This window comes from Rhinoderma darwinii, chromosome 3 (assembly GCF_050947455.1).
Source record: "Rhinoderma darwinii isolate aRhiDar2 chromosome 3, aRhiDar2.hap1, whole genome shotgun sequence".
Lineage (NCBI taxonomy): Eukaryota > Metazoa > Chordata > Amphibia > Anura > Rhinodermatidae > Rhinoderma > Rhinoderma darwinii.
Window position 1 is genome coordinate 30464867 of NC_134689.1, and position 72089 is coordinate 30536955.

Genomic DNA, 72089 nt, shown 5'->3' on the forward strand with positions numbered 1-72089 from the left:
TTGGAGCACTTTGGAGCCAATAATTTGCCACTAGGGTCTATTTCTTATGGGATAATTTACAAATAATTAATTAGACATTATTGATGATATGTACTGCGTGTGCAATGATAACAACAAGGACTATGATGAAATGAAAAGTGGACATGTGCATGTTCTATATAGATGGAGGGTGGGTCCTCAGAATAATCTCCTCTGGTAGGCCCAAGGAACTTCAGTCCGCCGCTGGTGCTAGATAGGTGTTGCCAGGGACGTAGCTAGGGGGGGCAGGCGGGGCATGTGCCTGATTGCTGCTGATAGGCGCCCAGTATGTTTACACAGCGGCGTTCTGACTGGGGTCTGTGACGGCCAGGGAGTGGACCAGTCCAGTCACCTGACCTGTCACTTGATCTCATGTCAGTGACATGAGGTCAGATGACTCAGGTCAAGGGACAGGTCCACTCCCGTGCTGCAGCCTCCCAGCATCTGCCTCTACTCTGTGCTCTGCTGTTACAGCCGACAAGCGGAAGAAGAAGCTCCGCCCACAGCCCGTCCTGACCTGTCAGCAAGGAGACATGGTGAGTGTCTGTGTGTATATGTGTGTGTAGTGTGTATACAGTGTGTGTCTCTGTCTTAGTATGTGTATATGTTACAGTGTGTGTGTGTGTGTGTGTGTGTGTGTGTCTCTCTGTCTGTCTGTGTCTCTGCATGTGTTTGTCTATTACATCTACTACATTATCTTTACTCCGAGAGTAATCACTGTGTAATCTGTGGCGTTACATAGGACTGCAGGTAACATTACTACATTATCTGTAATCAGAGAGTTATCACTGTGTTATCTGTGTTGTTACATAGGACTGCAGGTAACACTACCATCTGTATTCAGAGAGTTATCACTGTGTTATCTGTGGTGTTACATAGGACTGCAGGTAACACTACTAGATTATCTGTACTCAGAGAGTTATCACTGTGTCATCTGTTGTGTTACATAGGACTGCAGGTAACACTACTAGATTATCTGTACTCAGAGAGTTATCACTGTGTTATCTGTGGTGTTACATAGGATTGCAGGTAACATCTACTACATTATCTGTACTCCGAGAGTAATCACTGTGTAATCTGTGGCGTTACATAGGACTGCAGGTAACATTACTACATTATCTGTATTCAGAGAGTTATCACTGTGTTATCTGTGGTGTTACATAGGACTGCAGGTAACATTACTACATTATCTGTAATCAGAGAGTTATCACAGTGTTATCTGTGGTGTTACATAGGACTGCAGGTAACACTACCATCTGTATTCAGAGAGTTATCACTGTGTTATCTGCGGTGTTACATAGGACTGCAGGTAACATTACTACATTATGTGTAATCAGAGAGTTATCACTGTGTTATCTGTGGTGTTACATAGGACTGCAGGTAACACTACCATCTGTATTCAGAGAGTTATCACTGGTTCTGTTTGTGAATGTGTCTTTGTGCTTGTATATTTGTGGCTTTTATGTATTTGTATATGTTCCTGACTGTGTATTTATCTGCCGGTGTGTGTGTGTGTGTGTGTGTGTGTGTGTATATGTGTCTGTACGTCTATATATTTACCTGTATGTATATATTCCAGAATGTGTGTATGTATATTTGCCGGTTTGTCTAAATATCTGTGTCTTTATGTATGTACAGTATATATCTTCCAGCGTGTCTATATATGTGGTTAATTTTTGGTTTGTGTAGGGGGCGGCAATAGAGAGTCTCGCACAGGGCGCCATCCAAGCTAAGGCCAGCCCTGGCTGTCACCAACCCTAGTCAGAAGGAACTCCGCCGCTGTCTGCGCCGCATCACCTCCTCGGCTCCTCTGGTAAGTCAAACCAGGCAGAGCGGAGAGTGGTAGCGGTAGGTTACCGCTCACCGGTCTGTTCACAGTGTGGCGCTAAGTACAAGGGGGGGAGTGTGGCACTATTTACAAGGGGGGGGGGGTTAGTGTGGCACTATTTACAAAGGGGCAGCGGGCTGTGTGTGGCACTATCTACAAGGGGGGATGTGTGTGGCACTATCTACAAGAGAGGGGCTGTGTGTGGCACTATCTACAGGAGGCTGTGTGGCCTCTTTAATTTATTTTCTTTTAATTTATTTTTATGTTAATTACATTATAGAACTACATCGCTTGTAAAATGTAGAAATGCTTTTATACTCGAGTTACATTAAAAAAATTGTGAAAAACAATTACACCTCATTGATTGGTAGAGAAAGCAAACATGGCGAGGGGGAAGAAGATGTCGGGAAATAAGTTGGGGGGGGGGGCGCCAATCTGAATCTTTTCCCCGAGTGCAGGAGGACCTAGCTACGCCTCTGGGTGTTGCCATTTTTCTTCAAACTTGTGGAAACTCATTGGTGCGGGACATATTACTTGTGATACTACCAAAGCGTGAAACACAAACTTTTTTCAGCGTTAGACCTTTGTAGGCTTGATAAATGTATCTTAACATTTTTTGACAGCTACACAATTGAAGGTCACAGGAAGATTCCATTGACCAATCCTGAAAGTTTTTGCCAGGGGTTTGGGCCGACATCCACTTGCTCATCATCTTATCCGGGAACTACTGGTGTTAAGATCTTGAGGCTCCCATAATCTGTTACTGTAATGTCCGTAGCTGCGGGCTGTCAACTCCAACCTACCCTGACAGCCGCAGCCACGAGTCGGCAAGCGCTGGCCCCAGCCTCCTCCTCAGGAGATGCCAGCGCTCGCATCCACTCACCTCTGCCGGATCCCGTAGGGTGCGCGCGCACGCTCGTGCCCGCTCTTAAAGGGGCAGCGCGCAAACCGGACCTCATGGACGAACTTTGACCCGTGAGTACCCTGTACTATAAGAGGGGTCCAGCCCCCTAGTTCTATGCCTGAGCATTGTTGTGTGCCTGAGTTTGTCTATGTGATGGCCTCCTAGTGTGTTTCCTGTTCCAGTCCCTGTCCCTGTACCTATACCTGTTTCCAGTTCCTGTTCCTAGCAATCCATACCTTCCTGGTCTAGCACTGTGCTGTGCCAAAGTCGTGCTGCACTGCATCCACATCTGAGCTGCCTCACCTCGCCTGACGTTCGCCTGCTCCCTAAGTCCCAGCCGAGCCTGCCCTGCTGCTGTCTGAGCTGCCACAGTTGCCTATAGAACTACACACATTCACCTGCTCCCTGTTGGCCAGCTGCCTTACCAACAAGGCGGTACGGCCCAGTGGGTCCACAGACCCTTTGTGACAGTTACCTCTTAATAATGAAAATAGGGAATTCATGAAATATTGTTGGGACCTACCCTATCTTTTTTAAACCTGTCTAAAATGACTAAACTCCTCTTGTTATCATAGGGGGCAGTAGAGGGAGATCCTTACATGATAGAACCTCAAAATATGTAAGATTGCAACCTCAAGTTAGGATTTATTAAAATGCCTAAAGAATGGGGCAGATCATGACTGGTACATTCAGGTGCTGAGGGTATTATGCCCTGGAGCAATGCAGTAAGGTGAATATTTGAGGCCTCAATTTCATGGGATCCCCGGTAAGTAAGGCTTTGAACATTAGGTGATTGACCCAAACCTAATTCAGTTTTTGCTCAGTTACCCTTTAAAAATAGAATTTTATTTAATCTTCACCAAAAAGGTAGTAAATACCAAATACTAAATATTAGACTAAATAATACCTAATTCCACAAACCATATATTCATCTCCCGCAATCTATTTCTCTGCACAATTGGCTGTTCCCTCAAACTTCATGCTCTCATTTGTATCCGTACCTCCCTAATAGAAGTTTGCAGGCAGCAGAGAGAGTATGTTTCCATGGCATTTTTGGCCTTAAAATTGTTTTTCTTAGCCCTCCCGCTGCACTTAAAATCTACGGTGATGCAAATCTTGCAAACCTGTGATTTATCTGTAGGTTGAGCTCACCTATTTGGTTTCCATTGAAATGTTTTCTTTGTGTTTATTTTCATGTGAAAAATGTTCTCTCCCACATAATAACTACATCCATCTAGTGTTATTTAGCAGAAAAGGTAGAAAACATAATGTGCTAAGCAACTATTAGGTATACTGAATTTCCAGGTTCTGAAAGGTTTTACTGCACAGAGATGGCATTATTAGGGCTGTGTACCAATTATTTATATGGAACAAGAGCTGGTGGTGTAATATGCCATACTATGCTGGACACCAACGGTGTTTAAACATGATCCCGGCCCTGCTGGTGCTGTGCGAGCCCCTTTCATTTTGTGTAGTCATTAGAAAGCAACAGTAGAGCGGCCTGTACTATGTACTGCAAAGTCGGAGCAGGGACAGCCAGGGGCATACATACAAGATCAAAACATGTTTGCTTGCCCATAGCACATATTTTCCCACTAAGGGTTTGGGATAAAAATAAGCCAAAATAAGCCCTATCGTTAAATAATAAGTGATATGTCAGTGCAGGGTGGACAAAAATCTGATTTTACTCTTACATTTTTCAGTACTTGTAGTTTTCTTTGCAAGACAGAAACCTTTTAAAAGTAAAATAAATTCATACTTAAATTGGTAAAATATGATAGAAATAATTTTTTCAAACACACGTTCATTTGTCTACCCTTCATCTTAACTGAATATTGTGGACTACGTTCTATTTTAATTCAATGTATGCTCAAAGGCAAACTGCCTAGGGCGGTATAGATGCAGTATTATGTTGCTTGTATTTTTCTTTACTATTTGTATTGCCTAAAGAGAATTTAAAGAACAGAAACCCAAGAGGACCGCTATTTACCAAGAGATACAATGATTAATTAATTGTATGCAGGAAGGCTAATGTCAAAACACTCATCTTTATGGCTCCCAGGCTATGTCGGGCAATGACCGTCGGGCAATGTTCCCTTAAGGGATTACCCAACAGTCGATTATCTGAGGGGGTTTAATTTAATTTGCTGGGGAGCTAGCACATTGTTAACAAACCAACAATGACATGCCCAACGTGGCTGCAGCTGCACGGCATGCGAGGTGATATTTGGCAAATATTACGAGGTTTTACATACATTAATAAAGCTGCGGCCTACATCCACTTATTTATCCACAAGAACGTCTGAGTGTTTTTTTTATTATTATGGTGGTTCATTTGTCCTTAAAGTCACCAGATTATAAGTGCCCTATTTCCTACATAATCTGATCGGCGCTGTAATGTAGATAGCAACAGTGTTTTTTATTTTGAAAAACGATAATTTTGGACCAAGTTATGAGCAATTTTAGATTTATGCTAATTACTTTCTTAATGTCCAACTGGGCGTTTTTTTACTTTTGACCAAATGGACGTTGTGAAGAGAAGTGTATGACGCTGACCAATCAGTGACCAATCAGCGTCATACACTTCTCTCCATTCATGTCCATTTGTACTCAGCACGGCGTGATCTTGCCGTGCTGTCACATACACCCACATTAACTTTACTGAAGTGTCTTGAGAGTGAAAAGACACCACCAATTAGGAACGAAAAGTTCTGGTTAGGGACTCGCAAGGCACTGGGGACCCTTGACGTTGGGTTGCGAGCTTTGCGTATTTTGGCCAAAATAACAACTAATACCCCATGTTTCATGGATATTTCTTACTACGTATACTACACTTTTTTTCAGGACGCAGCCGGGTCTTATATGCTGGGAGGGCATGATGTGCTGGCGTTTGGTTTGGAATGCAGAGCAGCCCGCTTTAGCTAACACTAGCGGCGTTACAAATAGGCTGTTATTCGGCAAGATACGCCATGCCTGACGACCAGCACATTATCCCTCCACGTATTACACATAGTACTGACACCCCATGTACTATTCACAGCACTGACCCCTATTCATCACATTTATTTTATTTATTTATTTTTATTACATTATTACACAGTTCTGACACTTTCATACATACATATTTATTTTTTACCATCCATTCACACCCTAGCACTACACTGACACACATTTATCACACACCTTTGAGCACTTAGTCTGCCACTCCCCTCAAGACTAGTGGGAGGGGCTATCACTATTTAATGCACACTCCTTCTGCAGCATTCTTTGACCCGTCTGCGTCCTGATGGGAACGGGTTTTCACCCACCCACCTACCTAGTGAGTATGGCCTTTTTTGTGGTTTTGATATTTATGTCCCATTTTTTCTGTTTGTGTTTTTAAATTAGGAACGAAAAGTTCTGGTTAGGGACTCGCAAGGCACTGGGGACCCTTGACGTTGGGTTGCGAGCTTTGCGTATTTTGGCCAAAATAACAACTAATACCCCATGTTTCATGGATATTTCTTACTACGTATACTACACTTTTTTTCAGGACGCAGCCGGGTCTTATATGCTGGGAGGGCATGATGTGCTGGCGTTTGGTTTGGAATGCAGAGCAGCCCGCTTTAGCTAACACTAGCGGCGTTACAAATAGGCTGTTATTCGGCAAGATACGCCATGCCTGACGACCAGCACATTATCCCTCCACGTATTACACATAGTACTGACACCCCATGTACTATTCACAGCACTGACCCCTATTCATCACATTTATTTTATTTATTTATTTTTATTACATTATTACACAGTTCTGACACTTTCATACATACATATTTATTTTTTACCATCCATTCACACCCTAGCACTACACTGACACACATTTATCACACACCTTTGAGCACTTAGTCTGCCACTCCCCTCAAGACTAGTGGGAGGGGCTATCACTATTTAATGCACACTCCTTCTGCAGCATTCTTTGACCCGTCTGCGTCCTGATGGGAACGGGTTTTCACCCACCCACCTACCTAGTGAGTATGGCCTTTTTTGTGGTTTTGATATTTATGTCCCATTTTTTCTGTTTGTGTTTTTAAATTAGGAACGAAAAGTTCTGGTTAGGGACTCGCAAGGCACTGGGGACCCTTGACGTTGGGTTGCGAGCTTTGCGTATTTTGGCCAAAATAACAACTAATACCCCATGTTTCATGGATATTTCTTACTACGTATACTACACTTTTTTTCAGGACGCAGCCGGGTCTTATATGCTGGGAGGGCATGATGTGCTGGCGTTTGGTTTGGAATGCAGAGCAGCCCGCTTTAGCTAACACTAGCGGCGTTACAAATAGGCTGTTATTCGGCAAGATACGCCATGCCTGACGACCAGCACATTATCCCTCCACGTATTACACATAGTACTGACACCCCATGTACTATTCACAGCACTGACCCCTATTCATCACATTTATTTTATTTATTTATTTTTATTACATTATTACACAGTTCTGACACTTTCATACATACATATTTATTTTTTACCATCCATTCACACCCTAGCACTACACTGACACACATTTATCACACACCTTTGAGCACTTAGTCTGCCACTCCCCTCAAGACTAGTGGGAGGGGCTATCACTATTTAATGCACACTCCTTCTGCAGCATTCTTTGACCCGTCTGCGTCCTGATGGGAACGGGTTTTCACCCACCCACCTACCTAGTGAGTATGGCCTTTTTTGTGGTTTTGATATTTATGTCCCATTTTTTCTGTTTGTGTTTTTAAATTAGGAACGAAAAGTTCTGGTTAGGGACTCGCAAGGCACTGGGGACCCTTGACGTTGGGTTGCGAGCTTTGCGTATTTTGGCCAAAATAACAACTAATACCCCATGTTTCATGGATATTTCTTACTACGTATACTACACTTTTTTTCAGGACGCAGCCGGGTCTTATATGCTGGGAGGGCATGATGTGCTGGCGTTTGGTTTGGAATGCAGAGCAGCCCGCTTTAGCTAACACTAGCGGCGTTACAAATAGGCTGTTATTCGGCAAGATACGCCATGCCTGACGACCAGCACATTATCCCTCCACGTATTACACATAGTACTGACACCCCATGTACTATTCACAGCACTGACCCCTATTCATCACATTTATTTTATTTATTTATTTTTATTACATTATTACACAGTTCTGACACTTTCATACATACATATTTATTTTTTACCATCCATTCACACCCTAGCACTACACTGACACACATTTATCACACACCTTTGAGCACTTAGTCTGCCACTCCCCTCAAGACTAGTGGGAGGGGCTATCACTATTTAATGCACACTCCTTCTGCAGCATTCTTTGACCCGTCTGCGTCCTGATGGGAACGGGTTTTCACCCACCCACCTACCTAGTGAGTATGGCCTTTTTTGTGGTTTTGATATTTATGTCCCATTTTTTCTGTTTGTGTGGGACTTAATAGCTGCACAGCGTGATCTCGCGAGATCACGCTATGAATGGGAGCCCAGCGAGATCACCCACAATAAACTTTGAAATTTTGGAAGGCACAACAAAGAATTTTCATGTTATTATGCATGTTCACTTGTTTACTTTTTAAGCATTCAGACAGTCCTCATTTGCTAACCCTAAAAATGGTGGGGCTGGGGTGAAAGGATGTGAAATAGTTGAGCTGTGCCCAGGCAAAACTCTTAGGTTAAAGTGTAGCTAAACTTTTGACAAACTTCTGACATGTCATAGTGACATGTCAGAAGTTTGGATTGATGGGGGTCCGAGCACTGAGAACCCCACCAATCGCTAGAACGAAGCAGCTGAAGCCCAGCCGGTTCTTGTCTGTTTGGCTTTTTCTGGAAAGCCAATGTATCGGAGTATGGGCTCATAGACTTTCTATTGCGTCTGTACACCGATACATTTATTCCCGGAAAAAGCCGAACAGACACGAAACCAATGAGCGCTCACACGAGCACTTCAGCTGCTTCGTTCTAGCGATTGGTGGGGTTCTCAGTGCTCGGACCCCCACCATACTTTTGACATGTCACTATGACATATCAGAAGTTTGTCAAACGTTTAGCTACACTTTAACTGTTGGGCCAAACTTTTAGGTGGTTAGTAACAAGAAAATAAAGTTTAACAAATATTTTGCGGGGTTCCTTGTGGGTTTCCTACAGTATGCTTATGTTATATTAAATATATCAACATATCACTCAATTGATTGATCAGAGATCTAATAAATTGAAAACTGAATTAATTATAGATTTCCATAATATTGAAATAAAGTATATGACCATTTTTGCTTCTTTGGAAATTGCCTTGATTAAAAAAAAAAAAAACATTGCATACAGTTACTAAGCAGACCTACTGTGTATATTTTTAGAGTTACAGACTGCAGATAAATTCTGTGTGGTCTGATCCTTTAGTCACGTGTTACTCCCTTCCTTCTCTCCCTCTTCTACGGTCTGCTGGTTGCCAAGAAGAGGGGAGCAGATAGAGGAGAGCATCAAATGCAACACATTGCAGTATCAGACTACACAGGTTTGTTTGTAGTCTGTAACCATGGATACACATCAGGGATTTGCATAGTGTACATATCTATCAAGGGTTCTTAAAAAAAAAACTTACAAAAAAGATAATTGCTAGTGAAAGGACTGTAAATAATATAATTATTGACAAGTGAAGATATTCATTATTAGCCTTTGTTACATTGTATGCACACACTACAGTAGACATTGTAGAAAGGGTCATAGGTAAAGTATAGCTAAAGAGCATTACTAAGGCTGTTGTTACACAAAGTATTTTTTCTAATTTAGTTATTGCTTCACTATACTTTAAATGCTGAGGCTTTATTTTACTATAACACCGAAAAAGGCCATACTTACAAATGGACACAGCCAGGTCAGAAACGCTGATGAAGGAGTGAGCAGGTGTTTTAAATAATATTAGCCACTCCCACTGGTCTTGAGGGGAGTGGTGTGTGTGGTGCATGGGATGTGTAGTAAGAAATAATAAATGAATAGTGTGTGTGCAAGTGTAATACTATGAGTGAAATATAGGGGGCAGTAGTGAGTGAAGTGCCTCAATAGAAATAAATGGATAATGGGGTGCAAGTGTGTGAAACATGGAGGGATAGTGTGTACGTCATGATGCACAACGTGTATAGCCAGGTAGAAGCCTATTTGTGACGCCTTGATAGTTCATAGAGCGGGCTACCCTGCTTGCTATGCCAAACAACAACACACCATACTCTCCCAGCATCAAAGACCCGGCTGTGTCCAAGAGAAGCGAATATATGTAGTAATAAAATATTGGTTCTGTTTGTACATCAGGAACATTCTGTTCCATTTAAGGAGTTAGGGACTTGCAAGTCTGGGGATCCTTGTCGTGGATTGCGAGCTTGCGTCCTTTTGGCCAAAATGATTACTAATACCCCAGGTATTTTTCATTACTACATATATTCGCTTCTCTTGGACACAGCCGGGTCTTTGATGCTGGGAGAGCATGGTGTGTTGTTGTTTGGCATAGCAAGCAGGGTAGCCCGCTCTATGAACTATCAAGGCGTCACAAATAGACTTCTACCTGGCTATACACGTTGTGCCTCATGACGTACACACTATCCCTCCATATTTCACACATTTGCACCCCATTATCCATTTATTTCTATTGAGGCACTTCACTCACTACTGTCCCCTATATTTCACTCATAGTATTACACTTGCACACACACTATTCATTTATTATTTCTTACTGCACATCCCATGCACCACACACACACCACTCCCCTCAAGACCAGTGGGAGTGGCTATTATTATTTAAAGCACCTGCTCACTCCTTCATCAGCGTTTCTGACCTGGCTGTGTCCATTTGTAAGTATGGCCTTTTTCGATGTTTTTGTATATGTCCCCTTGTTTTTATCTGTTCTGTTTATTTTACTATAATAGAAATAAGGGCCAAAATCTTAAGGTGTAAACCCAGCCTAACTCTTCATATGGCTTTGTTCCCACTGTCGTCATGGGACCCATTTAGACAGGCTTCGTTATGATATATAATCTGTTATAATCTATTTTATAACAGTTCCTATTGGGTCCATTGTCAGGTTTCCATTTTATGTCATCCTTTTCTGGTTTTCAAATGAGATAATGCAAGTGGAAACAGAGCCTTAGACCCTATTCACACAGAGTTTTTTTTACACGTTTTTTGACGCGGAAACCGCGCCAAAAACGGCCGAAAATGCCTCTCATTGATATCAATGGGAGGCGGAGGCGTTTATTTACCGCGAGCGGAAAAAACGTCTCTCGGTAAAAAGAAGCGTCATGACCTATCTTCAGGCATTTACGCCTCTGACCCCCCATTGACATAAATGTGAGGCAGAGAAAGCGTATTTCGCAGCGTTTTTTGCCCATAGCACTCAATGGGTGCGAGGGAAAAAACGCAGTGAAAATCGCAGGTCAACATCTGCCTCAAAATCCCAAATGGAATTTTGAGGCAGAATATTCCTCCTGCAAAAAACTCCGGGTGAACAGGGCCTTAATAATTCAGGTCAATTTTTTTCATGACATTGCTCATGTGTATATACTTATTATAGAGCAAATACAAGTCACTTGGGTAAGCAACATCTTTCCATTTTCCCTATAAGTCATAGAGAGGGATTGGAGGTGTTGACCATTTGTGACCTACAGTATCTATATTAGCCAGAGCAAGGAAACGCTAAAAAAGAGCATCTTCTGCTCCATCAGTCCTGTTCGCTGCTGTGTTTAGCTCGCAGAGGATTTCCTACACTGGTGGTCTACCACCTGCTGCTCTCCAGATGTTGCAAAACTACAACTATCAGCATGCCCTGACATTATGACAACTCTTTCCATATGACCTATTAGGTCATAGAAGAGGCTCCCCTACTCAGGAACCCCTCTATTAGCCAGAGAAAGGATTTGCTAATAACGAACGACTCTCATTTTGAAGATCTGGGTCCAATGGATATGCTGTGCAGTCTCACTGAGAAGGTAACTCTCCTATGAGGTACTGTAGGCTGTATGGTAGTGGGTGCCACTCACGAGGATCACAGAGGCACATAAGTGATGTCACTACTATATGCGTTCCTGGGTACATCTGTGCGGTGAGACTCCCATGTTGGTAGAGGTTCCCAGGCTCGATAAATAGGCCACTTCAATAAGAGAGCTATTATTGATGGTGTCGCCGGATGTAGTGTAATTAAGTGAAGCAACACTATTCTGATGATTTGTATATCTGCGTTATATGGTCAGCCGGATGATATGAGCTGTTTGTCTGGGGTTTCAGAAGCTGGACTTGCGGCAATCAGCTGGTTATAGATTTAATTCTAAATTGATGATTAGAAGTTACAGGAATTGGCAGCTTGACATTAGTTGTATCTAATAAAAAATGGCTTAAAGAAAATGTCGATTAAAAAAAAATAATCAGACAATACAGCAGCACCCATAGTTTGGTAATTATATTTATTTTACTTACAGAGATATCAACATTTTCTATTTCGCTGTAATAGCCATTTTGTAAAATTTTGTAAAATTGGAAGTGCAGCAATATGGGTTCTAACTTTAGAATTGGCTTATCGGAAACTATAAATTGTGATTTTACAAGCAAGTTTTGTAAATAACAAAGTCTCACCATGAGCTGTATAGAAGCTATATCATAAAATGACAACCAATATGGCTTCACTTCCTGTTGTCACTTTTACATAATGGCGGCCATAACAAAACAGAAAAAGGTCAATAGCCAATAATTCCAAACTTTGGCTGCTGTTCTAACTTCTAATTTAATAGTATATGGACAATTTTCCATTTTTGGTGGAATTCCCTTCTAAATTACTTTTTGGAATATTATTTAGAAGAATGTTCTGCTCTTCTAACCTAATAAAATCTGTGTTCCATATCTCCCCATCAGAACATCATTTTGCACATTATGGACAGGAGAGCTGTGTATTGATCACGGGACGGCTTCTTCTGAGAACTTCTCTCTTTGACTGGAAATTTGTTGTTATCTTTCCAATGTACATTAATGCATGGCTGCCATTGAGCGAGGGTAGGAGAATCCAAATTGGTTTCTGCAGATCATCCCGCAAGTGTACTTTGTGTCTTGACCTTATGGATTCCACTGAAAATATTAACATAGCAAACTGTAAATGGTGTTATGGAGAAGCCTATTGTAGCTGGGAAGCCTCAGCACAGGATTATTTATTGCAGAATACATTTAATAGGCAAACATAGTTTGTTATACAAAGGGTAGACATTTTCAAACTAGTAACCAGCTGTCAGGGGCATAATGTAAGGGCAGGCGAGGCATGTGCCCAGGGGTGCTGAGTACTGTTGGCCACAAGCCCCTCTTCCTGCTGTAAGCTTATAAAGTTGTTTTAATTGGGAGGGAGGCAACAAATTTGAATATTTACCCTAGTGACTAAGCTTTGTTTCAGCCTTATGAAGTTTTCAGTAGAAAATACTGTATCGTGAATAAATTTTTTGATTTTTCATAATATGGGAAAATATTTGGACATGTTCCTTTGTGAAGGCCAGGATCACACACACATTTTAGAGGCAGTTTTTGTAGCAGTTTTTACTTGCTTTTTTTTAGCTAAACACAGGATAGGAAACAAAAGAAAAAAATAACAAAAATACATCAGTGTTTTCTTTATACCCTTCATTCATTTAGGATCGACTTGGCCAAAAAGTGAAACACGCCCAGTTGTTCATTAAGAAACTCATTAGCATAAAGCTAAAATAGGTCATAACTCCGTCAAAAATGATCGTTTTTCTAAATAAAAAACACTGCTGTAATCTACATTACAGCGCCGATCACATCATGTACAAGATAGGCCACTTATAATGTGGTGACAGAGATCCACTTCTAGCTTTGGCCCAAATAGTGCTGTTTGTGAAACCACGCTCAGGCCAGGATCACAAAACACAGGAGATGTATAAGTCTTTTCTTTATACCTTTCACTTCTTTTGGATTCACTTCTGACTTTGGCTCAAAATACTGATCCAAAAACAGCCACAATAAAACTGCATCAAATCTTTGTGTGTGATCCTGTCCTAATATACATTTTCTATGACTTTTTAATGGCTTTTTTTGTGGTGTTTTTAATTTGGTGTCATTTTGTACATTCGTTTTTTATGACTATTTTGTGGCGTTTTTTATTTGTGTAATTTTTTACATGTATTTTTTATGGCGTTTTTGAAGTCCTAAAGAGAAGCTTATTGGAAAAATGCCTGAAAAAACAACATTCCCAGAGAATGCTGGGTTTTAAAAAAAAATGCCACTGACCCCAAAATTGCCTCAAAAACACCACAAACCAAAACACAGTTGTATGTGGTGCATTTGATATTTTACTATAGACTTTAATGTAACATCTGGTCGCACCAAAAACATATAAAAAAAGCCACAAAAAATGCACAAAAATTCCGCAAAATGCTGTGGGTGAAGCGCTACGAAAAACACACAGAAGAACATAAAAACTCTGTGTGTATCTTGCCTAATACTTTAAAAAAATACACCAAAAAAGCCATATGAATTGCCCCAAAAATGTCTCACAGGCAGTGGCGATATTTGGTGCAGGTTTTCTTACAATTGATATCTATGGGGGTAAAAACATCTTAGAAAGTGCCATCTCCAGAGCATGCTGCGTTGTCATTACGCCTTTTCAAATGAATGGCCATGTAAAATATATCCTCCAAAGTGGGAGCTTTCTGCTCTGGTTAATAAAGGGGGTCTAACGCAGGGAACCATCTCTATAATACCCATGTGCTCTATTAGGGTATATGTCAGGGGTTACCCTAATCACTACATTGGTACAAAACATCAGATTACGTCCCTTCTAATCTAATCACCCACTTATTTATGCAATTTTTCTGTGATGGTTTAGAAAAAATATAACTTGGGCCCTGATGAAAAATCCATACAAGGGCCCCCCAACCATCATTTATAACACTGCTGTTCTATTACATGGAAGAGGGGCCATTGGGCCCCTCAGGCACCAGATCCCAGGTGCGATTGCAGTCACTATAGTTACGCCATTGTGTCCTTGTCTATACTGATCAATATGACTTTGCTGTTATTGTTTCTTTGTCTTCCATTTGCCCACGTTGCAGCAGCAGGAGGGTGTTCGCAGTGTCCTTTCATCAATCATTCTCTTTCCTCTCGCTTCCATCACTTTCCGTCATCTTGTCCCCTTTGCAGATTCCTTCTTCATGACCTGCCTAGGTAGAGTCGTGGGTTAACCTTAAACCATACTATCCCCCATCCCCATTTAGTAACGACACATGACACCGAGGTTGGATGTGAAATGGCCACAGCAGCCGTTTATTAATTTCACAGTTTTATAAAAACAATTTAAATCCGAAACATTCGGATAACTAGTTAGGAATCCACCAGAGAATTCCTCCTAATAATTCACATGACCCAACATGGGTCAGAATCATAAATAACAATTAAACGTTAACATTAACCCGAGCAGAGGAAGTCCTTGAAGCCCCTTCAGATGTTCCTTTCAAGAACACACCGAATTAGCCATCTGCAAACCACTAATTACCTCCAGCCGTAAACCAGCTCGGAAGCACCGTTCACCTCTGCAGATGGCTCCAACCACTAGAAGTCCACTTCAAGGGGATAACACCCGATGAAGCCCTCAAGTGATATACCGACCACTAGAAGTCCACTTCAAAGGGATAACACCCGATGAAGCCTTCAAGTGACATACCTTCTACCAGAAGACCACTTCAAAGGGATAACACCCGATGAAGTCTTCAACCATGTACCTTTTTTGGGGGACGCATACCCCCGATGCGACCCCCCCACCATTTTGTACTGACTGGCCTCAAGGACTCCCCCCGCCAGCTGCCATGACAACAGAACCTACTCCGGAAAAAAGAAAAACATGTTAAATAAGCACACAAAATAAAACACAACGCTCATAGCCAGACGTACATAAGACCTAAGGAGTAACAAAACAAGGGTGGGAGGGTGGGAGCTTTGCTTACTGTGTGTTACTCCTCCCGCTGCTTCCGGCTCAATGCCGAGAAACAGCGGGAAGCGCAGTAACGGCCCCCCCGCCCCCCTTAACTCCTCCCCGTCCCTCCTTCAGCTCCTTCAACTTTCCCTGACCTCGTAACATTAACCCTTTCCCTACCAGGACGGTCATGTCGGCTTCCCTTAAGCCTGCAGCTGCATCCAGCCTCTTCTTGACCTGCCTAGGTAGAGTCGTGGGTTAACCTTAAACCATACTATCCCCCATCCCCATTTAGTAACGACACATGACACCGAGGTTGGATGTGAAATGGCCACAGCAGCCGTTTATTAATTTCACAGTTTTATAAAAACAATTTAAATCCGAAACATTCGGATAACTAGTTAGGAATCCACCAGAGAATTCCTCCTAATAATTCACATGACCCAACATGGGTCAGAATCATAAATAACAATTAAACGTTAACATTAACCCGAGCAGAGGAAGTCCTTGAAGCCCCTTCAGATGTTCCTTTCAAGAACACACCGAATTAGCCATCTGCAAACCACTAATTACCTCCAGCCGTAAACCAGCTCGGAAGCACCGTTCACCTCTGCAGATGGCTCCAACCACTAGAAGTCCACTTCAAGGGGATAACACCCGATGAAGCCCTCAAGTGATATACCGACCACTAGAAGTCCACTTCAAAGGGATAACACCCGATGAAGCCTTCAAGTGACATACCTTCTACCAGAAGACCACTTCAAAGGGATAACACCCGATGAAGTCTTCAACCATGTACCTTTTTTGGGGGACGCATACCCCCGATGCGACCCCCCCACCATTTTGTACTGACTGGCCTCAAGGACTCCCCCCGCCACCGCGAAACAGGCCTTGACCACCTTAAGCCTGTGAGTTCCTCCACACCACCACCGCCCTTTCTATGCCTTCTGCTATAGCCAAGCTCCAAATATCAATGCCAACCTCGGTCAGATGAACCCCGTCACTCCTCCAGAAATTCCCCAATCCTGACTCCAAATCCCTATGCCTCACGCAAATGCCCCCGTTCTTCGCCACAAAACGGGACACCGCCCGGTTAACTTTTATCCGAGCCTTATTGACTCTCTCCACCGATCTAGCTAACCGCCAATGCTTCCTTGGGACTATGTCCGACCACACTACCACCAACTTGGGATAAGATACCCACAAACACAACAAATCATGTTTGATATCCCGCACCAACTCACGAAAAGGGCGGACTCCTAAGTCATTCCCACCCACGTGCAACACTAAAACCTCCGGAACCCTATCGAGCCGCACATATGTCTGGAATTCCGCCAACACCCTGTTCCATGACATACCTCTAAACCCCAGCCAATGCACAACCGCATCCTGTCGCGGAATGCGCAACTGGCGACCATCCGGGCGGACGTCCGCCCTCAAAGCCCCCCAGTGCACGTACGAATGACCCATCAACCACACCAGACAAGGAGGCGAATCTGAAACGGAAAACACAGTTAGGCACCACCATATAACATTTGCAAGCATAACAACAAACTTACAACATATGGGGGCGGACATAAGACTTAAACCTTCTAGACTCCCAACGACCAATACGCCTCACCCCCTCATCATCCAACCCCCAGCGCCCTGCTTCCGTTGCTGCGCCAATCCGGAAGGAATGAGATGAATATGAGCCTGCCGCAACCCCAACCGCCGTCAAACATTTTTTAAAAACAGCTCCAAACTGAAACCTGGACAAGAACGACCCGTCCACATGACGTAACAAAGGCAAATCTGGAGACCCCCTGTTTTTTGTAAAACCCCGCATGCACTCTACTGGGCACATGACCGACCCCGGGAGAGCGAACAAAACTATCAGTTTTCCCTTCCCTAATTGGTCAGTTTTTGATCTACGCAACCATACCTCCAACCGATCTGCAAAAAGGCTCACCTCCCCAGATCTCAGCCCCCCTGCCTGTTTAGTACTTGGCGACACCAACTCACCTATTCTAAATGCTCCGAAGAACGCCAACGAGAAAGCCAACCGAAACAAATCCATTTCATCTGAAGAACGACATACCGATGCCAATGAACCGCCCAACAAGCCCAGCAAAGCAAACGACACCGGCCTTCTACTATCCGCCTCCACCCTACCTCTGCGCAACCCCTTCAAAGCCTGCGATACCAGAAATTCCTTCGATACATCCCGCAAGCCCCGCAACTTAAGCCCAAACGCCACCGCGGATATAAACCGGTTCACCTTCGCTACTGAAAACCCCCCCTCCCAGGCATCCCCTAACCAATACAAAAGTGCCACCAACCTGTCTCTATCCGTATTGACATCACCCAACCCTCTTACCCACTCCTCCCACTGCCTCCAACAAGCAGCATAAGCACTCCACGTCGTGCGCGCCAAAGACCTTTGTAACAGCTGCTCTACGGGACCGATACCAGATCCCATAGATGATCCGGACACGCCAAACCGAGACGTTCCGCTCCCGGGGCCAATTGCCGAAACCGGTCCCACTGCGAGCGAGAAAGAGCATCAGCAACACAATTCCGTACACCCGGGACATGCACCGCCACCACCCACGCGTTCAACGACAAACACACCAACACTAAATGTCGCAACAATTGAACTACCGGAGGAGAGGACGCCGTGATGTTATTAATGGCAAGCACCACCCCCATGTTGTCGCAGTAAAAACGGACCTTCTTATCCCTGAGCCTGTCCCCCCAAATGGTAGCCGCCACCACGATGGGAAACAGCTCGAGCAGGGCCAGATTCCGCGTCAATCCACTGGACACCCAGCTAGCCGGCCATTGACCTGCGCACCACGGACCTCCCCCGTAAGCTCCAAAGCCACCCGCCCCAGCCGCATCCGTGAAAATATTCAGATCACTCGTATCCTGCGCTGGGGCCATCCATAGCGAGCGACCATTGTACTGGCCCAAGAAGTCATCCCAAACCTGAAGATCAGCTCGGTGCTCCTCCTTGAGCCTCACAAAATGATGCGGCGCCCGCACTCCCGCCGTTGCCGCCGCCAACCTTCTACCAAACACCCTCCCCATCGGCATAATCCGGCAGGCGAAATTCAACTTCCCCAGCAGCGACTGAAGCTCCCTCAGCGACATTTTCTTCCTTCTACAAGCCCGTCGCACCTCCAGCCTCAAAGCACCCAACTTATCCGCCGGGAGCCGACACTCCATTGCCACCGAGTCAATTTCGATTCCCAAGAAACAAATCGTCGCTACCGGGCCCTCCGTTTTTTCCGGCGCCAAAGGGATCCCAAAATCCCTCGCCACCTTCTGCAGGGCATGAAGCAAGTTACCGCAAACCGGCGAACCCCCCGGGCCAACGCACAAAAAATCATCTAAGTAATGGATCAACGAATCGACCCCGGATACTCCCCTCGTTACCCACTCCACGAAGCTACTAAACGCCTCGAAGTATGCACAAGAAAGAGAACACCCCATCGGAAGGCACCGATCCACGTAAAAGGCCCCATTCCAAAAACAACCCAACAGCCGTTGGCTTTCTGGATGCACCGGCAACAACCTGAACGCCGCCTCGATGTCGGTTTTTGCTAGCAGCGCCCCCGGACCCGCAGCCCGCACTAACCCCACCGCCTTATCGAATGAGGTATAAACTACGGAACACAACTCGTGATCAATCCCGTCATTTACCGACGAACCTTTGGGATACGATAAATGTTGAATCAAACGAAACTTTCCGGGCTCGCGTTTAGGGACAATACCCAAAGGGGACACAACTAAATCTTTCACCGGCGACTCCACAAATGGCCCCGACATGCGCCCCAACGAAACTTCTTTTAACAACTTTTCCGACACGACTTCCGCATGCAAGTAAGCCGATTTTAAATTTCTCCGCGTAACCGGAACCTCATAAGGAGGCGGAGGAATAACAAAACCAACACTAAACCCTTCATAAAGCAACTTAGCTGCCGCCCTATCCGGATACTCATTTAGATAAGGGGCCATCCTTTCCACCCTCACCGGCGACACCCCCTTGACCAGCCCCGTGCTGGTTCCCGGACCTCTTTTTCCGCAGACATTTTGCCGCCCCGTGTGATGCACCATTACACTCGGAGCACACGTGCTTGAACTTGCACGTGGCCCCAAACTTGCACTGGCCTTCATTGAATTGCCAGCAAAACCCCGCCTTTCCCCCGCCGCTTGGTCCACTCTGACTAGACTGGCCTCCCTGGCCACCGCTCCCGGGAAAGGGCTGCCTAACCGGAGCCGTAACCCGTAACCAGAGAGCAATATCCTTCTGGTCCCACCGAATCGCCGGCCGAACCGCCTTCCGCTGACGGAATTGCTCATCATATCGCAGCCACGCCTGACCCCCATACGCCCTATGAGCCTCCCCAATAGCATCAAAATAACAAAATAACGCCGAACAATTTTCCGGCGCCTTTTCCCCTATCACACTAGCCAATATGGCGAACGCCTGCGACCAATTAACGAACGTCTGCGGGATAAGCCTATACCGCCGCCGTTCCTCCTCGTCCTTTTTACTCTCATCCCGCTTGCTCTTATCCAAATTGAATTTAGCCAGCGGCAAGAGAGAAAAAATTTCAACGTATTCATCTTTCCAGATCCGATCACGCACCTCCTGCTTTAAATGCGCCCCCAACGGACCCTCAAAACAAACATACACCTCCCCCCGAGCACGATCGTCCATGCGCACTCGATCGCCGTCCTTCTGTGCCTCAGTCTGCACCGACACCGCGACCGCCTCTCTAACCGCCACCACAGGACGCGCCTGCAACGATCCCACGTCCCTGGGGCCTTCCCAAACTACCGCAGGGGACACTTCCGTTACTACCGGCGCCGCGGCCCTATCAAGGCGCCCCACCAGCTCCCGTAAGCAACCCACTAAATCTGCCAAACCCGCTCCGTCGCGTCCGCCCGCGCCACTACCGGCCCCCGATGCTATGCTAGCAGCCCCCCCGCCGACACCCGACATAAAAATCGCTGGATAAGACAATAATGGAGTTATACACTCACCGGGCTGCACAGGCGCTGTGTTCCCGTCAGCCGGACCATCCTGACCTCGACGATAGACGTCCAGTTCACCTTCCTCCAGTTCTTCTCTCGCCGACGACTGTCCCTCCCAACGACATCTTCGGAAAGGGGATGAGGACGCGCTGACCGATGGGCCGGCAACCTGCCGCCCGACCGCCGGGACCCAGACTTCCGACCGGACCTGTTGCCTCGACGTCGCTGCAGATCTAGTCGTCCGTCTAGACGATCCTGACGAAGCCTGCCCCCTGGCCGGAACATCACCATGCGGGGCGGCCGTACCTTGCTCTCGACATCTTCCATCTGATGGGGGAGGGGTGACAGGGAGCCCGGCCTGCGACTCCCTGCTTACCGCCGGACCCCGTCGCGGCCTGGGATTCCTGCCAGGACGCAGGGCCTGGGAAGGGGCGGTCCTCCCAGCTGCCTGGCCTGCAGCGTCCGGGATCGGGCTCCCTCTGCGACGCCGTGTCCGCGGGACTACCTCCGGACTAAGGCGCTCTGGAGGTCGGGACCGCCGAGAGGGACGGGTCGACACAGCCTGCATCGCCGTCACCCCTGCCACCGCTCTCTGCCTGCCCAGCGCAGGAGCGGTTGTTGCCGACTCCCCCCCCGCCGCCATAGCCATGCTCGTAGGGGGGCCGGGGGAGGGGAGCCTGTCCCTTACAACAGACCCCGAACGCCGTGCCCGACGTGGCGAAACGGCGTCCGGGATCCGCGTTAATGCAGCCACGGTCTCCTCCAGCCATCCGGGACCGTGGTGCACAGCAGCGGCGCGCAGCCGCTCTAAAATCAAGGCCTCTGCCATTACTAAAAAACCGGGCAACGGGGAGCTTTGCTTACTGTGTGTTACTCCTCCCGCTGCTTCCGGCTCAATGCCGAGAAACAGCGGGAAGCGCAGTAACGGCCCCCCCGCCCCCCTTAACTCCTCCCCGTCCCTCCTTCAGCTCCTTCAACTTTCCCTGACCTCGTAACATTAACCCTTTCCCTACCAGGACGGTCATGTCGGCTTCCCTTAAGCCTGCAGCTGCATCCAGCCTCTTCTAGAACCTCTTCCCATCTTTCTCGAACCACTCCTTTTTCTTCCGGTCTGATTTTCATTCCTATTCCTTATCTCTAACTAGTTCATTATTTGCAGAACACCTGTAATCTTCCCATTTTCTATCTGCTGTATACTTTTCTTTAAAACAAGACTTTTAACAGCGCATGGGGCAGTGCCAGTGTTTGTACGTGACTGTGTGTCAGTCAGTCTGTAGCAGAGAGCAGCAGGAGGCTGACACATCAATCTGAGCTCTGCTTCTGGATTTAATGAGAGCGCCACAGGTTCGAGCTGCCACTCATTCAAGTTTCATTTTGCTGTCTCCATATGGCACCAAGCCCGATATTCACACTTTCTGTTCCCGTGACAATTAAACACTCTTTCCTCCTAATTGACTGCAATGAGGTTGAGAATCTCATTAGATTAACCATTTCATTCACAATTTTGTTGTCCGTTATCATGTGACGATTGTTAAGTAGAGAAAAATATTACACATTACATTACTGTCATGTCTAATTTTATTTTTATGACGCTTGTGATGTTTTTCCAGGCAACAAGTGAATCAGAAAATTGCAAGGCAAAATCCAATGTACGTCTGGTCGATGCAATGAGTCTCTCGGCGAGGCTGGCAGGGATGTCGGGTGGAGCATGTGCAGCCTGTACAGCTGACAAACGAGTCGGAGTGCCAGGTGATCTATTTAAATCCTTTTCATGCTAGTATAAGTGCCAGATAACAATGTTAATTTCCTGACCTGGTTTTGCTATTTAAAATTTTAAATTGTAGTGACCTGTTTCTGTCCCTGAATTCTCTCTTAGATTTGTTTTTGCTGTACCGCAATTCGGCTCTGCTACATCACCGTTACTGAACCCTGGATCACCTGACAACCCTATTGACCACTGATCCTGTTACATGTTCTCAGCTCTGCTATATCACTGTTACCAAATTTTGGATTGTCAGACCCTCTAGACTCTCGCCTATTGATTCTGTACCACACATCCAGCTTTGCTTTATTTAGCCAAGCCATATCCTGAACTGCTTGACTCCGCTACCTGACTATCTAGATATGTGTTATAGACTTTTACAGCTGTTACCCAATGCAACCGTTACTCCAACCTCCCAATAATTTCACTGACGTTATCCAGATAATTAACCACTGGGCTAGTTAGAGGCACCAAATTCCTGGGGCGAGCCAAGCACCTTCGACCCTAACCAAAGTTGTGGGGAAAGGAGCGTGCTACAGGTGAATTATGCCAGCCGGTTGTTTTTTTTCTCTGGGTATCGTAGGAACCAGACCATAACACTCTGCACCCCCTATATGATTATAGCAGAATATTAACAGTAGAATGTGTTAAACTAAAGAGCTAACTGACTTTAAACATAGTCATAAAGTCCCACCTTTCAAACAAATCAGTTTGTCATCGTTCAAGTCAATTGTAAGTGCTGTCACTGTGAAGAAGAAATGTCTAGGAGCAGGATGAGCCTATCTGTGAAATGGTAGGCCAAAAAATCTGCCAGAAGAGCGCCATAGTGTGCTGAGACACATAGAGGGAAGTTATGAACGGCTTTATGGCAGTTTTATTTTCGCATGAAACAGTTGCAAATTATGGTACATCTGTGCAAATATTTTCGACTTTTTTAAATTGTGCGCCAATCAGGTCATTTTTTTAAAAGGTGGACAGGGTTTAGCAGAAGGAGAAGGGGCCACCACTGCATGACAAATTTACTATAATTTATGCCAGAATTTGGCGTAAATTATAGCAAAAATAAACGCCAGCTTGTAACTGGAGTACATTTCACTTTGTGGTGCACGAACAGCACAAAATGCAAGAAATTTATTTAGATGCTCGTGCCTCTTCATAAGTTTGTCATCTCTTACTCCTGCGGGCTTTGGCCAAAGACATATGAAACGCTAATCTTAGTAGATCTGGGCCAAAGTGATTAAAACTTGACTGTCCCTCCTTCATTTCAAAATGCGTCTTGAAGCATAAGGAACTTCATCAGGAACATGATGGGTTAGATTTCTATAGTTGAGCAGCTGTGCTCATTGCAGAGATCACCATATACAAATATACAATACCAAGAACGGCCGGAGTGATGTAAAGCACGGAGCATTTGGACTCTAAGCAATGGAAATGCTTAATCTTAACTGATGAATAAAGCTTCCCCACTTGGGTCTGGTGAAGGTCAGGAGCTGTCACTCAGTTGGGTCCAGGTCCCTTATTTCCAGGTATGCTAATCCTCATGCTGTTGCATGCAATGAAACACTAGGGGATTATGGGCCTTTAATATAGCATCAACAAGTTTTATTTAAAAAAAAAGTTCTGCTGGGTTTGGTTTGGTAGAACCTGACTGGCTTGCACAGAACCCTGACCCCAATTACAAGCCATGTCTTCTTACCCAACATGTTCGTCTGACCTCACACCTACATTTGTGCCTGAATAGATGTGGATCCTTACGGCCATGTTCTAATATCGAATTGATAACTTTTTCCTGAAGTGGCATAGTTGAAAAAGGACAAATTGATATTAATGGTAATGTTTTTGGAATGATATATGAATGTGATGCTCAGGTGTCCACATACTTTTGGCCTTGTAGTAGTAATGTCTTTTATGACACCATTCTAAGGCGCATGATTTCCAGTGATGGTTCAGTAACAGTGAAGAGATGATGACCCGTGGAGGGAAGTATCACTTACCTGATTGCATGAATTATTTACCTTCTTTTGCTGTAGATGGGTTATAAATCATATTCACCGACATGTCCTCTGAAGACCGATTTCCAAATGTTAATCTACTGTAAAAATTCAGTAGATCTACTGTTCTATAATTCGCTCTAGGAGACTTCTAGCACATCTATAGAATACGTTTTTAGGTCAGATGGAGAATATGTGTTGTATTAAAGTTGGGTTTCCAAGTCAACCAAGTACGTCTAGAGATTTGATATTTGCTTAGACTGGACTGACTGGACCTCTGTTTTCTAAGAACAAATGATGAACCACAGAAATGCGTCTGGAATTCTTCGCACCTTAGTTTGTACAAGAAGAGGTTTCGAGAGGAAGGAAGACTGGGCATGGTATTGCTGGGACCTGTAGGATAGCTTTGCCTATGAGCTTTGCTTTGAACAACATTGGAGACAATTGCGGAGAATATTCAATTGAGATAAAAAGATGAAGGACATGCATGTTTAGAGGTTTTTATTGGGAATTTTTTTAGGACCACAAATCATGTGTGCACATCACCATGTAAGGTCTAAGTTAATAGTGTAAAAAAACCAAATATACTGTAGGCAGGTTCTATCCTTTATTCTGCCTGAGGTTAAGAATTATCTAACACCCAGAAGAACTACTAAGATGCTCACAGCATTTTTTTCGGTAAACCACAACCTTGAAAACTCTTTTCACACCCTTTAAACCACTACTTGTCATGCCCTCAAATAACTACAGACACTGCTCTTAGTAGTACCCATAGTTGCAGCCTAATAGTAATGCCTATAACGCCAGTCACATAGCGCTCTCCATCAGTAGAGCTCCCTATTATTATTATTATAGCCTAGTACAGGGACATACCTGCCAAAATACTGCCCCCTACAGTCAAGGTAGGAGCGTTATATGTGAGATTGTACACCTAACCTCATGGATGTGCACGCTTATTTACTGTTTTAGCCTTATAAAACTTAGATGTGATCGGTAACAGCTCGATCCTGCGTGTCAGTGACCCGCTGTCACTGAACCCGTCAGTCCCACTGACCTGACGGATACAGGTCTCAGCCTACAGAATACAAAGCAGCTGTATCTCAAAAAGTAAAGATAATTTTGAATAAAATGATATTACAAAGTTGCACCAATCACACTGATACACATTTTTTTTAAATTTATTTTTTTAGAAATAGTTTTCAAAAGTGTACATAGCCTTTAAGAACGGATTCTAGTGCAAGGCAATATAGTAAACCCATCTAAAGGTGGATTTCCTATAGAAACTAAAGTAAGAACTGTGAGAGACTTGAATGAAGGTGGTCCAGTTTGCCGCTGTTTGTTCTATGTAGGCTTCATAGGGTGCATGTATATTTGTACAGGCTATTATAAATTATTGCATATAAAGGACTAAAGTAATACTAAATATAGCAAAAACCAAAGTCAATGTAAAAATCTCTAACACACTGACATCCTACAAAGCTCAAACACACATGACAATGTCCTTGCATTTTCCCCTTCATATCTGTACTGACTTGTAATCATAACAAGGTTATTAATTAAAGGGAAATGTTACTCACTTGGGTACAACCAGAGATGTGCAAATTTGACAAGATGGCAAGTGACAGAACAAGTGGGACCTATATACTTGATTGGTGGTATCCCCATTCCTTTCTGCTAACACCCAATATTGCATATATATGCTAAGCTACTTTATTAATTTGTAGACTGGTAAAGACATTTCTTTGAGTTGCTACGTGCCCATGCTTTATTGTGTATCTATGTCCCTTCATAATTCCGTAATGATACTGTTACTGAAAAGGGTTGTCTCATCATAGACTTTGGTGGAAAATCACTAGGAATATGCCACCGATGTCTGATAGGAGGGGGTACGACCACTGTGACCCCTGACAATCAATAGAATGAAGAGGCAGAGGACCTAGGAAAGCCACATACTACTTAGTCAGATGTTGGCTACACTAAACTCTTACTGGTCGGTGCATGGTTGGCCATTATAGTTAAAGGCCAACAATGTGGCCAACCAGAAAAAAGCAATGTAGAGTCGATAGAAGAGGAAGTGGCACCGCACGTCATTCTAACCCCCCTGATTGGACATCCCTAGCAAATGATACCAATTTCTATGATGTGAGAATCCCTTTAATACCTTGGTTCTCACTTCTTAGTTTAGAAAAATTTGCTTAAAAATGGCTTATTACGTAATTTTACATTCTAGTCACAGTTGGAGAGTTTTAATCCATATATTTTGTAGACTTCTAAGTGTCCCAGTTTCCCAGGACTGTAATACATCTTTCACTCAATTCCAATTCATTTTTCTTCTATAGTAAAACTTGAAGTCACATGGGTGCCCCAGATTTTCATTGCAGAACTACAGAATTCTGAATTCTAGTAAAACACAGTTTTAGTTTTTCACATTTAACGTGAATATTTGAGTAGCATGTGTTGTAGACCCAAAACCTTTGATGTACCAAAGACAGGATTCTTCCATAACCAATACTTTTTTTGTGAAGAACTGTCATGGCCATGGCGGTGGGCCGTCAAGCTCACTCACCTCCTGACGGCCCCAGCTATGGATCTGTGAGCGCTGGCCTCCATCTCCTTCTCAGGAGACGCCAGTGCTCACTTCCGCTTCTCCCATAGGGTGCGCGTGCACGCTCGTGCCTGCTCTTAAAGGGCCAGCGCGGGCACATGAGTTAAAGTACAAAATTAGCCCATGAGCACCCTGTACTATAAAAGGAGCCCAGCCCATTCTTGCCTTGCCTGAGCTTTGTTGTCATTACCCTAGTTTGTCTCTGCAAATGGTCTCCTAGTGTCTTCCAATTCCCAATGAGTTGAAGTCATTCTGTGTACCACACCTGTCCTGTTACACCACGCCTGGTGTCCACCTGTTGCCAAAGTCCCTTCCGAGTCTGCCTCGCTACTGTATGAAGCTACCACAGGTACACCTATACGAACTATAGACTGTTACCTGTGTCCTGTTGGGCAGCTGCCATACCGTTAAGGCAGTACGCCCAGTGGGTCCACGTACCCAACGTGACAAGAACCTTTGTTTCACCCCAACGGCAAAGGCTTGGACAATTCTTATGTAAGAATGGAAATGCAAAGTAGTACAAACTAATGGAAACTCCAGGATCATTTTCCCTCTAATGTCTCCGACATATGACATCACTTACTTCAACTGGGCCTCAATCCTGCAGTTGAGCTGCACATATTGTGCAGTAGTGCAGGGTCGGTAGCCCTTGGCAAAGGGACGCCACAGCTCCGGGAGAGCCATCGAGCCCACCATCGTGTAGATGGAGCACTGCATAAAGACTTGTCGAAACCCGGTCTCCGACATTGCCCCATCCTGAAGCGTGGACTGAATGTACCTTGATGAGAAACATGAAACTCCTTAAGTATTGTGGGAGTATTACGAAGATGTTCCTGCTAATATTTGTCTGGTCCAAACCCTTTCCAGGCAATTATATATTGAATAACCCCCGCCCCGGTACCTTGTACTTCAAACTCCTTATAAATTATCATTAGTCTAGAAATAGGAAATTCGCTGGCAGAGCCAGAGCTTGGGATGAAAGGTTTTAGCAATGACACAGGGTGAATGCATATTAATGATGGCAACTGACGCTTAAAGGTGTCCAGATTGATTTGTTTGATGATATTGTATGGTCCAATGTCTCATGGTACCTGTTTTTTTACGCAGAGAGTAAAAATGAAGGTTGACTGTGGATATCCACTGTTTGTTGCCAATTTTGGTGCTCCTGAGCTAGTTTGAGGAACAGCTAGAGACGGATGATGTTATCTCAAAAAAGATCTTGGTCACCGATAGCTTATTATACACTCCCAATCAGTTGCTGAGAATAATTGTAATCAAGTCCAGAAAGTTTTCCAACGAATACTCTATGTTTCCAATTGAGCACATCCTGCTCAGCAAGCGTCCCATACCAGTAAACCCACCCACCAGATGGCGCTTTCAAAAGCATAGAACTCAGTGCATGCGCCCAGCTACCCCCCATCCCCGTTCCTTGTCGGCACCTTCAATACAACTTGCCCAGGTAATGGCCAAGGCGGGTTAGCATCGCTGACACCACACCCCTGTAGACACTGTCTGGGACTGGAGTTAAGAGATCCCGCCCACATCCGGCCCAATTCCTCCTTTAGTCCGCCCCCCCTGCGGACGTCAAGTCTCTGGGTCTCAGAGACCCATCGATGCAGCCACAGTGTACACAGTTTTTCTGCACTGCACTGCACTGTACTGTGTGGTAAGGGGGGCCTGGGGGGCCCTCTGGCTTAGGAACCCAGTCGCAACTGCGACCCCTATAGTTACGCCACTGACAGAGTATAGCAACACCTACACGGAAAATAGCAAAAATTAATTAGAGCATAGCAACAGGGCCGGCCTTAAGATAGATGGCGCCCTGTGCGAAATTATCTTTCGGCCCCCCACCCCATCATTAAAAAAAATTGCTCCATAAAAAAATTATAATGTCCCTTTAGTGCCCCCATACAGTATAATAATAATATTAAATAATATAATATATTACAACCCCTTCAAGGACACAGTATTTTGTCCTCTAATTGTGCCCACAGTATTATGCCACCTGTAGTACCCCTACCCAGTATAATGTCCACTTAGTGGCCCCCACACAGTATAGTGCTGTGGTGTAGATTTTGCCATACAGCTTCCCTGTAGACAGTGCCATAATCCCCCACCTCCTACTTGTAGATCGTGCCATTCAGCCCCTCACCTCCCCCTTGTAGACAGTGCCATACAGTCCCCGACCTCCCCCTTGTAGACAGTGCCCCCAAACTAAAACAAAAATTGTACTCACCTAGGCCCCGTTCCCAATACGAACTGAGCTCCTCCATGACGGGATCTTGTATCCTCGTACAGAGTTTCCCAACCTTTTCGGACTCGAGGCAGCTCTGGAAAAATACAATTTCCTCACGGCACCCCTACCAAAATTGTTTCGAGAAAGAGAAAACAGCAAAAAAAAAAGCACTACACTCGCAGGGTATGTTTACACAGCATTTTTTGTAAGGCCAAAAAAATCTGGCTCAAAATTCCTTCAGGAACTGACAACGTTGTTTGACCTTTTTTTTTGGTATTTTTTCTTAAGCCATTGAAGCTAATGCAAAAGACGCAGGAAAAAAAAGCTCCAAACGAGCGCCGCAGGTATTTTCTGCCTCCTATAAATTTCAATTGGAGGTCAGAGGTGGAAAAAACGTGAAGACCATCAGCCCCCCATTCACAGTAAAATGACCATCAGCCCGCCACCTACCGTAAAATGACCATCAGCCCCACTCACAGAAAAATTACCATCAGCCCACCACTCACAGATTCCCCCTGTAGGTAGCGCCACACAGCCCCTTGTAGGTAGCGCCACACAGCCACCGTGTAGGTAACGCCACACAGCCCTCTTGTAGGTAGTGCCAGACATCCCCCTTGTAGGTAGTGCCAGACAGCCCCCTTGTAGGTAGCGCCACACAGCCCCCTTGTAGGTAGCGCCACACAACCCCCTTGTATATAGCGCCACACAGCCCTCTGGTAGGGAGCGCCACACAGCCCTCTGGTAGGGAGCGCCACCCAGCCCCCTGGTAGGGAGCACCACACAGCCCCTTGGTAGGGAGCGCCACACAGCCCCCTGGTTAGGAGTGCCACACAGCCCATAGCCCCCTGGTTGGTAGTGCCACACAGCCCCCTGGTTGGTAGTGCAACACAGCCCCCTGGTTGGTAGTGCCACACAGCTCACAGCCCCCTGGTTGGTAGTGTCACACAGCCCCCTGATTGTTAGTGCCACACAGACCACAGCCCCCTGGTTGGTAGTGCCACACAGCCCCCTGATAGGTAGTGCCACACAGCCCCCTTGTAGGTAATGCCACACAGCCCCCTTGTAGATAGCAACCCCCCCCCCTTCCTGTAGATAGCGCCACTGTAGCTCCCTGAAGGAGCGGAATCCCCATGTGGCTGGGGATTCTGCTTCTGGAGCGCTCCTTGATGATGTATCTGTTGCATCGTGATATCACACAACAAAAGCCATTGAAAAAGTCAAGAAAAAGCTTCTTGACACTGTATTTAATGCGTTAAAAGTCAAGGTAAAAATGGCTACGTCTATATATATTAACAGCTACATAAGGAATAACAACAGCTACATCGAATATAGCTACAGCTGCATGGAGTATACTAACATTCTCATGGTATATGGCAACAAGTATATTTAGTATAGCAACAGCTACATGGAGTATAGAAAAAGTAACTTAGAATATAGCAACAGCTATATTGACAGCTACATAGACTAAAGCAACAACTACATAGAATAGCAAAAGCTACATCAAAATTAGCAGCAGCCACATGGAGTATTGCAACAGCTACATATAGTATAGCAACAGAAACATGGAATATAGCAACAGCTAAATGGAGCATAGCAACAATTGCTTGGTGTATGGAAATAGCGACATGGAATATAGCAAAAGCTACATGGAGTATAGTAACATCTATATTGAGTGCCATGCCCATGACCGCGGGCCGTCAGGCTCACTCACCTCCTGACGGCCGCAGCCATGGATCTGTGAGCGCTGTTCCCCGCTTCTCTCGGCCGGGTCCTGTAGGGTGCTCATGCCCGCTCTTACATTGCCAGCACGCGCACCTGAGTTAAAGTACCAAATTAGCCCATGAGCACCATGGACTATAAGAAGGGCTCTGCCCCTTTCTGCATTGCCTGAGCTTTGTTGTCATTATCCTATGTTCGTCTATGCAAATGGTCTTCTAAGTGTCTTCTAGTTCCCAGTGTTCCCTGTTCCTGTCACCTGTATCCCGTGCTATCCTAGTCTAATGTGTTGTGTGGTATTGGAGTCGTACTGCGCTGAGTCTACGACTGATCCACTACACCAAGCCTGGTGCCTGCTTGCTGCCAAAGTCCCATCTGAGCCTGTCAGCTACTGTCTGAGGGTGGATTTACATGAACGTGATTTACGTCCGTGCAACCCGCGTGATTTATGCATGTCTATGGGGCTGTGCAGACTGTCCGTGATTTTTGCGCAGAGTGAATCCGCTGCGTAAAACTCACGACAGGTTCTATATTTCAGCGTTTTTCGCGCATCACGCACCCATTGAAGTCAATGGGTGCGTGAAAATCACGCGCACCACACGGAAGCACTTCCGTGGGACGCGCGTTATTCGCGCAACAGCAGTAAAAAAATGAATGTAAACAGAAAAGCACCACATGCTTTTATGTTTACAAACATCCAAACGGAGTGTCATTAATGATGGCGGCTGCGTGAAAAGCACGCAGCCGCGCACCATATGAACATGACACACGGAGCTGTTAAGTGCCTTTTGTGCACACAAAATGCCGCGTTTTTTGCGTGCGCAAAACGCACATGCTCGTGTAAATCCACCCCGAGAGTTACCACAGGTACACCTTTAGAACTATAGACTTCCTCCTGTGGCCTGTTGGCCAGCTCCCATACCATCAAGGCGGTACGGCCCAGAGGGTCCACGTACCCTACGTGACATTGAGTATAGCAACAGCTACATGGAGTAAAGTAATATCTACATGTAGTATAGCTACAGCTACGTGGAACATAGTAAGGCCCCATGCACACGAACGTGCTTTAGCGGCGGTAATTCCCCCGAAAATCCACGGGAGAATTGCGGCCACGGGAGAATTGCGGCCCCATTCATTCCTATGTGGCCATGAACACAACCGTGGTTTTCACAGTCCATGCCGTGAGTCCGGGCTCATTGAAAATAGTGGCCGCGGCCATGTGCACAGCCCGCGATTTACGGGCGGCTCACGGTTGTCAATCCGTGGCCGCCCGACCCAGAAATCACGGCCATGCACATTGCTACGGTCGTGTGCATGAGGCCTAACAGTTACATGGAATATAGCAACAATTACATGGGAGTATAACAACAGCTACATGAACTATAGCAACAGCCACATAGAGTATAGCAACAGCTACATGGAATATAGCAACAGCTACATGGTATATAGCAACAGCTAAATGGAGTATAGCACAAGTTACATGGAATATAGTAACAGCTACATAGACTATAGCAACAGTCATGTTGAATATATCAACAGCTACTTGAAGTACAGTATTAGCTACATGAAGTATAGCAACAACTACACGGAACATAGCAACCGCTACATGGAATATTGTATCAGCTACATTGAGTATAGCAACAAATGCATAAGGTATATTAACAGCTACATAAAATACAGCAACAGCTACATGGATTATAGCAACAACTTCATGGAAATAGCAACAGCTACATGAGGTATAGAAACAGCTACATAAAGTATAGCAACAGTTAATTGAAATATAGCAACAACTACATGAAATATAGCTCCAGTTGCATGGAATATAGCAACAGATACATAGAATATAGCAACAGCTTCATGAAATATAACAAAAGCTACATGAAGTATAGCAACAGATACATGGAGTAGAGCAATAACTACATGGAGTATAGCAACAGCTACATAGAATATAGCAACAGCTTCATGAAATATAACAAAAGATGAATGAAGTATAGCAACAGATACATGAAGTAGAGCATTAGCTACATGTAGTAAAGCAACAATTACATGGTGTTTGGGAACAGCTTAATGGAATACAGCAATAGCTAAATGAAGTATAACAATAACTACATTAAGTATAGTAACATCTACATGGGGTATAGCAACAACTACATGGAGTATAGCAACAGCTACATGGAGTAGAGTAACAGCTACATGGAGTATAGCAACAGTTACATAGAATTTAGCAATACCTACATGGAATAAAACAATAGCTACATGGAGTATAGCAACAGCTACATGGAATACAGCAACAGTTAAATGGAGTATAGCAATAGCTACATGGAGTATAGCAACAACTACATAGAATATAGATTATGAGTTGAAATGTCAGAGTAGCCTGGGTTTGGGAGAACTAAAGGTTCTCTAAGAGTCCAAATATCTGTGCATCGGAGAGAAGACACGGACACGTGCTAAAGTATCTCATGTGGCATTCTCTGTAGAATCATGCCCCGTTCGGTTTATTTATACAGGACAAGATGCTAAAGAGAGATAAAATACAAAAGCCAATAGAAGGCACACTCGATTACAAGTATAGCTTCATTGCAGAGGTAGCTTAAGAAATTAGATTTTAGATCACTTACGATAGATACATACATACATACATACATACATACATACATGTTAAACAAAGTCAGAGCATGTCGGACACGCCCTGAGCCACCACCTTTGGAAAAAAACAAGTTAAACGGAAATTTCCTGGGGGTTTTGCAGACCACGTACATTAAAAAAAAAATCCTTAAGTCTTTATATCATTCTCATAGCCCGAATGTACAGGGTAAACTACTTAACCCTTTGGTTACTTTCATAAACCCCTCTTTTATTTATCCTTATATCATTTGGCCTACAGCAGATCCGGATGCCTCACAGAGGTACTTCTGTCCCAGCCAGGTTCTTATTCCTAGCTGTTACAGGGATTCTTCACCAACCATCTTCACTCCATTCTCCCCGTTAGAGCACTGGACCCGCTTGGTCACCTATCCCATATGTACAGAGTCTCATTCAGTACTCTTTTGTCCCATCTGTATAATTTCAAAGGTCGGGAGTTCTGGTCTGGTGGCTGGCCTGTGGGTAATAGTTTTTGACACTTTAGACATACATGAAGGCAATTTACATATGGCCCATACAGCTAATTTGAAGGCGAGATAAAGCAGCAATAAGACTATAAGCAACTGGGCAGCGACATGTAGTGGTCCAGAGATCCATCCACCTATCCCACTAAACCAGTTATCTGGGATCATAAATGAGAAAGTGTGACTCCACCATGAAACCCCTTTTTCTTGGTGTTCTTCTAGTCACTTTTTCCTCATTTCATCTACTATTTAGACCTCTGCTTTTATTTGAATGTTGCCTTTCGGATCGATATAATGACAACACTAGGGAAATATTACCTGGCACATTCCTCCTTGTGCCGCCGTGAGATAGTCTTGGACTATTATATTCTGGCTGGTTACTAGGGTTAACAGTACAATATATATTCAAAACATCAAACATGCATTCCATTATATTACCAAACAATTCTGCAAGCTTTTCTATATTATGTGCTGTCACGGAGCGGGTTAGTGGACCCACTAGGCCGTACCGCCGCAGCGGGGAGACAGCTGGCCAAACAGGACACCCCAGAAATACAATGTCCCGCACAAGGGTACCTGAATAGCCCAGATGGTGGCCGCAGCTCTGGCACAGATGAGATGGGTGCAGCAGATGGCGCCAAACGTGGCGGATGACACAGGAGACGCAAGTTGCGCCAGACGTGGCGGATTCCTCCGGACGTGGCAGATAGCACAGGACGTGGCAGATTCCTTCGGGCGTGGCAGATTCCTCTGGACGTGGCAGATGACACAGGACGTGGCGGATTCCTCCAGACGTGGCAGATGACACAGGACGTGGCGGATTCCTCCAGACGTGGCAGATGACACAGGACGTGGCAGATTCCTCTGGATGTGGCAGATGACACAGGACGTGGCAGATTCCTCTGGACGTGGCAGATGACACAGGACGTGGCACAACTTGATACTAGGGCAAAGCACGGGAAACAGGAACGGGGAACAAGGTACGGGTAACAACAGGAACGGGAAACACTAAGGGACCATTTGCAAGACAGACTGGGAAAATTAACAATGCTCAGGCATCGAACTAGGGGGCTGGACCCCTCTTATAGCCCAGGGTACTCACGGGTCAAAGGTCGTTCAAGATGTCCGGTGCGCGCGCTGCGGGCTCCGGCGGAGGTGAGTGGATGCTAGCGCTGGCGTCTCCTGAGGAGGAGGCTGGGGCCAGCGCTTGCCGACTCGTGGCTGCGGCTGTCAGCGGGAGGCTGGAGCTGACAGCCCGCAGCCACAGACATTACAGTATCCCCCCTCTTACGCCCCCTCTTCTTAGGACCGGAGCGAGAGAGAAACTTCTTTAGAAGAGTAGGGGCATTGAGGTTCTCCTCTGGCTCTCAGGACCTCTCTTCGGGACCAAACCCCCTCCAATCCACCAAATAAAAGGTCTTTCCTCTCACTCTCTTGGTGTCCAAGATCTCCTTGACCTCAAAGATGTCCGAGGAGCCGCTGGGAGCAACCGCAGGGCTGGGAGTCTTGGAATAGCGGTTTAGGATCACAGGCTTCAGGAGGGAGACGAGGAAGGAGTTGGGAATCCTGAGGGTAGGAGGCAGCTGAAGCTTGTAGGCGACAGGATTGATCTGCTGCAGGACCTCGAACGGTCCAAGGAACCTGGGAGCGAACTTGTATGAGGGCACCTTCAAGCGAATTTTCCAAGAGGACAGCCAGACTTTAGTCCCCGGAAGATACTGAGGAGGCTCTCTTCTATTAGTATCTGCCTTTCGCTTCATGCGATCTACTGCCAGCAAAATAGAGGACCGGGTCTGTTGCCAGATTTGCAGGAAGTCCCCATATGCAGAGTCAGCAGCGGGAACCTGAGATGAAGTCGACACAGGAAGAGGGACTCTGGGATGTTGACGGTACACGATGTGAAACGGAGTGGAAGTGGTGGACTCACTTGTGTGGTTGTTGTAAGAAAATTTGGCCCATGGTAGAAGCTGTACCCAGTTATCGTGCTGTGAAGAGATGAAGTGGATAATTCTCCATGATCTGGTTGATCCTCTCAACTTGCCCATTGGACTGGGGGTGATAGGCAGAGGAAAAGTCCAATCTCACATCGAGGAGTTTACAGAGGGCTCTCCAGAACCTTGAGGTAAACTGAACCCCCCGGTCGGACACAATGTGAAGAGGCAAGCCATGCAAGCGGAAGATGTGCTGAATGAAGAGACTTGCCAGACGAGGAGCAGAAGGTAGGCCGGTCAGCGTGATAAAATTAGCCATCTTAGAGAACCGGTCCACCACCACCCAGACAGTGTTACATCCTGCTGAGGGGGGAGGTCTGTGACAAAGTCCATCGCAATGTGCTGCCAGGGGGCATTGGGTACAGGCAGAGGTTGAAGCAGACCGGCAGGCTTGGAGTGAGTCACTTTGTTAGAGGCACACACCGTGCAAGAAGAGACAAAGTCCAGAACATCCTGAGGTAGCGTGGACCACCAAAAGTGACGAGCAATCAGGTCTTGGGTTTTACGGACACCGGCGTGCCCAGCAAGTTTAGAACTGTGTCCCCAGCGGAGAATTCTTCTCCTGTCTGCCAACCGAACAAAAGTCCTCCCAGGAGGGATGTCTCTAACCTGCAGAGGATTAGCAGTGACAATGCAGGACGGGTCTATGATGGTCTGAAGGGATGCCACCGTGTCTTCCGTCTCAATCGATCTGGTCAGGGCATCGGCCCTCACAGTCTTGTCCGCGGGACGGTAGTGGAGCACAAACAGAAAACGGGTGAAGAACAGCGACCACCTGGCTTGACGAGGATTAAATCTTTGAGCGGACTGAAGGTAAGTGAGGTTCTTGTGGTCGGTGAAGATCAGGATGGGGTGAGCAGCGCCCTCCAGAAGATGTCTCCACTCCTCCAGAGCCAATTTGATGGCCAGCAGCTCCCGATCTCCAATGGAGTAATTGCGCTCAGCAGAAGAAAACAGTCTAGAGTAGTAGCCACATACTACTGCCTTTCCTTTGGAGCTCCTCTGGAACAGAAGTGCACCTGCACCGACAGGGGAAGCGTCCACTTCCAGTGATAACTGCCGAGATACGTCAGGATGATGGAGGATCAAGGCTGAAGTGAATGCTCTCTTGAGGCTAATAAATGCGGACTCAGCCTCTGGAGTCCACACTTTGGCGTTCACACCCTTCTGTGTAAGGGTCGAGATGGGAAACGTCAGAGAAGAGAAGTTAGGAATAAACTGCCGGTAGAAATTGGCGAATCCCAGGAACCGCTGTATGGCCCTTAAGCCTTGGGGACGTGGCCACTCCAGGACAGCCTTCACTTTCTCAGGATCCATCTTGAGGCCTTGATCCGAGATGATGTAGCCCAGGAAGGGCAGAGAACTCTTCTCAAAGACGCACTTCTCCAGCTTGGCGTATAAATGATTCTCCCTCAATCGTAGTAGAACCTGACGGACATGCCTCCGATGAGTCGTCTGATCTGGGGAGAAAATAAAAATATCATCGAGATAAACAACAACACAGACATAGAGTAGATCTCGGAAGATGTCGTTAACGAACTCCTGAAACACTGTGGGAGCGTTACACAGTCCGAAGGGCATCACCGGGTATTCGTAGTGCCCGTCCCGGGTGTTAAATGCCGTCTTCCATTCGTCACCCCGGTGAATCCGGACTAGATTGTAAGCCCCAAGTAGGTCTAGCTTAGAAAAAATTTTGGCCCCTCGTATGCGATCAAATAGCTCAGAGATGAATGGCAACGGGTATTTGTTCTTGACTGTGATCAGGTTGAGGCCCCTGTAGTCAATGCACGGACGAAGGGATCCATCCTTCTTTTTAACGAAGAAGAAGCCGGGGAGGAAGATTTTCGTATAAAACCCCTCTCCAGATTCTCCTTGATATAGGCCGACATGGATAGAGACTCAGGCAAGGAGAGAGGATATACCCGTCCACGGGGAAGAGAGGCATTAGAAACCAGTTCAATGGGGCAGTCATAGGTGCGATGTGGAGGCAGCGTCTCAGCCTCCTTTTTGCTGAAAACATCTGCATACTGAGCAAAATGGGGAGGCAGTCCCGACAGCGACTGAGGCAAAGAAGGCTTGACAGGATGGATCTGCAACAGACAACGACCATGGCACTTGGAGCCCCATTGGAGATTGATGGCCTTGGGCAAAACAAGGAACGAAATAAATTCAGAATGAAGTACTCCAACCTGGAGCTTCAACGGCTTGGTTTTAGAGATAATGGGATCAGGCAGAGGCAGTCCATTAACTGAGGCAACAGCCAAAGATGTCTCCAGGGGAACTGTGGGCAGCTAAAGATGATCCACAAGCTCTTTCTGGATGAAATTTGCAGCAGAGCCAGAGTCAAGATAGGCAGAGACTTGATGCGTCCTGTCGCCGGATACCAGGGTCACAGGAATAGTCAATTTGGAAGCGAATCCTCTGTTAGATTCCGTTCCACCTAGGGTTGTCTCTCCAACCAATCCTAGGCAATGGGGTCTCTCCGGCCTCTGGGGGCATAGACGCACAATGTGGCCTCCATGGCCACAATACAAACAAAGTCCAGAAGTGCGTCTGCGTTGTTTCTCCTGGGTAGACAATTTAACATAATTACTCTGCATCGGGTCCTCTGGTGGGACGACTGAGGGGGATTGCGGGACAGCAGAATCCGGCCTGGGAAGTTCTCTCCCCCGGAGAACCTCTTGGGAACGTTCCCGGATCCTCATGTTGACACGGGAGGCGAGTAGGATAAGATCGTCCAGGGTAGAAGGCAGATCGCGAGCAGCCAGCTCGTCCTTCATCCCTGAAGACAGTCCCTGCCAGAATGTAGCCACCAAAGCCTCGTTGTTCCAGGTCAATTCAGCAGCCAGGATACGGAACTGAATGGCATACTCGCCCACGGAGAGGTCTCCCTGGTGTAAGGTCTGCAAGGATGCAGCAGCCGAAGAAACTCTCCCAGGTTCCTCAAAGATCGAGCGGAAGGTCTGTAAGAAGCACTGCAAGTCCCGGGTCTCTGGTACCTGATGTTCCCACAGAGCATTGGCCCATGCCGGGGCTTTGCCGGTAAGGAGAGAGATGATGAAGGCGATCCTGATGTCATCCGAACAGAAGGACCTGGCATGTAGTCTGAAATGGACCAGGCACTGATTCAAAAATCCCCTGCAGGACCTCGGATCTCCGTCATAGCGTGGAGGTATCGGTAAGAAAAACAGGGGGTTGGTACCGGTACAGACAGGAAGTGTAGCAGGCGGAACCGCAGGAACGGGTGCGGTGATGACTATGGTTGGAGCAAGCAACCGATGGGCTATGGCGTTCAGCCACAGGTGGAGCTGGTCTTGTCGTGACTGGAGATCCTCCATCTCAGCCAGCATGACTTGTGTAGTCAACGTCTCAGGTTGACCAGCGGGGTCCATGGCCTGAGCGTACTGTCGCAGCGGGGAGGCAGCTGGCCAAACAGGACACCCAGAAATACAATGTCCCGCACAAGGGTACCTGAATAGCCCAGATGGTGGCCGCAGCTCTGGCACAGATGAGATGGGTGCAGCAGATGGCGCCAAACGTGGCGGATGACACGAGACGCAAGTTGCGCCAGACGTGGCGGATTCCTCCAGACGTGGCAGATAACACAGGATGTGGCGGATTCCTCTGGACGTGGCAGATTCTTCTGGACGTGGCAGATGACACAGGACGTGGCGGATTCCTCCAGACGTGGCAGATGACACAGGACGTGGCAGATTCCTCTGGACGTGGCAGATGACACAGGATGTGGCAGATTCCTCTGGACGTGGCAGATGACACAGGACGTGGCACGACTTGATACTAGGGCAAAGCACGGGAAACAGGAACGGGGAACAAGGTACGGGTAACAACAGGAACGGGAAACACTGAGGGACCATTTGCACGACAGACTGGGAAAACTAACAACGCTCAGGCATCGAACTAGGGGGCTGGACCCCTCTTATAGCCCAGGTTACTCACGGGTCAAAGGTCGTTCAAGATGTCCGGTGCGCGCGCTGCCCCTTTAAGAGCCGGGACGAGCGTGCGCGCGCACCCTGCGGGCTCCGGCGGAGGTGAGTGGATGCAAGCGCTGGCGTCTCCTGAGGAGGAGGCTGGGGCCAGCGCTTGCCGACTCGTGGCTGCGGCTGTCAGCGGGAGGCTGGAGCTGACAGCCCGCAGCCACGGACATTACATGTGCATTCTTAACTGCTAAACCTACAATTGTTAAAGTAAAAATTATACTTGCCCAAACAGTCGCTAACTTTCAAATTACAACTACTATTATCCCTTAAGAAAGTGCCGTAACATTGACCCTTTTCTAATTTCCTGGCGTCCCTTGTCTATACCCCAGTATCCTTGGGTTTGCTCTTTTGGTAATATCGACCGCCCACCAATGGTCAAACACATATGCCCCACTATTGGAAGATTGACACTAACACTTGTCAACTTATTGTCTCATTCATTTTTCAAACGTTCATTTAGGGTTGAGGCACGGAGTGTCGTTAGGAGGAGGAGGATGTTGGTCCAGGTTCCTGCACCTGCTTGCGGTGGCTGGCGTGGACCCATGTCGGTTTTCCCACGAGCTTTACTAAAATGGTCATGGTCAGCTGGACAAGGTAATGCACGTCAAATCTTGGTTCAAGGCTTTTCCTCACATGTTTTTTGAGGCCGACCCAATCTCCGGATTGTATTGTGTGTACCATCTGTGGAGTTAAGGTCTGCAATGGAAGAAAATACACATTTATGCACTTGTGGTAAATGCTTCTGTAAGGCCCCGACATACTGGGTAAGGTCCCCATGCATTACCTGTAACTGCTGAGGGAAGTGCAAGCCTGTCATGGGGACACTTCCAAGCATAATTTCATATGGGCTAAGGCTCAACTTCTGGTTAGGCGTTACCCAGACTGAGTACAATGCAAGGGGTAGGCACCCAGTCCAAGGCCTTCCTGTTTCTTCTATTGCTTTTTGTATCCTCAACTTCAGGGTACCATGTATTCTTTCTACCCTACCACTGCTCTGGGTGTGGTAGGGAGTGTGGAAAGCCTGTTCTATCCCCACTGATCCCATGACCTCCTTCATAATTTCTCCAGTAAAATGGGTTCCCCTGTCCCTCTCTATGGTTTCAGGGAACCCATATCTACACACAACTTCACTGAGAATTGTTTTGGCTATGTTCTTTGCAGTGGGGGATGAATCTGGCCAGGCTTCAGGCCACCCTGAGAACAGGTCTACGCATACGAGCACATATTCATACACACCTACCTTGGGTAGTTGTACGTAGTCAATCTGCAGTCGCTGGAATGGGTAATCTGACCGGGGTGCACTGTTCATAAGTACCTTTGCTGTTTTACCTATGTTATGCTGTGCGCATATCATGCAGGCTGCTACAAACCTAATGGCGGCATTACTGAATCCATGGGTAAGGGAATTTGCTGATACCTGGCTGCACATGCTCTCCTTGGAGAGATGCACCAGGTGTGTCATCAATGGGTGTAGAGACCTGGGAAGACATAACTTAGTTACTACATCCCGGACGTCATCCCCTTTCAGGACAGCCCCTTTCTCTTGCCATGGTACATCTCCACATTATCTACTTGTGCCTGGAGGTCCTTCAACACCTGGAGGTCCACTCCTGTCACTGTCAGGTGGGTGAATGTGCTAACCCCTCCTTCACTGTCCAGGGACAGCATTATAGCTGCTTTGGCAGCATTACCAGCCCTTCTATTGCCTACTGCCTCTGGCAAAATCTCCTTGGTGTGGGCTTGCACCTTTATTACGGCTACTTGGCTGGGTTCTAACAGGGCCTGTAATACTTCGGCTACTGCTCTTGCATTCTTAATTGGCTTAGCCAATAATCCAACAAAGTTCCTACTATGCCAGATGGGCCTATAATCGTGGGCGATGCCAAAAGCGTACCTAGAATCAGTGTAAATGTTGGCTTTTGCCAGGTTAAAAACCTTAGCTAGTGCTTCCAGCTCCGCTTCTTGGGCAGAACAAGAAGGTGTGAGTGGTCTCTGGATGATCACCTCATGCATCGTGACTACCATGTATCCTGTCTTGTAGGTGCCTTCATGGTGGAATCTGGAACCATCTACAAAAAACTCAAAATCTGGATTACTTATTGGTGTCTCATACATATTTTGTAGACCTCCTAGCTCTGAGTTAATTAATTCAACACAATTGTGTGGTGTCTCACTGAGATATAACTGATTAGTCTCGTCACTACTTCCCTCTTTTGTACCTTGTGGAAGTAATGTAGCAGGGTTTAAAACTAAACATTCACAAAAAAGAAAATAAATAAACTTTTGAACAAAACCAGCACACTTTGGGAAAAAAATAAGTACAAAATACAAAGTTATTAAACAAAATACAAAATTGTTTAATTATTAAAATATTAAGCAATTACCAATAAATTGAAAATACAATGAACATAGTGATATATCATTTACATGTACTGATACTATTCCGATATACCGAACGTAAAATGCATGTATCAAAGCAATTCTTTAGGCAGTCTTTCATTTAAGGGAGCAGTCATCCAAATATAATCCATATGTAGATGAAGATGGCCAAATAGTGGAGGCATATGCCAAGAGAGGAACCGATCGATCTCTTCATATGTATTAAGCAATATCCCGTTCACTTCATGTGTTAGCGGGAGAGGCGTATATGACACTCCCTTTGTATGCTTAAAGAAAGTGATTCACAGCTCTTAGCTAGAGGTTCGTTCACCGGTACCTTTATATTACGAGTGTAGTCCAGGTTCCAACACGTCTTTTAGGACGGGATCCAGTTAGCATAAGGTCCGGGCAGACCTCTGTCCTACATAGTATTTCTCATAGCTTTTGCAGCTTTGTCCAGATCTATCTCCCCTTGTGCCTCCTCACGTTCAGGTGTGGTGCAGGTTAGACTGGGGTTCAGTCTAACCTGCACCACACCTGAACGTGAGCCACTCGGTCTCCCATGCAATACCTGCTCAATGGTAAGCTTTGCTAGCCTTTTCCTTTGTTTACCTAACACTGGGAAGAGATTTTGAACATTTGTCAATTCATTCTCATTTGAACCAGTCTGCTTGTCAGACTAGTCTTTTGACACACCCACTGTATACATGTCTACATCATACTTCTCCTCATAATCCACATTACTCACTGCAATGTGCCTAGCTGTATTAGTCTTCATCATCACTAGTACAGTCAGTATTCTTGTCAAAATCTATGCCTGTATACACATACTATTCATATTAACTTAATTGTAACCACCTTGTTCAACATTCATCCATACACTCTTCCATAGCTCTGCTTTTCATCATTGTTTTATGAAAGTTTTCAATTTGGAATTATGTAAACAACCTCCCTCTGACACTCCTGCTTGTTTTAACATTCCGTCACAACCTTCTACCGCCCCCTTTCCTTCTCTACTGGCAACTATATCAACTGCTAGATGTCCACCGTCCCTCGAACGGTGTTTATTTGAAGAACTACCCTTTTGGAGTTCTTAATACCAGTTCCCAGAATTTAGCATTCTATTCTAGTCAATACTTTTTATAGTATTTTCAGTCCCTCTAAAACAACAATGCGGTAGGATACCTTGTGCGGGGTTTCGTGTACAGGAGTGAGAGCAAGCTGTGTTGTTAGCTACATTGGTGCCAGATAGCATAGCACGAGTCAGGGCTCTGAGTAGGAGTGTTATGTTGCCCTCTGCTCTGGCCGTGTTACACCGATCTGAGTAAAGAGACTTTATATTGCCATCCATCCTGGTCTTTGTTCAGTCTTTCGGCGACTACCCTGCCCATTAGACTTACACCGCCTTGGCCTACATTACACCAAAAACCCCATTTGGGTGAGCCAAGACATTAAGCTCTTCACACACCATGATGTAACTGTATGTCATATCGCAGAGGAGGAAGTATGGAGCGGGCTCACAGGCTGTGGGTGTTAGCTGTGTATTACAGCTGAGACTTTGCACTGATAGAGATAACACTGATACCTGCTGTTTAACTACTTAAATGCCGCAGACAATAGCCATCGCGGCATCTAAGCCGTTAGAAAGAGGGGGGAACCCTGTCAGTTACTCCATTGGCCCACTCTCAGAATGACTGCAGGCTGCTGATGGTTGTCATTCCAGTCTGGGCGCCTAATAAACGCACCCATGTCTACCATCTTTGTCCTTCTATTAAGCTCTGCCAGAGGAGTCAAAATGGTATAATTAAATCTTAAAGCTCGTCCCACAAAAAAACAAACCCTCACACCGCTCAATGGAAAAATAAAAAGTTATGGCTCTCACAACATGGCAACACAAAACATATTTTTTTTAACAAAAAGTTTTTTCTTTGTTGAAGTGGTAATTGATAAAAAATTATATAAATTTGGCATCATCGTAATCATACTGACCCGCAGAATAAAGTTAACATGTCATTTATACTGCACGTGAACGCTGTAAAATGAAACCCATATAACAAGAGGAATCACAGTTTTTTTTATTTTCCACCCCATAATTCTTTTTTCTGTTTTCAGTACATTATATGGTACAATAAATGCTGCCTTTAAAAAACTATAACTTGTCCCTCATACGGCTATGTTGGTGGAAAATAGTTATTGCCCTTGGAATGCAGGAAGGAAAAGACAAAAATGTAAAACTAAAAATGGCTGTCCTTAAGGGATTAACAGTATACCCCTCTTGACAATTAAAGCAATTTTATTTAATTCTACCTTCGGCATTTCACAAGAGGACATCTTCTATATTTCCAGTTTTGCGCAGCCAATCAGTCATGAACTCTGATTTACAGTATCTTTTATTGATAATAAAACAGAAACTCTTATTATTTTCCGTGGGGCTTTGGAAAATTGCTGTTGTATTGTCTAACATAAATTATGGCTGAGAAATGACAGATTCAATCGAAACTATGAGGAAGTATTAGGTAACAATATTGCACTATTTCCAGATACATGATAGAATACAGTTTCTATATAATCTTCATGGACCTCCAAATCTCCAGTGGCCAATGCCCATAATATTAATGTAATTACACATATAGCTTTGGATTATGTATTCTGTCTTTTCTACAGTTAGTCAGATGCATATGTATATGGTCGTGTTCACATGGGGCGGATACGCTGCGTAAAAGCATGCAGCATATTCACCCTGTGCGCCGCAGGGAATTCCGGGCGGAAAACCGCACCAAACTGTGGTGCAGTTTTTCGCCCGGAAAGTCTGCTGCGGGAAATTGCTGCATTAACCGTCCTGCATTTCATCCCAGGAGACCGCTGCAGCCTGTGATTGGCTGCAGCAGCGGTAACATGGGATGAAGCATCATCCCATAAGGCCGGCCTGGAGGATGGAACACAGACTTCTAGGTAAGTATAGATTTTTTGTTTTTTTTCAGAGTTGTGTTCTTTGAAGCGGAATCGCAATTTTGTTGCGGGTGTTGCAGGTTATTTGTTGCGGGTTTTACCTCCCATTGAATTTGATGGGGAAAACCTGCAGCAAATATGCAGCGATTACACAAATACAATTGATATGCTGCGGAATAAAAATTCCGCACGGCATGTCCATTTCTGAGTGTTTTTTCCGCTCAGTATTTACGCAGTGTGTGGATGACATTTGTTCAGTCTTATCCACTTTGCTGCTAATGTATTCTGCAGCGTTTTTTCCGTCCGCAATTCTGGACGGAAAAAAACGCAGCAATTCCACTACGTGTGGCAAGCCTTTAATGTTACAGTTTCTAAAGGGATCAATTGTGATTCTATTCTATAAATACTGTCTATAGCAGCGACTGTAGCAATGCTGTACAGGTTAAACTGTCATTAACCACATACATTTGTATAATCACAAACGTAAGGAGATGGAAAATGGTAGCAAAAGGTCGTCTTTACTAAAGCCTTATTCACACGAACGGGATAATCGGCCGCGTGACGGATGTTTTTATAACGGCCGTCACACGGCTGCATTAAAATCAATGCACTTCTCTGGATCGTGTGAACGGCCCGTGAAAAAAATAGGACATGTCCTGTTTTTACTCATTTTCACTGATCCCTCAATTGACTCAAGTCTATGAGGGATCTGTGAAATTGGGTCCCGCACGGATGCAAATCGGCCGTGAAAAATGGTTGTTTTTCACGGTCGTTTTGACACCCGCTCATGTGAATAAGCCCTTATACTATCTTGAATATACTGTAGCAACTATACTACAACCTGGGACATCACGCTCTTGTCATGTAGCATACATTATTGAAAGTAGTAATAATATATAGTTAAATAGTTACATAGTTGATAAGGTTGGAAAAAAAACAGTGGTCGATCAAGTCCAACCTATAATTCTGCTGTGTTGATCCAGAGGAAGGCAAAATCCTCCACGAGGCGGATGGCAATTGCCTCATTAGGGCAAATATGGTAATCAGAATGAATTCCTGGATAAACGTCCAATATCCAGAATCTAGTATCCATAACTTGTATTATTATATCATATCCAGGCCCTTCTTGAAATTGTTTAATGAATCAACCATCACAACAACCCATGACAATCCATTCCAGACCCATTCACAAACAAGTCACTATTTAACATATGGGATTTCATAGTGTATTTGGCTCCATATTAGTTCTGTATTACCAAGATCATTAATACGAAGCTATTGTTAGTTCCTTTAACATAGATGAGGAAGTCAATATGGCTATATTTTTCAAATAAAGTCATTGGTTTATTGACTTCAATGGGGAGAATAGTATTTATTTTCAAGGCACTGAAAATGTTTCGGTCCCTATGTCACTCTGTGTTCCAAACCCTCAGTGCCAGGAGTGCACTGTCCATGGGTGAAGGTGAGCATTTCACCTCAGGCAGTGCTCTTACCTGTATGCAGGAGGCAGCATTTTGGTAGAAATGGCATTTGTCCCCACATTCAATAAAGTATAGTCCTAGCAAAAGCTGTCAGTATTAGAGAGATCTTGCTGCATAGACATCCTTTTCCTGTACCAATCATTAAAGGGATTTTCCCATAATCGTTATTTATCACATACCCACAGGATAGGTGATAAATGTCTGATCGGTGGGAGTCCGACCGCTGGGACCCCCTCTGATCATGAGAACAGAATTTCCTTGCCGTTCCTGGGAGCCCCATAGGAATGGAGTGGTAGTGTGCATGCTTGATCACCGCTCCATTCATTTCTATGGGGCTGCCGATCGCTATCTTGGGCAGCTCTATAGAATTGAATGGTGCGGTGGCCAAGCATGCACGCTACCACTGACCGCTGGGACCCCCACGATCACATATTTATCACCTATCCTGTGGGCAGGTAATAAATAATGATTGTGGGAAAACCCCTTTAATGTAGAGAGCAGCACAGGAAGAGGAAGTTACATGTGACAGCTGCAGATAAGAGGCTCATATGCTACTTCTTGACTGCTAAAAGTGAAGAGGAGATTATTGTGGGATCCTGGGCATAATGGGCACTACAACGAGTTTAGCTCTGTGGGAACTTTTTTGTCAATATGTCAATATCGCATCGACGATATGATCAGGTGCCAGATTATCAGAAGTAAATAAACAGATATTATTCATCCAGAATCTGATAATCCAAAAATCTAGAGTTAGGAATTTGTTTGGAAGAAATGCAATATAATCGGGAGTTTAACAAAACCAAAAACAGTCAAAGCAATGAACTAATTACATAAATTTGTTTGCCTTTACCTTAAAGGGGTTGTCCACCTTCTGAAAACTGATAACTTATCCACCGGATAGGTCATCAGTATATCATCGGTGCGGGTCCGACACAAACATTTTAAATGCCTAAACTATTATAGTTATCGGCAGCACATCTCTCTCTGTCTAAACAGGGAGATATGCTGCCGACATGAATGAAATGTATGGGGACGAGCGATTGGAGTAACGAGCTCCTTGTGAAAGGAGCAAATGAGGAGTGTCGATCAATGTGCTGTCTCGTTGATTGGCGCTCGTTTACACGGCCCATGCCAGGCCGTGTATTATCACCCTTATTCCGGGCTGTCTTCATTCCTTGAATTCAAATTTTATGCACATGTTTATGACTGTTTTATATAAAAGACCATTTGATAATCTGAAACCTGTGAGATGATGTTAATGTCGGATTAGAGAAATTTTACTTCCTATGGTGCATTTTAAAGGTGAAATAAAGGGAATCCTATGGTGATAGCAGAGTTGTCTGTTTTAAGTACTTCCTGAGATATTGCAGACCCCGACTCTTAACCTCAAGTTAATGGATACTTGTAGCTTGGTTAGGTTCCTCCCTTTGGCAGATTACTTCTGTCTGTACAGTTCCTCTCACTGTTGACTTTCAGTAAAATTCTATTATTTTATTGTCTTGGTCAATACTTGGGTTAATATTACAGAGATACGCACCAGTATATATCCACTTCCTCTGTCACTGAGGTGCGAGGGCAGGTCAAGATAATCTTTCATCGTATAGCGGAAAATAAATTCTGTATGGGCCGAGGATTTACTACAGATTCTAAATGGTCGGCCTGTGGGATGCATTAGTTGTTTTTACAGATTTCACGGGGTGGTACAGATTGCTGCAGTAGCTTCAGCTCGGTACTCTGTTAGCCTGCATCATACACCACAACACTCCAGCTCAGCAATCTGCCTTCATTCACTCTATCATTCATTGATTTAGCAGATAATCTATCTTGTGTATGTTCTACTTCCCTCCATCTTCTTTGCTTCTCTCGTCTCTCTTACTTACTTTATGCCTTCCTGAGGAATGTTTTCTTTCAAGTCCTTTTCAGCTCAGCTTCTTGTTTGAAGCCATTTATCTCCATTCTGTCTCTCTCAGTGCCCACATATTTCTTTCTCACTATTTGTCTCTCCTTTTTTATGCTATCCATCTCTTTAATCATTCCTTTTCGATTTTTATTTTTCTTTCTTGTTTTATGTTTCACTCTCCAGCTCCTTTTTAAATTTGCTTTGCCTGTGGCACCTTTATTTCCGGGAATATACATAGGAAAGAGGGGGCCCCATAGCAAGGACCAAAATGGGTCCCTATTATGGTGCCAGGTTTTGTCCCCAGGATAGAGGAGCCTGGCATTGGTTTTCTCCTTACTTTCCATGACCCTTGGACTCATTCCCCAACCTCTTTTTAGCAAACCATGCTGTACCTCTGGAAAGTGGGGTCCTGCATAGGTTCTTATCACATAGTCAGAAGGGAATTGAGACCAACCGGAGCTTGGCCCCCTCTTTCCAGGGGCCCCATACCAGCTGCCTGTATAGAATGATTGCCCTTGTTTATTTCCCTTTTTTGCCTTAATATCTTGAAAAATGTAGAATTCAGAGTCCTCATGGTCTAAAGAGATTTTGGAGCTTGGAAGAGGGTCAGTTTTTAGCAGGGGTGTGGCCCTTGATACTGACACATGTCCTCAGCCGATGGTAATGGATGCAGACACAGCTCAGGTCAACGTAACAAAGTTTTACTTCAGATGATGCACAAAGCATAATTGTAAGAGGCAAGTGTACTTAGCGTAGCGATTACAGGGCTGACACTCAGCTTATCGGTTACAGTCTCTTAGAGGCACTTAGCTTGGTAGTTAGAACTCTGGTAAGCACTTGTCTTGGCAGCTCAGTCTCTGGTCTTTTGGTCACTTTTCCAGGCAGGGTACAAGATTACGCAGGAAGTGGTCCGTAACCACTCGCAGGATCCACATTCACAGGGCCTCTTCCAGTCATGGTGCACTCTCCCCGGCAGACCCAAGATACACAGCATTCCAGTAGGGTTAAGACGCTGGCAGCGGTCCAGAACTGCGCAGCAGGCAATACAGGACTGCTTCTACAGCAATGAACTCTGGGGCAACCCAATCCTCTCACAGACTCCTTCCACTTCTCAGCAGTCCGATGCTCTTCATACAGTTGAATCTGACAGGCTCTCCACACAAACGTCACTGTAACTTTCCCTGATGGTTTACTAACACTTCTCACAACAAGATCTCCTTTAAAAACTTACTCCACCCACATACAAGCCCTTGTGGTGCCACACTATTGCGTCCTGACCAAAGACAGCCAGTTCACCGTGCCAGCCTAAAATAACTCAAACATCCCAACTGTTAAAGGCACAAATCCAGCAACAGAAAACATGTTAGAACATGGTATAACACGATAGTCCAGTTTCTGTAATGGGGACAACTGAAGTGTGTTTCTTAATAAGGGGTACAGATCACTGTCAAAATCTACGTATGCGGAGCACCTCCTTGCAAACTGAAAAGATCCATTACTGCTGAACGCATGGGTCTGTGACTGTGGAAAGGATAAATAATAGGTGGAAGAATAGATGTACCAAATGGCATATGCTCTCCTCTCCCGGGCACTGCATCACATCATTACCCTACTTCATTACTCTGAGTTAATTAGTATGTGATATTGTTTGTCATCTGATAATTAACAGGGAACCTTGCATCTGGTCTAGACGACCCCTCCTAAATACAATGCACTTTACCATTGATATACTGTAGTACTTAAATGAAAAAGATGAGAGCATGAGGGTGATTTGCTAAACTGGCCATAGATACTAGATTAAAGTCTTCTGCAATGAATGATATTTATAGCCAGACATCTAGTGATATTTTTAAAAGAATGATAAATGTAGAAAAACGTATCGTGAATAGTGGTGCCCCAGCATGGAGCCCCACAAAAATAATAACCAGCCAATACAAGCAAGCCTCCAAAAAAATACATACTAAACTTTTTTAGGAAGTGTGGGTGACTTTTTCTAGCTCTGCTGCAATATGCTGACCCCAGCATCAGGGACATATCTATAGGGGTAGAGATGTAGCAAAGGCAAAGGCACCTGTGCCACATAAAAAGGCCCTTAGTATTATAAATGGTGGATGGCAGGTGGGGGCCTTGTTATAGATTTTGATTTGGGGCCCAGGAGTTGCAGCTATCAACACCTTCTTTCTCCATTCTGTCGCCACAGCACAGACTCTGCAGCAACTTTCTCAAAGTATCCCCCCCCCCCCCATCTCTCACATCCCTCTCCCCCTTGATTTTAATGACGTTAGCTGTGCGGCCCCCAATTCACAGGCTTCACACTGGTCGTGTAAAGATGTATTAATCAGGAAGCATTAATCAAAAATGTTAGCATAAAATGGGGCTGTGAGCTTGAAATTTATGAAGACCTGCACTTATCTCACTGTCAGAAGCCAGGAACAAGTTGTACTGTATGGACACTGTTACAAAGCAGTCCGCCCACTCCTAACAGCGCTGAAAGTTTTATAAAAGAAAAAAAAAGAACTTTTTCTTATTGTTTTTTTTTGTAAGGTTGAACACCATAATATAGGAATGCCTGCAGATGGATTTATGCTGAGAGCTGAAAAATTTATAAATTGTGGAGCTGAATCCAGACTAATACATGTCCTCCCTCCCCCCCCAAAATAATGCAGTGTTATTTTAATCAGTCAGTGAGGTGGTTCATTCATAAAGGATTTACCTTGGACAAACCAGTGATTCACAATTTTTATATGCTAATCTGAAATTGTTTCTAGGTCTCACAACTCCTTCAAGTTTCTGTTCAATCCTAAAGCTTAAAGAACATTTTAATAAAAGATGATTCATGTGATGAAATACCCTTAAAGTGGTTATCCCATGAATCATTTTCATACCAATTCCATTCCAGAATTGCTGTTGATAGGTATTTGCAGCGTTTCTTTTCATCATCTTTTCATCATTTTTGCTTCCATGTGTCCTCCTTGGTGCCGCTGCTAATCTGTGCTCTTGGGGAAGAGGCTCCAAGTAGTCAGTCCCTTTCCCACAGTGGCAGCTGATACTATAGTCCCTTCCTACTTTCCAATCTAGTTTTACAATCCTAGCAAGCTGAGAAAACGGAGTCTTCTCAGGTATAGTGCTATGCTAATCCAGAGGCTCTGCTCCCTCCTTGACAAGCACTATAGAAAGCACAGGATGGACTGCTACTGGGACAGTCAGGGAAGGCCTGCATAACATAGTAAGGAGGGAACGCCTTTGGTCGAAGGAGCAACTCCGGTGAAACTGGAAAGGACGGTCCATTTCCAAAATATGTACCCGAATAGGGCGGTGGCTCAGTTATTGTTCGGTGGTTTCAGTGTGGGGTTCTTTATTCCAACCCCTTCCCATGTAGGCCCTTCACTACCAAAAACGTGAAGTCGGCATATCAGTTCTCTGGGGTAGGGTTAGAAGTAGGCCAAGGAAATGTATTTAGCGTGCATGGCGTAGATGTACCCTTTCCTCCCCATTTCGGACTTGGTCGTTTCTCATTTTGGTTTAGTTCCCAAGAGGGAGGCGCACAAGTCTTAGATCATCCGCCACCTCTCTCATCCTAGGGGTGCATCCATCAATGATATATATGACATAGACACATTACTATACATTTTGAATGCAAAGTGACACCAAACTATATAAGCAAACGTCATAACTCTTAACCGGATCGTTTTTTTTAAGTTTAAATACAAAATATATTTATAAGTTGGTCCTTTATTTAAATAAACATAATATTCTTCACTGAAAAATCTTTGTATTAAAGGGGTTGTCTCATGAAGACAAACCCTGTCCATATGTCCGGGACCCCCTCCATGTGCCTGTCTGGCGAGCCACACTAAACTAGCAGCTCCCTTTCTGGTGGACTACAGCCGTCCTTGTATTACAAGCGTGGCCTTTCATCTTAATGGCCATCATGTAATACCACATTTCCCCTGAAGCAGTCTCTGCAGGGGAAATGTCTAGTAAGGAATTGCATGCACAGCAATTTCATAATGCACTTGCGCTATAGAAATGACTCCCTTTATAAGCAGGTAGCCTGCTGTGCCATAGACAGAATACAGGCTGTAATAAACAGTAGCTTCTGTAGTGTTGGTGGATATCTATCTATCTAACAAAAATGCAAAGGCTCGAGAAAGCTTTGCAGAGGTGAACAAAGTCCACCATCCATCCATCCATCCATCCATCCATCACACTTTTGAACCACCACCTTTTAGGTTAGTATAATCTTCTGTTTTTCATTATTTTTTTATATTCATCTAACCATTTGAAATATTTTTTCCATATCTATTACAGTTTGCAGTGTTGTTGATCCTGAGATTCCTTGTTGATTAAGAAATTGTCAGAACTACAGACCATGCAGAATTGTTGTGACACCTACATACACAAAGCACTATGAAGTATGCTAAGGGTGGAGTTCAGGTCTTGTAGAAAGCTAGGTGAAAACTTTAATGGGCATCAGTTAAAATGGGAAATGATCCAGCATCTGTTACCTGTGGAGTTATCCATGATCTCTTGGAAACAGTTTAATAGAATATGTCTATATTAGGAAAATCTATATGAATAGATGGGGGTGGCCTGTACAGGACCCTAATCTATTAGCTGGAGTGGAGGGCAACTACAAAGGGCATTTCTCACTCTGGAGGACCCAGCATGGCAGTGCATTACACAGAAAGCATATTGGTTTCAATGAGGTCTATGCAATTCTTCATTTTCTATGCGGCGGCACTGCAGTTAAACAAAACACTTTCTGCTGGCTTCCCCCACAGCTGGGGCACATTCTGTGATCAACTTATTGTAAAGGGACCCACCCAACAAAATAAAAATATCCAAAGTGGACAACCCCTTTAACCCCTTAGCGCACCAGGATGCACCGGTATGTCCTGTATTGCAGTGCTTTAAGGAACCGGGACGTACCGGTACATCCTGGCGTACAACTGTCACCCTGTCAGAGGACAAGGTCACAGAACTGTGCCATCAACTGTTTATGATAGTTAATCAGTACAGTAAGACAGCAGAGGACCGATCACAGCGGTCCTCTGCCGGCGATCGCTGTGATTGGTGAGTCACAGCAGACTGACCAATCACAGCACCTTGAGAACGTGTATGTTATGGAGCTGGCTCAGAAGTTGAGCCAGCGCCATCACCGCCGGGTGTCGGCTGTATATTACAGCCGACACCCAGCTATAACGGCTAGGACCGGAGCTAGCCTCCGATCCGGTCGATTAACCCCTTAGATGCAGCGATCGCTGCATCTAGGTGGTATCTAGCCTGTCGGCACTTCTGATGGTTGCCATGGCCACGTGTGTCAGCTGTTTGTCACAGCTGACATCCTGCTTTAACAGCCAGGACCAGAGCTATGCTCCGATGCGGCCCATTAACCCATTAGACGCAGCAATCAAAAGCGATCGCTGCATCTAGGTGATTAGATTGCATCCGATGGTTGCTAATGGCAACCATCAGCAACCGCGGGGGTGCTAATGGTTGCTGTGGCAACCGGAGGTCTAACAATGTCCTCCTAGTATGGAAGCCTATTAAGCCCCGCCGGGAGGCAAAGCCTAATAGGCTTGTTGTCAGTGAATAGCTGACAGCTCTAATACACTGCACTATGTAGGTAGTGCAGTGTATTAGAATAGCGTTCAGGGCTTCATGCCTTCAAGTCCCTTAGTGGGACAAAAAAAAAAAGTTAATAAAAATGTTGTACAAAAATAAGTTTCACGTTAAAAAAACAATAACCGCCTTTTTTCCCATAATAAGTCTTTTATTATAGGAAAAAATGTAAAACAATAAAAAAAAGTACACATATGTGGTATCACTGTGTCCGTAACAACCCGTACTATAAAAATATCATGCTATTTTACCGGAACGGTGAACACCGTAATTTTTTTTAATAAAAAACAATTCCAGAATCACAGTTTTTTAGTCACTACCCCTCCCAATACAGAATTAAAAAAGTGATCTAAAAGTTACATGTACCCCAAAATTATACCATTAAATCCTACAGCCCCTCCTGCAATAAACAAGCTCTCCCACAGCTTTTTTTACGGAAAAATAAAAAAGTTATTATTTAAAACAAAAGTGATTTTATTGTCAAGACAGCTGCAAAACATAAAAAAAACGATATACATATGGTATCACTGTAAGACCCGCAGAATAAAGTAAAATTTTAATTTATAGCGCGTGGTGAACGCCGTAAAAAAAAAAAAAAAAAAAAACATTGTCAGAATTTATGGTTTTTGGTCACCATGCTTGCCAAAAAATGAAATAAAAAATGATAAAAAAAATTGCATGTACCCCAAAATGGTACCAATGAAAACTACAGATTGTCCCGCAACAAATAAGCCCTCATACAGCTCCGGTGGTGAAAAAATAAAGAAGTTCTGGCTCTCAGAATATGGCAATGCAAAAGGTGCAGAGTGTTCCAAAAGCGGATAAGATTTTTTATCAGTGCGACACCGGCCACATATCTGTGGATTATTATTTATTTACTGCATTATTATACCCTCTTATTACCCTGATGTACCCCGCACAGCTTACATATGCCCCCACATTATAAACTGAAATACCAGCGATACCCCAAACAGAACTACTACCACTAAGCAAAATCTGCGCTACAAAAGCCAAGTGGCGCTCCCTCCCTTCTGAACCCTACGGCGTACCCAAACAGCTGTTTACGTCCACATGTTGAACTTGATGGACATGTGTCTTTTTTCAACCGTACTATGTAACTATATATATGGCATCGCCATACCCGCGAGTACCTGCTTAACAGTTTGAGGTATTTGTCTTCAGTGGCACGAACTGGGCACAACATATTGTGCACTAAAATGGCATATTAGTGGAAAATTGTAATTTTCACTTTGCACCATCCACTGAGCAATCATTTCTAATAATAAAAAAAAATCTCTTTTACTCCTAAGCCCTGTCACATGTCCAGGCAAATGATAAATGCCTTGAGGGGTGTAGTTTACAAAATGGGGTCACTTCTCAGGGTTTTACACTCTACTCTAGTACCTAAGGGAGCTCTGCAAATGCGACATGGTGCCTGTACACCAGTCCAGCAAAATCTGCGCTATAAAAGCCAAAGGGCGCTCCTTCCATTTTGAGCTCTGCCATGTGCCCAAACAGCAGTTTAGAACAAAACATGGGGTATTGCCGTACTCGGGAGAAATTGGGTAACAAATTGTGTGTTGTTTTTTCTCCTATTACCCCAAGTGAAAATAAAAAGTTGGGAGCAAAACGACATATTTTTGGGAATTTTTTTTTGTCATTTTCACAGCCTAATTCTAATACAATCTATGAAACACCTGTGGGATCAAAATTGCTCTCTGTCCTTTCTTCACCCTGTCGTGTGTCCAAACAGCAGTTTATTACCACATATGGGGTATCACTGTGCTCAGAAGAGTTTGCGTTACAAATTTTGTGGTGCTTTTTCTCCTTTATCTATTGTGAATATGAAAAAATATGAGCTAAAACTAAATTTTATTAGAAAAAATTGAGATTTTCAATTTCACTGCATAATTCCAATAAACTCTGCAAAATCGTGTTTGGGTTCAAAATGCTAACTATTCCCCTAAAAATATTCCTTGTGAGGTGTAGTTTCGAAAATGGGGACACTTTTGGGGGGCTTTCACTGTTTTGGTCCCTCCAGGGCGTTGCAAACACGACATGTAAATTATTCCAGCTAAATCTGCTCTCCAAAATTCAAATGGTGCTGCTTCCCTTGTGAGCCCTGCCGTGGGACCAAACAGCAGTTTATTACCACATATGGGGCATTTCCGTAATCAGAAGAAAATGGTTTACAAATGTTGGAGTGCTTTTTCTCATTTATTCCTTGTAAAAATTCAAAATTTCTACGTTATTCCAGAAAGAAAGTAGATTTTAATTTTTACAGACGAATTCCAATAAGTTTAGCAAAAAAACTGTGGGGTCAAAATGCTAACTATACCACTAGATACATTTTTTGAGGGGTGTAGTTTCCAAAATGGGGACACTTTTGGAGGGTTTCCAATGTTTTGGCACCACAAGACCTCTTCAAACTTGACATGGTGCCTAAAATATATTCTACAAAAAGGGAGGCCCCAAAATCCACTTCTGAGGCCTGTGTTTCAGTCCATTAGGACACTAGAGCCTCATGTGGGATATTTCTAAAAACTGCAGAATCTGGGCAATATAAATTTAATTATGTTTCTCTGGTAAAACTTTCTGTGTTAAAGAATGGAGCCGTCTTTTCAGGCATAATTCGAGGCATAATACACCTGAATTACGTCTGAAAATAGGTCGTGTGAACATACCCTTAAGAAATTTTCTAAATTCTGTTTTTAATACTTTGAGGGGTCTAGTTTTTAAAATGGGGTGATTTATGGAGACTTTCTAATATATAAGGCCCTGAAAGCCACTTCAGAACTGAACTGGTCCCTGAAAAAATAGCATATTTTGAAATTTTCTTGAAAATGTGAGAAATTGCTGCTAAAGTTAGAAGCCTTGTAACGTCCTAGAAAAATAAAAGGACTTTTAAAAAATGATGCAAACATAAAGTAGACATATGGGAGCTGTTAACTAGTAACTATTTTGTTTGGTATTACTATCTGCCTTAGAAGCAAATACATTTAAATTTAGAAAAATTCAAATTTTTGCAAATTTTCTCTGAATTTTGGTGTTTTTCACAAATAAACACTGAATATATCGACCAAATTTTACCACTAACATAAAGTACATTGTGTCACGAGAAAATAATCTCAGAATCGCTTGGATACATAAAAGCATTCCAAAGTTATTACCGCATAAAGTGACACGTCAGAATTGAATAAATTGGCTGTGTTCTTAAGAGGTTAAAGACTATTTTTTAAATTCTTAGTGGAAATTTAGAAAATTAATTTAGTAATAAAATAATAACGTAAGGTAAACCTTATGAATTTACAAACTTGGGACAACCAAGTCCAGATTGTTTTAGCTCAGGTCAGTATGTTGAAAAGCAACATGTTCATGTTTTCTTTCAGCTTCGTTTTTCCTTTCACTGTGTCTTGGAAAAGCCTGCGCACAGTGATCACACTTAAAAGGCGATACCCTTTAATATCTAGCTCATAAGAACAACGGGACAGTTCTTTATCGGTGACAATTTATCAGGCGTCTGGCTTCATAGGACAGGTCATAACCCTCCCAGGGGACCCGGATGGTTTTGTGTCTCGACTGCTAGATGACACTTTCAGCGAAGGGTGCTGAGTTATTGCCAGGTTAAAAGCTTATGATGGTGTCAGTATCGGAAGATGTGTTATTGTGTTATGAAAGTTGTGCCGCCCGGACATATTAGCCCTGCGATCAATCACAGCTGACAGGGGCTCTTTAGCCTGTCACACTTGCTATGTCTTGAAATCTTCAGACGGCCACTAACTGGCAAATTGCTAATTTAATTCCTGCCTAACGTGGTTAGGAGATGCATTAGTTCCAAATGGGGCCAGAGGTCCATGCTGCCTTTGCGTTACAATGTCTGCCTATGGTATGAGTGCAGATTTGATGGGCAGATGGCGACTGTGTGACCACTATTTCTGCGTCATACCTCTGTATGCAGAAAACTCAGCTAAACCCTTTCTGCGTTCTTGAGGACTGATTATTACTTTTATCTGTAGATTCATGGAAGTTGGATATTACAGGTACCAAACATAGCGAGCCTTATCTTAACTCTGATAACTTGCGGCAGTGTGATAACTTATTACTTTAAGTCATTGAAAACTATGGAAAATGTCAAGTTAATGTTTCTTACCACTGTCTATTTAATGTGTTAAAAGTTAAAGATCGCTACATCCGTATTTCTGTTTACATGAATCAATAGGCAATGAGGGATCACTTAGCATAATTGTTGCGCTTGTTGAGACTCGTGCAGAAAAATAAACTTTAATGCATGTATTAGAGATCGTTCATATTTTTATGCTTATTTACATGAGATTTGTTACAAATGCTCAAAAATCTATATTTTTATTAAAAGAGCATCATGCAAATGGGTCTTTACTGGTACTAGTTTTCAGCTGATCTTAGGTCTTCAGATTCAGTCGCATACACGTAAAAGTTGGCAGTGGCACATGGAGTTCCTACAACTCTGTATACTCCCTAGGCCGCTGTATGGTATTGCATAGTCTGATGGAGATATTCTCCCCTAAAAGCTAGCTCTATAATACAGCATCCGATGGAGCATGCCACAGTTTTTTTTTTCTGTTGTCTTCACACGGTACCCTATAGAAAAAAAAACCTCTGTATACCTCCTTATACAATATGGCCTTATAGACAGCTAAAGGTGCCAAATTGCAGCATTGTAATACAATAATACTATTGAGTCGTAATACAGCCAGGTGCATGGGCACTACTAGGGGCACATCTCTATAAACCAGAGATAAGACTACGTATTATATGGTCACCCATTCATTTGAATTAGGTCTGTGTAATATTACATTTCCACTACATTAACAGGCGATTTTTGAGGGTTACATAAGCTAGACCCCTAATGATCAATTATGCAACAGTTACGAAAGGCGGTGTCCAGATTTTTTAACCTAAGTCCAGATATGTAGCCAATAGTAAACAATGAGTAAAAGCAAAATAATTCCATTATTTTTAGTAGTGAAAAGCAAATCCATTGAAATGACTAATACTGCAGCACTGCGTGTTGTGTGCATAATGCAGCTTGTCTGCGTCAGGGCTCCGTTCGCGGGTTCCGTTAGAGCTTTCTGTCAGGGGAACCCATGAACAGAATCCAAACTGAAACAATCGGAAACCATATGTTTCCGTTTGCATCACCATTGATTTCAATGGTTACGGATCCGGTGCAAATAGTTACCATTGTGTAAGGGTTCCCCCGTTTTGACGGAATGAATAGCTCAGTCCCTACGCAGATGTGAGCGAAGCCTTATATGTAGGATAAGAATATACAATATATTGTTGTTTATTAATTATTGTATCCATTAATGCATCAGTGACAATTACCATTTGCATTACGGAAACCATGACCACCAGCACCCCAGTGACTTACAATGGGTCCGTCTGGTTCTGCGGAGGTGTCCCACGTTTTGACAGGAAAACTAGTGCTGCACAACAAAGGAAATCCAAAAAGAAGATATAGGAAATGTCTACCATCTATCCTTACATTTATAAAATATCTTATCAGAATATCTATATCAGAATTTTCAGTATTTACCAAGCAATCCATGTATTTCCTCTTGAGCCATCTGAAATATCTATTCAAGAAATATCCTTTGTATAAAAAGTGGAGCCAGGTGTTCCGGTGCAATTGGGGTCTTACCCTCAAACCAGTGAACCTGAAAATCCACATTAAATTAAATTTTACATTTTTCAATCTTTAATTAAAGTTCACCACATCCAGTCACCCAGCCCTTCCCCATGTGTAAAAATCCTCGTATTAAAACATATTAAAGTCACAACTTTCTTTATATCTTATTTATTTTCCTGTTTTTAACTGTAATATAATTTGTGTGTAATGTGAATGATGATTTTCCATTGTGTCTACTGTACTTTATCTATTATTTAATAAGGCCTAGCGTGCATTCCACCATCAGTTATTATAATGTGGCTCTTGCTTTACTCCTGCCTTTAGCTGAGTCTTCATTTTATCCCTACACGGGGGCTTACAATTTATAAGATGATGCAGCTTTTTCCCCAATTAAAATACAATAAATAATTAATACTCAGCTAATTATTCACTGCCTATTTACTGTCTCATTGTTGTTGACACTAAGTAACTTTTGGTAACTGTTAGTAATTAAAGAAGCAGTCAGTGAATTCTATTTTCTGCCACCCACCCCCCCCCTTTAATATGTGCAGAAATGAAGTGTAATGTTGTGTATTGACTTACCTGGTTCTCTATTTTAACCGTAGCCTCTCCGTTACGGGGATCACATGATTTTCATTCGGACTCTCTGAATCCTAAAACGTTTGTGTAGAAACCAGAGGTCAAGTCTATGAGACTCACATCAAGGTTCTCATAGATTTGCATTTAGACCCTGACTTCCGGTTTCTACAGCAGACGCTGTAGGACTTAGAGGGTCAGATTGAAGATCAGGTGAACTCCGGGCAGTCCGGAACGGGGGGGGGGGTGGCTATGATTAAAATAGAGAACCAGGTAAGTCGATCCACAACATTACACTGCATTCAGGGGGAAAGGGGGGTTAATGCATTGGAGTGCTTCTTTAAAAAAAACTTTCCACCCAAAAGCAAAATAATGCCTGGGCCCACATTTTACAACAATTATGGACCCACAAAGGTCCAGCAGAAGATAAGCTAATTTGGATCTAACTTTGGAGCCATTCTTTGACCGCTCCGGTGTTATAGGCTAATACACAAATAAACGATTATGTCCTGTGTGTACAACTATAACAACAAAGTCTACAATATAAGTGGATACATACATGTTCTGTATAGATGGAAGGTGGAACCTCAGAATCATCTCCTCTAGTGGGTCTAAGGAACCCTGGTCCGATATGTTAGACTGGGTGAGTCTTCTAGTCTGGTTGGATCTTCTGCCTAGGGTCAGTAAGAGCTGCTGACAGTCCATGCAAGGGCTACAAAGAGAGGGTGGAGAAGATATATGGTTCTGCAGGCTGGGTAAGGCTGCCATCTTTGCTATACAATGGCTATTTATGCAAGGTTGGTTGAGAGATAATTTTTCAGTAGGGGAGAGATGATAATTTGGGGGAGGGAGATATGATACTGTACCGGGGGGAGGACGAATCATACCTTGAGGAAGTGGCAGAAATGATACCTTAGGGAGAGAGAATACCTAGGAGGGGAGAGATGATACCTAGGAGGAATGGGTAATACCTGTGGAAAGAAATAGATGATACTCGGAAGGGGGTGATACCTAGGAAGGAAATTCAATCTGGTAGGAGGGAGAGGAAAGAGAGATTATATCTAAGGGAGAGACAATACCTGGGGGAGGGGAGGAGATGACACCTTGGTGCCTGGGATTTTTATTTTTTCTCATATATGGAGGAAAACGGGGTGGGGACAAAAGAATCCTGCACATGATGCCATATAATCTAAGTGATGCAAAGTGACGTCAAAACACGGGTGGGGGCGTTCATTGGAAGAGCGGTGTGCAGTGACTAACGCATGCTTGCAGGCAGACGAAAGTTGGTCATGCCAGTTGCTGGTGACCCATTCCTACTAGAGACTCGAATACCTCCCAGGTGGTGATCATGTGAGCCAACGGACAGGATGAAAACATGGAATTTACAGCTGCTAAAAAAAAAACATACTAAGGTAATTCAAAGGCTATTTGATCTATTGACCCAATAGTGTCTAGTGATTAAAAAAAACAAAATACTGGAGTGCTTCTTTAATATTATATAGATTTGATAGGGCATCCACTTCACACATTTTCTAAAGTAATGAAGGTTAAAAACCATACGTGACTGTAAGTGATGGTGACGTGTAGAGAAGAAGCAGAGGACAACTATTAACAAGAGATTAGACATGGTTTGATGTCAGTGGTCGTCCCCTAATGTCTTTATATATTATGTATCAGCTTTTCTGATGTATTGTTGAATTATAGAGTAGTTACTAATTGCTTCCAGGCTGCATGCAACAACACTACAGTCAGTTCTAGGGGATATAGAGTGAGGGTCTCTTACCCTGAGAAACAACAGAACTCTATCTGGCAGTGGATTTTGAGATTACTGTGATCCAGAATAAGAGAGTCAGGGATAAGAGGGATGAGTATTACTCTGAATGAGTGAGACTTGACATCTGACTGTGTGAGAAGAATGAGAAAAGACGCTCGGCAGAAAGTGTAAGGCAGAAGCTCATCTAGACCAAGTCAGATGAAAGGAAAGGCAGAACGAAAAAAACGAGGAAGAGGGAGAGAGGAGACTGACATGAGACATATTGATTGGTAATAGTCAGACAGTAACAAAGTATTCCCTAATTAGTTGTTAAATGCCATCCCAGAATAAGGGAGTTCACTGTCAGTATTGCGGTGATCTGTAATTCTGATTGATCTGATTTTTAAGATCATGTTTTCCTGTGGGGATTTAAATAAAAGGGAGAGCGGAGCGTGAGACTCCTACGGGCGGTGTCATGATGAACAGAGACTTAACCCACTGGTGCCCACAATGTCAGCCCTGGCTGCCACGACACGTACTATACATTTTTTCAAAGAAAGAAACACAATTCTTATTGTTTTATAGTAGAACTAATATAAATGTTATACATGGCAACAAGCATATTATATAACATGGCCAGTGGCGTAACTATAGGGGTGCAAAGGTTGTAGTTGCTAATAGAATAAATGTTTAGTGGACCTGAAAAAACCCCAGCCATATATGAATATAAATGTTATACATGTCAAATAGCATATTATTCAACATGAACAATGGCATAACTATGCTAGATGCTTCCATACTGTCTAGGGGGATATGCAGCCTCAGTATCAGACTGGCACTCATAAAAGTCATGCATAAGGCAACCCCATTTGGAGCTGGCGTTGGAGCCAACCACTTGCCACTAGGGTCTATTTCTTATGGGTATCTTATTCATTGTATACAGTATATCCTGAGTGTCCAATGATAACAACAAATATTACAATAAAATAAAAGCGGATGTGCACGTTTTCTGTATAGATGGAGGGTGGCGCTCAGAGTAATTTTCTCTTGGGGACCCAAGAAATCCAAGTCTGATACTGCCCTGTTATATAAAAATTATACAATAGCCAATGGTGTACCTATAGGGGTTGTAGTGGTTGCAAGTGTAACCAGCCTCTATGCCCTCAAGAGAATTTGCAATATAATAGAACAGTGCTATAAACAGTGTAGTGGGTGCAATGATATACTGTATTATTCTACACAGAAGCAGACAACTCAGGACCCTTGTGAAGAGCATCATGTGGCCTCATAACTTTCCAACTGCTAAATGAATGAGAGTGAGCTTCTTCATGACTTTCCAGAAAATCGATCACCAGTCTTCCTATCTACTAGTAATTGTGAGCAGTGCCAGACTAGGGTTCTTTGGGCCCACCAGAAGAAATGATTATGAGGGTCCACCCTCCATCTATATAGAGCCTGTGCATGTACACATAAGACATAGAACATTATACCTATGATTGCATGTATCAATAATAACACATAATAACAAGAACTGAAGTAGCCAAAAATCTCCATTATCCAAACGCCAGTAAACATCAGAGGAGTCAACAAATGTCCCGATAAGGTACAAGGGGAGATTAGATGTGCAACTGCCACCTTAGTAATACAAAAAGAAAGACTCCCCTAAGGCCTAATTCACATGAACGTGTCCGTTTTGTGTGCGTAAAAAACACAGCGTTTTTCCTGCTTGCAGTTCCATGTGGTATGCGTGTACAGCGCGCGTCAGCGTTTTTTTCCATCTGGGGTCACTGGAAGAGGGGGAGAGATGACAGCAAGAGTCATTTTACATGGGCAGATAAATTGCCGATCAACGATATAGCAAGTGGATTAGTGTTCATTTACCACATTTATATGTTGCAATTATCCCTTTAAGGAATTCGATTTTTTTCTTATTTTTTTTTTATTACTAAACTTCATTTAGAACGGGAATTTTTGCAAATTAAAATGTGTTCAAAATATATTGAACATAATTTTACAGTTTATATATAGAATTAATTTACATAGAAAATTTAATAACTTTGTAAATACATTTTATTATTTCTCTTGTACTGAGTTACTGCCTGTATTTTAGTATATAGCTGCATAAACAATTCTGCAGGTCACTGGAAAGTCTAACCCCTAACACTTTAGCTGAGCTAAGTAAACTTTCGCAGCATCAGATTAATCTAAAGTGCCTGGTGTAAAAATCAGACTTCCCAGAATGCAAATCACCAGGGCAAGCTCTGAAAAAACATTGAACCAGCAAAGAATGCTGGGAGATTTCAGCTCTGAAGCCTGCAGAATTCTGAATGTAGTGTTGGGCTACAATGCAGGACATATTACTCAGTACAAGATAAATAATAAAGTACAATGGGATATTTCTGAAAGTTTATCAGGAAAACCAGACTGCAACTTCCACCATCAATAGTAGCACAACAAACCTTTCTGAATTAATGGGGTATTACCATATCGGACATTTATGGCATATCCACAGGATATGGCATTATTGTCCGATAGATGCAAGTCCTACCTCTGTGACCCACACCTATCTCTAGAATAGGGCATCCTGACCCCTGTCCTACCTTCTGCCACTGCCGCTGGGCTCCAGTCACTGGCCGACGAGGTTGGCGGGTTTTCTAGTAACAGCCTCACGCTTTTTGCGATGCTATGTCTGGAACTCCAATGATCTGGAACGAACGTTCGCACAATTGTTTGGGCGATTATCAGCCCATGTTATGGCCCTTCACAGACTGTGATCTTTCTTCCTGCTGTCACTTGCAGCTTCCCTGCCTCCACCTCACCCTTAGGGTATGTTCACACGACAACGCCAAATAAGTCTGAAATTATGGAGCTGCTTTCAGGAGAAAACAGCTCATGAATTTCAGACGTTTATACAAGTGCACGCGTTTTTCAATGGAGTCAATGAAATCGTTACGACCCTTAGCATGAAGGTAACATGTTATTTTAGCCTCATAGTGAACTGCGTAAATTTAAAATGCGTAAAACAATTCTGGAATAGCAGTTTTTTCCAATACCCTCCCCAAAAAATTACTAAAAGTTAATCACTATATTATATGGAAAAATTGGGCTATTGGAAAATTAAACTTGTTCCACAAAAGCCAACCCTCCATACGGCCATGTCGACAAAAAAATAAAGAAGTTATGACTCTTGGAATGCAACGATGAAAAATAATGCCTGGTCATTTAGGCCAAAATAGGCCTGGTTGTTAAGGGGTTAAATCGCCATTGAGAAAGATTTTAATTATTGGGTTTAGCTGCTAATCTGATTCTAGACAAATGTTCCCAAATAATTATGTATGGCTATTTAATTTAGGCTTGCTGATTTTTACAGTATTAAATTTGGATTTGTCCAAGACTCATTGCTTTTGTACTGAAGAGCACACCTCTATATTATTCTCTCAATTTCAATTAACCCTTGACCTCCATTCATTTCAATGGCAGACTGTTTCACAGTGTTCTGATCTTACTTGAGGCAGTAGCCTGTCTGTGGGATAGTTATGTTAGCGATGCACATATCCAGCTCAATATTGTGGTTTCAAATGCGTTCCTCTATACACCTTAAAGCTACATGCACACGTTGAGTATTTTGCTGCGGAAAATACTGAGGAAAACCGCAGGAATCCGCAAGAAATTTACAGGAAAAAACGCAGCTAAAGATGAGTTTTTTTAATGTGGTTTTCGGTGCGGTTTTTACGCTTGATGCGTAAATCGCGGCATTTTTATGCTGCATGTTTTGGTGCAATTTTCCTCTGCACTAGGCAGATAGAATTCGCAAGCAGAAACACAAGATAAATTGACATGCTGCAGATTTTAAAATCCACACTGCAGGTCAAATAGAGTTGATAGGTGGGTTTAAAAGGGTCATAGTGAGGTAGGAGGTTCTGGGGACATTATGTTGTACCAGACCCACAGTGAAGAATCTGATCATAGTTACTGGCTATCTGGTTACCAATAGATTTAGCAATGGAGACGGTGAAAGCCATGTTAGCCCAGCTGAGGGCCACCGTGGCTGATAAAGGGCTGCAGTGGCTACAGGCTCAAGTTCAATGGCTGCTACAGGGATCTGGGGAGGTCAACAGTTAGGCCTTCCCTATTACGAGCAAGCCGCAAAGGACCAGGCATCCGGCGCCTAAGTACAGAAGTCACCCATCGTCCGGCATTTGAGTAAGCAGCCCCTCTCGGGACCCTCTGGTTCAGGCTGCAGGTAGGGCTAAAACCTCCTGTCGGCCGAAAGGAATCCTATAGTACGGCGGGGCCTGTGTTGGGGGGGATTCCCCTCCTTTCACTACAAGACACATCGTTGATGGATCTGGTAGGGTTTCGGCAATCTTACTGTTGGAGGAGCAGGCGACCGAGAGGTGCGCCCGGCAGCATGAATCTAAGGGCTCCAGGAAGTTAAGGCTGCAGGCCGCAGCGTCTTTGCGTGAAGTGCAGTGCAGGCAATAAATGTCTCTCCCTGCCCACCACAGCTGTTACATCTCACACCTCTGTGGATGGAGGCTGTAGCACAACCCTAACAAAAAGATTCTGGAGGCAGAAGAGGTTTTGAGGGACTTGTCATGGCTGATGGAGATTCAGGTTGTCTGGCTGCTGGGGAAACAGTAAGTATCCTCCTGTTACTTTTCTTTTTCTCCTGCTACCTGTTTATGGTCTGAGGAGGGAGAGGGGGAATCCTGAGGAGGGTGGCTTAGGGTCCAGTATTGTGCTAGATGGGACGCGGTCTGTGGCAGATTGGGAAGACAGGGGTACTGTGAATGTGTTATGGGGTGTTGATGGGGAGCAGGTGCGATTTGGTATTAGTGGGCAGGGGTTGGCGATTCCTACTGGGATTGATAAGGCGCAAAGGTGTCAGTGTCGGTGTAGACTCAGTGGTCTGAAAAAGAAAAGGACAAAGATGAGGATGTACTGCAGTTAGATGACTCAGCCAAGGGCGAGGAGTATATGTGTTTTGTGGGGCTTTTGGGTGCACATTTAAAAAAGAGAAGTGAGGCAAATGCCTGCATCCAATTGGAGAAGGTACGAGGTAAAAGGTAATACCGCCATTTTTACTTGTCCTCCTTTTCACCCTCTTCTCTCTTCACTCTCTTCTTTCTTCACCCTGTCCAAGTTAAAATGCTTCAGAGGTAGCTGCAAAAAAAAATGTCTTCATACTTCCCATTCCATATTAGGACTTCGCCCATTTAGAGAATTGATAAGGAATATCAAGTTTGACCTCAGGTTATGGACGCTAGGTCTGTTAACCATTTGAACAAAGCTCACATTAAGGGCAATAGAGCACTGGGGAAGTTTATGGCTAAATATGGGCAGGTGCCTATCTGGGCACTTTGAGCTGCAGAAAGGCGAAGGGGAGTTCTGGAGGTGTGATAGCGTTCATTGAAGGTGCTTGGTACAGACATGTGGTGCTTGGCTATCCAGGATAGAATTGAAGTGGCCATGCAGGTGTGGAGGGTTGAAAATGTTTCACATGTGTGTTGGTGGCGGTGGGGTGGCCCCCGAAGTAGGGAAGGAAATGGTACATCTGTGTGTGAAACTATGTATTTCACATACAATTCAGACATTTATATAGTGATGCAGCTGTCATAGTTCTGTATCCATGGTATCCCTGTGTAGCGTTTATCTATTTTAATACTATCCATGGCTTCTTCCTACTGGATGCTTTGCATTTTCTAAATAAAAATATTGTAGTTATATTATCTTCGTAGTCCGCGCATGCTCAGTACGCTTGGAACGCATCCTTTGCGTGTGCGAATGCGCGGTAATGATTTTTTAGCCATGTGTGTTCCACTTGGTCGAACTTCCGGTTGGGTGCCATCTTTGAACATGCGTAGTGGATGTACGCGAATGCTATGCTTTGAACACATGTGAGACCAGGAACTGTACCATGCTTTGGAAAGATTTGTATGTATATATATATTTCTCTGTTAATGGTCTTTGCCTGCTTCTAATCTAGCCTAATTGCTATTTAAGTCACTGTTTGCTATTTGATATGTTATGTGTTGATATTTTGTGTACTTTGTATACATATCTATGAGAATTATTATGGACTTTATACAATTATCCCATCATAGGGAATTTCACTTATATTTATATGATCGTTTTTTATGTAATACTGTATACACTAACAAAGTATACACTAATTGGTGATTGTACTTCCTATTTAAACCTGACACTGTGTGCAGTGTGTTGTAGCTTGAGAAAGGCAGTTGTATCTGCCGAAACATCTCTCACTTGAGGTGAATAAATCCACCCTGTTTCATCTACCTTGAAGTCCTGGTGGCGTTACTTTTTTCTATGGTCATCTTTATTGAAATTTGGGAACTGATTTATCCCCCGGAAATGAGCACGTGGCCTAATCTATGGTATGTTGGAGTACTGTGTCCATTTGCTTTTGGACTGTATATATACCGTTCAAAAGTTTGGGGTCACCCAGACAATTTTGTGTTTTCCATGAAAACTCACACTTATATTTATCAAATGAGTTGCAAAATGACTAGAAAATATAGTCAAGACATTGACAAGGTTAGAAATAATGATTTTTATTTGAAATAATAATTTTCTCCTTCAAACTTTGCTTTCGTCAAAGAATGCCCCATTTGCAGCAATTACAGCATTGCAGACCTTTGGCATTCTAGCTGTTAATTTGCTGAGGTAATCGGGAGAAATTTCACCCCATGCTTCCAGAAGCCCCTCCCACAAGTTGGATTGGCTTGATGGGAACTTCTTGCGTACCATACGGTCAAGCTGCTCCCACAACAGCTCTATGGGGTTGAGATCTGGTGACTGCGCTGGCCACTCCATTACAGATAGAATACCAGCTGCCTGCTTCTTCCCTAAATAGTTCTTGCATAATTTGGAGATGTGCTTTGGGTCATTGTCCTGTTGTAGGATGAAATTGGCTCCAATCAAGCGCTGTCCACAGGGTATGGCATGGCATTGCAAAATGGAGTGATAGCCTTCCTTATTCAAAATCCCTTTTACCTTGTACAAATCTCCCACTTTACCAGCACCAAAGCAACCCCAGACCATCACATTACCTCCACCATGCTTGACAGATAGCATCAGGTACTCTTCCAGCATCTTTTCAGTTGTTCTGCGTCTCACGAATGTTCTTCTGTGTGATCCAAACACCTCAAACTTTGATTCGTCTGTCCATAACACCTTTTTCCAATCTTCCTCTGTCCAATGTCTGTGTGCTTTTGCCCATATTAATCTTTTCCTTTTATTAGCCAGTCTCAGATATGGCTTTTTCTTTGCCTCTCTGCCCTGAAGGCCAGCATCCCGGAGTCACCTCTTCACTGTAGACGTTGACACTGACTTTTTGCGGGTACTATTTAATGAAGCTGTCAGTTGAGGACCTGTGAGGCGTCTATTTCTCAAACTAGAGACTCTAATGTACTTGTCTTGTTGCTCAGTTGTGCGGCGGGGCCTCCCACTTCTCTTTCTACTCTGGTTAGAGCCTGTGTGTGCTGTCCTCTGAAGGGAGTAGTACACACCTTGTAGGAAATGTTCAGTTTCTTGGCAATTTCTCGCATGGAATAGCCTTCATTTCTAAGAACAAGAATAGACTGTCGAGTTTCACATGAAAGCTCTCTTTTTCTAGCCATTTTGAGAGTTTAGTCGAACCCACAAATGTAATGCTCCAGATTCTCAACTAGCTCAAAGGAAGGTCAGTTTTATAGCTCCTCTAAACAGCAAAACTGTTTACAGCGATGCTAACATAATTGCACAAGGGTTTTCAAGTGTTTTCTAATCATCCATTAGCCTTCTAACACAGTTATCAAACACAATGTACCATTAGAACACTGGAGTGATGGTTGCTGGAAATGGGCCTCTATACACCTATGTAGATATTGCATTAAAAACCAGATGTTTGCAGCTAGAATAGTCATTTAGCACATTAACAATGTATAGAGTGTATTTCTGATTTATTTAATGTTATCTTCATTGAAAAAAACTGTGCTTTTCTTTCAAAAATAAGGACATTTCTAAGTGACCCTAAACTTTTGAATGGTAGTGTATATTCCAAAGTGTACATACTGTAATTATAATTTCAATATACAAATGCCCAATATTAATTATTTATACTGTCTCTATTTGTTATAATGATATATTTAGGAACATTTGGCAGTGTGAATCTTAAAGGGTTATTCCCAGAATAGGCTAAGACTCCTACCAATTGCTAGAACGGGTGGTCCAAGTCACCCTTTCTCCTCACGACATCCCTGTAGTGAGGAGGAGCTTGAATGGAGTATAGAACCAGTATGCCCCACCCGCTAAATTCAAAGTTCTCCTCATTGCTAGGTGAACTTGTGAGGGCTAGTGATTGGCGGGGCCCTCAGCGATCTAACACTTCTAAAACATATCCTGTGGGTAGATGATAAATGTGTATTCTGTGAATTTTTTTATTTTTTTTTATTGATAACCTACATTTATGACAGGAATCGTTGCAAATAAAAATGCATGAAAAATCTATTCAACATCATTGCACAGTTTATCTATAGAATTAATCTATATAACTTTGTAAATCCATTTCATTACTTCTCTTGTACTGAGTTACAGCCTGTATTATTTTATATAGCTGCATTAACAAATCTGTTGGTTGTCACTGGAAAGACTCTTCCCTAATATTTTAGCTGAGCTCATATATTACAATGGGACAGTTGGTTTTTCCAGCATCAGAGTACTGTACAGCTCCTGGTATGTAGATTACACTTTCCAGAATGCAAATCCCAGAGCACGGGTCAGCACCTTCGGCTCTCCAGCTGTTGTGAAACTACAACTCCCAGCATGTCCTAACAGCAAAAGACTTTTGTATTCCAGCCGAAGGCGATAAGGGCATTCTGGGAATTGTAGTTTCACAACAGCTGGAGTGCAGAAGTTTGCTGACCCCTGCCACAGAGCAAGCTCTGAAAAGACATTGAACCAGAAAAGCATGCTGGGAGATTTCAGCTCTGAAGCCTGCACAACTGTAAATGTAGTTCTGGCCTATAATTCAGTCCATATTACTCAGTACAACATACATAATTTAGTATTTAGTTTAATTCTACATATAAACTGTAAAATGGTACATGAATGGCCATACCTTTTACACTTTCCCGATCAATAGATTTTTGTAAACAATGAAATAAGGGAGTATTTTTCCTAAAGTTCATTTCTTTACTAAACTTCCTCAGGAAACCCCGAATGCACTATCTACCATCAATAATAACACAACAAACCTCTTTGAATTAAAAGTTAAGTGTACCTTTGCAACTGATTTTTTTAATTACTTCAATGCATCAAAATTGAAAAATAAAGCAACTTTGCCAGTAGTCTTGAATTAAAATATCTTACCATTTAGTGTATACAGCTCTTGTTCAGACCTATGTGTCTCCATGGTTACAGACTACAAGAAAACCTTGTGTGTAGTCTGATTCTGTGTTACTCCATTCCATCTGCCATTTCTCCTTCCAAACCTACAGACAGTAGTAGAGGGGCAGATTAAAGAAAGTAGCACATACCTGCAGGATAAGACGTCACACAGGGTTTGTTTGTAGTCTGTAACGATGGAGTCACAATGGTCTACATAAGATGTGTACAC